The sequence below is a fragment of the Mesocricetus auratus genome, unplaced genomic scaffold (genome assembly GCF_017639785.1).
Source record: "Mesocricetus auratus isolate SY011 unplaced genomic scaffold, BCM_Maur_2.0 Super-Scaffold_100011, whole genome shotgun sequence".
NCBI lineage: Eukaryota > Metazoa > Chordata > Mammalia > Rodentia > Cricetidae > Mesocricetus > Mesocricetus auratus.
Window position 1 is genome coordinate 70,435,000 of NW_024429195.1, and position 65,055 is coordinate 70,500,054.

Below are 65,055 nucleotides of genomic sequence, written 5' to 3' on the forward strand. Positions count from 1 at the left end.
CCATATTCCACATTTATTTCTACGACAAACAAAACTAGATCAGTGTGTTAAATGAGGTGACATAGCTTCATTTTGTTCAAGCTGAGAGAATGGATTGCTGTCACCCATCTGTGTTTCAGTTTCCTCTTTGAACTTCCCAACAATATCACACAAACCTCTTGGTAGATTTCAAGTTTCTCCAACCATGAGCAATGATATGATTATAGATGGCATTGTTTGACTCCAATTCAGGGTCTCCCATCATAATAATCTAGGGTGGGGGAATCCCTACAATCTTTCAGAAACTCAGTAGAGTCTGGCACATACTAATATATAAGGCTGAATTTCATAGTCTTTGGGAACCCTTTGTGAAATTTCAGTAGAGAAGACAATGATTTACTTGTCAACCTTGTTTTCAATACTGGCCCCTCACTCCTGAAGACTTGATCTCTAGTCCTCAGCACCTGAAACTCCCGTACAAAAATCTGTGTAGGGTCATCTGAAATTAACACCTACTCCAGTTATCTGTGAGGTTTTATTGTAGATGAGGAATGCACCTATAGGAGGATAGACCTCTCATCAAGAAACACTTACAAACCCAGGGTCCTCCTTAGATACTATGATGTTTGGCTCAACCAAAAAAAATCATCTAACAATTTTTTCTGTGTTGTGTCTTTTCTTTCTGACTGGAATATTAAACAGTATATTTCCTCATCACAGAGGGGAAAAGTAACTGATGTGATAGCAGTATGCCATTTAGTTGCAGACTTTATTCTCAAGTGCATGGCGACAATAACGAAAATAAAAGTTTGCAATATCCACGAAATGCCTAGTCAAAAGGTACTCTAATCATGTAATGAAATAATTATATGATGACAAGCTTAAAAAAATCTCCCATGAATGGTAACTAGGAAGCATAAAACCATGGCATTACCTAGTTTTCTATAAAACTTTTTCATCAACTCTCTCTTCAAGACTACATTAAAAAAAAAACTTTACAGAAGGAATCTCCCCTTGGTTATCCTTCCAAAATACTTATACTGGAACTGAAGACAAATCTTAGATTGTGTACCAGTAACCAGGCATGGGATATGAAATTGCCCACTTTCACTTCCAGAGACAGCCTGACATAACTATGAACAGGTTGAGTTCATCTCAAATGTTTTCAAGCATGTGTATTTGAAACCAATTCATCCTTTAATAATGTCTTTGCTTTGAAAGACTTCAACTTGATCCACTCTCCATTGCATTTCCAAAGCTGTTTTCCAGAAAGAGCAATATTTTACTCACTGTGGATACCTCACTAAGTCCCAGTGATTACAAGTTCCCAGGGCACTGGTTTCCATTTCAAGTAACTAAAATCTTGACCATCTGTAGTAGCTCTCTACGTGTGATTCCCCATAGCATCAGGACCAGCACCTGGGAACTTGCTGAGAATAAGAGGTCTGAGGTCCTACTCAAGACCTAGTGACTCAGAAACTTTGGGGTAGAAGAACACTGTCATACACACACTGAAATTCACTCTCCCCTGGAGTATTTGGACAGCCATGATACTTAAGGAGGTTCAGGTATCAACTCCAGTAATCCCTTATATCCTATTCTATATATTATCCAAGAGATTATCCCTTACATATTTTCTCCAGCAAATTTATCCCTCAGAGTGTGGGGCATGGTGGCATGATCCTACAACCCTGGTACTCTAACACTGGAACAGGAAGTTGATCTTGTGTTAAAGGCCACCCTGAAAGACATATTGAGATACAAGTGATGTCTACCCACAGAGGGAGAAACACCAGAATCTTTCTACAGCAAAGAAAACAGAGTTGGTTCCTTTCTCCTGTATGTAAAAGCTGTGTGTAGATTATTAAGATTAAGTTTTCAACCCTGAACTTGAAGATTAGGGAATTTTGGTTTATTAAAGGTGAATCAACAAAATAATATGTTGATTTTAAGGCTCCATTATTTGCGTGTTGGTGGGGGAAACAACACAACTGGTATTCTTACAAGGGACAGAGACTGGACATCATGACTGACATTTTGGTCATAGGCAGATCCTCATGGCTACTTACTTTTAATTTTGTTGTGATCAAGGTGTAGGTGCTGCAGGTTAGCGTTAATTCGGGGAAAGTTTGTGAGCTGATTGTGAGACAGTTGAAGGTCTAGAATAGATGACACATCAAAACCTCTTGACGGGAGGCCTGCATCTGACAGCTTGTTGTGGTTCAGTCTCAAGAAGGCCACTTTAGGAATCACATTGAAGTAATTTTCAGGTATTGCCTCAATGGAATTGTTGTCCAGAAACAGTTGCATGGTGTTGGCTGGTAGTCTTGGCGGCATGTTCCTCAGGGCATTCTTGGCCATATTCAGCTGCATGAGGTTCTTAAGCCCCTTGAAGGTATCTCTTTGAAAGGCGTTATCTAAAAGTTTGTTATGCTGTAGGTCAAGTAGGGTCAGGTTTTCCAGGTTACTGAAGGTTCCCTGAGGGATGCTAGATACCTTATTTCTAGCTAACTGTAATTGTTCCAAACTTCTTGGCAATGGAGAAGGTACCTCTTCGAGCTCATTGTCTTCTAGAAACAGGAAAAGAAGCTTCTTTAGCTGGCTCAGGGCCCCCTTCTCTATCCCATAGTTGGTAATTTTGTTCTTGTTTAAATTGATCCATCTTAGTTGGGTGGCGTTCTGAAATGGTTTCTCGGGTATGGTTTCTATCTGGTTGTTTTCCAGGTAAAGGTACCAGATCCTTGATGGAATAGCAGGGATTTCTTTGAGACCTCTGTTCTCACAGTATAAGGCAGTAGGGAAACTGGGTGGACAGAAACATTCCCTGGGACAATAGAAGTCATCGTGCACATCCCAGTCCTCTGGGTCCAGTACCTCGTAGGCCTGTCTCACACTCTGTGTCCACACAGGATCTGCTATGAGCAACACCCAGAACATCAAACAGGTTGCAGTTGCCATTACAGCACCTGTAGAGTAAGTAACACAAACGTGAGATAGTTCATCGATCTTACTGACAAGAATCAACCCACAAAGTGTTGTTTCTTCAAGGTAGGGCTGTGAATATCAGCTTCTAATCCATACACAGCAACTAACACACATTTATTGAGTACCAATCACAGGCAAAGCCATTTGCAGACATTGAAATAAATTCAAAGTCCCTAAACTTTCTGAGTCACAGTGAAAGCTGAGGAATGGAAAGTAAAGTTTAGCAATTTTAAGTGCTTTTCCATCTCAAGCTATTAACTCAAGAAACGTTACTGAAACCAACAGTTGGATATAAGAGACCAAGATGTGATCTAATAAACGAAGTGAAAACTGCATGCTGTTCCTAAGAGGTGGGCATCCGCATGTGCTTTTATTTTACCCTTAAATGAGAGTAACATCTGGAGGAGATTTCCAAGACCAAAGAAATGTAGAGACCAAAGGACAGTATAGAAGTTTATGGTGAAGGATGGCTCTAGGTTTGGATGCAAAGTATGTGATTCATTTCTGGCTCTGCTGCTGAACTATCAGGTAAGCTTTACCTTTGGGAAAGAACTGTATAACTATAAGTACAGGAGAATCAAGGTGTTCAGTCAATAAGCAGAATAATGAATTTCTCATGTAACCATTTTCTCCTACATAATTGGTATAATCTGCCTCATATAGACGATCTCTAGTTAGTATATATATATATATGTATATATATACTAGTTAATATATATATATATATATATACTAATGCCTGGATATGACAATGATTATAAAGTGCTAACATATCAGTTATATAATTTTGGTATATGTATATTCACCTATGGCATAATTAATCAGGATAAGAAAAAACAAAAAGCATTCAGAATGTAAGTCAAAAATTCCCCTATATTTATATATTCAGTATAGATATAACACATACTAAGTAGGTTCGAATGCATGCTCTTTTAGAAGAAAGAAACTTTCCTTCATTTAATAACACCAAATATGACATTCACAAAGAAGTAGTCTGAGAAAAATATATGCATAATATATGTTTTAAACTTTAGCCTATAACATGTGTTACATACACATATAAAATTTACTGTTTCCTCAACGTGCATTTCGATAAACCAACTAATAATAAGCACAGATATATTTAACCAATTATTGTAGACATAAACATAAAATCGTTCATTGATGGAATGTTGGTCTTTCATTTCTCTCATTAAAGTTCAGAATTGCTTCTGCAAGCTGTCAGGCTGCCTCTGACGGCAGAATGCTTCTCTGGACTGCTTCCAACAGAGACAAATTCACTTTTCTTTTCAGAGCAGAGATTTGCACCAGTTATTGAAATTGAACACTACATCTTTTGAATAAGAACTCTGAATATCCAAACCAAAAGTTGTAAAAAGTACAAAATAGTTTACCTTGCTTTCCAGGAATAGACCGTTGAATTCCGTGGCTGGTCTTACACTAGGTAAAATAAGTTGATGGTGGAGGGGAAGTGATAAAAGAAAAATAACTTTTTGTTTTGACTTTATGCTGTTAAATCTCCAATAAGAAAAAATGAAATGTATGGTGACTGGTCACCATAAGACCTCTTGATGAATTGTTTCCACTCTGACAGACTTGAGAGTGGCTTACCTCAGCTTCCTTGGATTTTCTCCTTCTTTTTCTATTGGTCACTGCTCCTCACAGAAATGGATTGACCCAATCTTTGCTGTAGGATTTTTAGAGTCTTCTGTAAGATGTATCCACTGTTGGCTCCAATTTCAAACTCTCCAACAGTTGCAGCACCTTGTCACCTAGGTGTCTCAGCAAAGGAAATGTTCCTTTTAATTCCAAGCATTATTTTCAATAGTCAAGGCATTTTTCATTATTACTTCACAATTCTGGGGATGTTAAAATGTACTGATGTATAGGTCTGAAGCACTAGCAGGCAACTGGGGAGAATTTTAATTGTAATGAAAATAAAAAGATTTTGAAACCTTTATTTTTCTAGATGATCTTTTAAAACAATTAAATGCAAAAAGTAAAGGCCAATGTATTCTGTTCATGTGGACATATTTTATTCATTTCTGATATAAAACAGATGCTGGAATATTTTGATTAAGAGAAACACAGATTTAAGAAAACTTAAAATTCTCTTTGAGTAGCTGTAGTTGATTTACCTACTAAATACAATAATCATCTCTGTTTCACAGAATCAATTACTGTATCTCTATTCCCCCACTACTTAATAATAACTTTCAGTCATTGTAAAAATAAGATGACTTTTATTATTATATTTTAGCAGATGTTTTACATTCAGTGACTTATAAGGCATGTTCCTGCATTGATTTTTTCTTTAATATGTGTCTATAATAAGTTCTACTATTTGTCATATTCAAGGGAGGAGGGATTCAAACAAAAGTCTTTTATTTCAGGCTGTTTTCTGTTGACTGTAGTCATTTTTGTTTGAGGAATATATTTTGTTGGGAGATTAAAGGCTTCAATGACTATGACTCACTAACACTGTTCACATGAGTTGTGTAAAGGACAGAGGGTGCTGGTGAACCATGACTTTTCTGAACCATTTCTTCCTATCTCTGTGTCCTTACCCAGGTCAAATAGGATTGAGTTTTACCATCTACCCAACAATGGACCGCCTCATAAATTTAGACTTTTTAAAAGGTGAATATAGAAGTATTAGTCTTTCTTTGGAATTTGCATTATATATCCAATTAGAAAACACATGCATATTAATTCTCCAGTTTTTTTCTGCCCATCATTCTGCTTATGATCTACTCACCAAAATGTGGTTTCTTGTGTTGTCATTTCTCAATTGCTCTGACCAAATCAGCAGTGACCTCCTTACTAATTTACTGGTTCACCTACTTGACCTGGAATAGTACTAAATTCCCTAGTTAGTTAAATGTCATCCTTGAAGACATCACCCTCTCTTGGAACTTTTTTCCTTTTCAGTAATTCCCTTGTTCTGCATCTTGAGAGTCTGTTTCTTCTTTTCAACATTTTGTAAAATGCTAGAGGTATTTCTATGCCTTCAAAGACTCCCAGTTTCTGCCTGATGTCCTAGGGCTCTTCCTGATGTTGATCCAGTTCCTACATGCTTCTACTCTCCTGACCTTCCCCTTCTATTGAAATGTCTCTTGAACAAGTTCCTCCAAACTCATTTTGAAATAATACTAGCATTCCAAAATGTGTTTCTCTATCTGCTATACAGATATGATAACTGGATAATTATTTCTCTTTTCCTTAGTTTCATTATCTATAAATTAAGGCTAGTACAATTATCTGTTTATAATAGTAAAACCACCCATCTGATAGAATCAAAATGAAATTTAAACAAATCAACATTTTAACAGGATATTATAAATGTACAGATCAACAAAATCAGACCTACTAGGTTTACTGTTCTGATGTGTCCAGTGGATGGCTGTATCTTTCGACTTCAAAATAGTGTTATTGCTATTGCAAACTGAGGGTAACTTGGCTAATCACAGCTACAAAGATCTATTGGTGGGGTGCATGCCTTTAATTCCAGCACTTGGGAGGCAGAGACAGGCAGATCTCTGTGACTTTGAGGCCACTTTGTTCTACTGAGTGAGTTCTGGGCAGCCTCCAGAGCAACAGAGAAACCCTGTTTCGAAAATCAAAGCCAAAACAATGACAGAATCTATACGTGAAAAAGAAGTGTTACTGCTGCTTCATTGTTGGCAGTGAAAATTATTTCATGTTATAACCTACATGATTATGTTGTGTCTAAATTAAAGTGTCATTCAGTTGAATCTCATAAAATGGGCATTTATTTGCAATGGAATTTAAAATTATAGGTGTGGAGCATATTCATTATGAAGGTTATTTAAATTTTCACTAAGCATACTAAATGCTGATTAAGGCAAAAATAAAACACACACGGTTGAAATACTACTGTGCTATATATTTGCGGGCAACACAATCCTGCCACCTGGAGCTGTGGGAGTAGTGTAGGAATTCCTCCTGCTCTCCCCTTGTTCTGCACTTCATCTTCCAGGCTAGTTACTTGGTTACTTCCCCCATTGTTTAGTATCTTCCTGCTACCCTGCATGTTTTTTCTTTTTTTTTTAATTTAAATTAGAAACTAGCTTGCATCACATGTCAATCCCAGCTCCCTCTTCCTCCCCTCCTCCCACATGCCTCCCACCAGGCCTCCTGGCCCCCCACCCACTCCCCACTTCCTTCCCCAGGGAGGGTGAGGCTCTCCATGGGGGATCTCCAGAGTCTGTCATTTCCTTCAGGGCAGGGCCTAGGCCCTCCCCCAAGAGTCCAAGCTGAGAGCTCATCCCTCATTGTGGAATGAGCACCCAAAGTCCATTTGTATTCCATACCCTGCATATTTTTAAATCTTTATTTTCTCTGAAGGACTTACATAGTTAAAAATGTACTGGACAGTTGGGCGTTGGTGGTACACGCCTTTAATCCCAGCACTCGGGAGGCAGAGGCAGGCGGATCTCTGTGAGTTCGAGGCCAGGCTGGACTGACAGCCTCCAAAACAATACAGAGAAACCCTGTCATGTAAAACTAAAAAAAAATGTACTGGACTCACCTACTTCCTTGACATTTTGGATGTGTAGAATCCTAATTTGAAATAATATTTCTGTGACATTTTGAAGATTGTATTAAATAGGGTTTTCATTGCTGTGAATAGACACCATGAGCACTGCAACTCTTGTAAAGGAAACATTTTATTGGTGGGGGTCACTTACAGTTTCAGAGGTTCTGTGGATTGTGATCATGAATGTGAACGTGGCAGCATGCAGACAGACATGGTTCTGGAACTGAATGTCCTTACATCTTACCTCAGAGGCAACAGGAAGTCTCCTGACAACCTCACCAAAGAAAGCTTGGGAAGAAGAAACATCAAAGCCCACCCCCCCCCCAGTGGCACACTTCCTCCAATGAGACCATACCCACTCCAACAAAACTATACCTCCTAGTAGTGCCACTCCCTTTCAGGGCTTTTTTCTCAAACCACTACAAAGATTTTCCAAAATCCATTATCTTGAATTTTAATAACTTTCATAGAAATGTTGATAAAATTCTGTTTATTTTCTTTCTTCAAAAGTTTGTCCTTTTTCTAATTTTTATTTAAAATATTTTATACAATGTATTTAGATCATATTCCTTCCACCATACTGATCTTTCCTATTATTCCTTCTACCTCCTTACCTACCTGACTGAATTCTCAATCTCTCTCTCTCTCTCTCTCTCTCTCTCTCTCTCTCTCTCTCTCTCTCTCTCTCTCTCTCTCTCTCTCTTTCTCTCCACAAAAAGAAGAAAACAAAAGAATAAGCACACACAAAAACATGGAGGCCTCTTTTGTGTGTGTGTTAGTCAACTAATCCTGGGCATAGGACCTGCCCTACAATGTGGTTGACTACTCAGTGACATTCCATTAGAGAAAGGAGATATTTCTTTCTGAGCAGTTATCAACGGCAAATAGCATTGGTTAGGGTGAGATTTTGTATGCATTTTCCTTCTTAGTGTTGGGATTATGTCATTTTTGATCCTTTTCATGACTTGCACAGGTTTTAACAGCATCTGTGAGTTCATACAAGCATCAGTCCTATTATGTTTAGAAGATGTTTTTATTGTTTTTAGTGGATTTTCTTAATTTCTCTTTTCTATCCTACTGTGTTGTGCATAGTGTATTTATGGTGGGAAATTGTTCTTTAAGGATCCTCCCAAAAATAATTCTTTATTTTCATTCAGTTACTGTCTTCTCTCACTCTACTCAGGATGCTGGTTTGGACTGTTTTGATGATGATATGAGGTCTTATTAACTAAAATATTTTTCTTTCATTCTTCACTTACTTTGTACTTACCATTTATACATACAAACACCACACACACTCACACCACACACACACACACACGCACGCACACACACACACACACACACACATATATGTGTGTGTGTGTGTGTGTGTATATATATATATATATATATATATATATTTGTGGTATAAATTAGTAAAAAGGTTAACAAATGTCTTGTTAGTATAGCATATGTGGAGTTTCACTATAACTATGAATAAAAAGCATAGTTCAGCCTTCCTCTGTGAAGTGAGTTGAGGCTATGCTAATTTCCAAACTGATCCAAGCACTGTAGTGGGCCTGTCATTTCTAAGTTGCTAACATGACTTTTATTACTCTAGCAATGCCAGTTGCTCTGGAACTCAATGAAGGTTTTCATTACTGAATTTCAAAACACAAAAAAAGTAGCTTTGTGACCGGAATCATTTGCTCTGAGTTCTCACATCCTGTTCATTTTTACACAGTGAGACTCCACACTTTTCAAGACTATAGGCAGGTAGGCAGCTTAGAAACCAGTTAAACAAAATCTCTTCCATGTTACACTCCTAAAGAGATTTGTTAGAAGGCAATATTGTTCTATCACTATGTGAAGAAAATGCCATTCAGTTCCAGTATTTCCGTTGGTGCTGAGAAGAGGCCATCAAATCCTAGATACATTCTTGCTGTCCTCATCCTCTTACCCAACAGCTTGTTCTGATCATCCCAAATTCAAGCAGTATCCCCACAGCAAACTGCACTCAGTTTCGTATTTGTACTCTTCTCAATCTTCTGATTTAGGGAAAGCTCTCACATCATTGTAAGTGTCTAAAAAGAAGACAGCAGCAAAACACACCAGCAACTATTTCATCCCATGTCCATGTATAGTTGGGCAACTCTTATTTGCAGATCAGACATCAATTATCCAATTATCTTTGGAAATCAGAATTCTATATCTATTATTGATGCTAATCAATGACCACATATAATGCCATCATCCATGACATACTCCTTGAACATCATTTCATCCGCTGGATGATAAATAATTAGATAATTTTGACCTCAAAAATCTTCAGAGAGTTTTCTTGTCATGTGTCACCTCAAGGTGTACAGCTTTTCAGGAGTGCATTTATCTGCAGTGACATGTTGCCTTCAGAAATCAAGGAGACTATGCTTCTTGTGACAATGAGAATGCAGTTGTGCAATTTGTTTTCAGCTTGAGAGTTGCCTTACCTTTTTCTTAGGACCCCAAACATTTATAATAAACCAATGCTTTGGCAGACTTGCTGTATTCTACAGAAATTCATTGCCAAACAAAGTGGCTGCTGACATCAAACTTTCTAATTTATATCTCCGGCTAATACAGTTTACCCTGTAAGTTGCCTGGCATGATGTCATGTCAGATGGTATTGCTAAAGACTAAAGTATAGATCAAAGTCAAGGGCCCATAATAATTCATGATTAGTATGACAAAACCACATTGCTGAAGGAAGGAGGTTGCTGCTGTAATTTGATTATTGGGATAGATCATAAAGTCATTATCAGAGCATTCACTTTGTGCAAAGCACCACAGTATGTGATGAGTTGAACTACACATGGAATAAAAATTGAAACAGGAATTACCATCTAATTAAATTTTGAGAAAGCTTTTATATCTTATAAGATTGTTCATTGACTACACTACCAAACACCAAATTTAGTGTAGACTCTTAAAACTTAACTACCCTGTTCTTCTATTTTTTCACAGATGTTGAGTACTTTGGTGATGTATATGTATATGTATGTAACTTCTTTTTTCATATACATATATACCTCCACCTCCACCTTCCCCTGATCTACTGCTCCTTGCTTTCTTCTTCAGAAAATATCAGGCCTCTAAAAGATGATAGTAATACAGAAAAAAAACAAGATATAATAATACAAGCCAAAATCTCTCGTATGTAGGCTGGTTAAGGCAACCCAATAGGAGGGAAAAGAGTTCCATGAGCAGGCAAAAGAGTCAGAGATATACCTGCCCCCACTATTAGGAGTCCCACAAAAGCACCACACTAACATCCATAACACACACCGAGAACCTCACATTCTAGTCTCTTTGCCATGAGAAGCTGTTCTGCAGGCTATGGAAATAGAAATGTTCTATATTTTTGTATAGTAATATAGTGGATAACTTTGGCCTATGTTGATAATATTTTAAATTTTGGGTTTTTCCTGTTTGATTTTTGACAACTTCTTATATTTGTAGCCCACCTTGTGATCCTCTCCACCCCAGTCACCTTTGTTTCCTCCTGTCTAGTGTCCTCTGAACTGCATGTCTTCTCGTTGTTGTTTGTCATCTCTTGTATGTTTAAAAAAGATGTTGCATGCTCATGAATGCAATGACCATGGCATATTTAGAATACATAGCCCCTCCCCCATTCTCCAGTCTCAAAACATTTTTGCCCATTCTTCCATGATGTCCCCTGAGTCTTGGAGAGGGAGATGCCCATGTGCAATTTAGAGATCCATACTCAGCATCATTTATTCTCGAAACCTTGACTATAATGAGCTCTATATAAAGTATCACACACCAGAAGAAGCAGCTTGATGCAGTCTTTGTTTCATGAGTCATAGGCCTATATGAGAGAGCAGTCATAATTTTTCTAGGTGATTTATTCCAACTGTGTTTGCAAGAACTTGAGAAGTTCATATCAAAAAGACAGAAATTGAATCAAGGAAATTTTATGCTTGCTACCAAAAAATTCATTTCTATGGGTCTGTGAAGTGGCAAATATCTCAAAATTAGTTGTGTTTAAAATTTAAGCTTTCTTCTTCATGGCACAATTGCACTGGTAAATCCATACTTAGTTCTTTCAGGAAAAGAATGAACTAAGAAAACAATTAAAAACATGTGCTTGTGATTTCATGAAGAGTTATTTTTTTTACTCAAAGTGCCCTCTTCTTTATTCCAGAAATGGTTTTAATGATGTACTGGCAAAGGATAGAAATTCTGCCTCATCTACAATATTAGTACCATGAAATATTTTGAAGGGAACGGAGTGATAATTTGAACAACAGACTCCAGATTCTTGATATAAAATAATGAATCCCAGAGTATTTAAATATATTACTAAGACCAAATTCAGTTTACTCTAACAAATCCAGTTCATTATAGTTTCTTATCTCAGGCTATCCTAATATTTAGTAAGCGTAAATTAATTCTGTAGCCTATTTAGATTAATACTTTCACTCCAAGATTTCTCTTTTGATTGGTAGCAACCTTTCATTGTATACTGAGGAACATCAAAGGCTGAGGGGGGAAGTGTGAAAGAAAGAAGTAATTTCTTTTTAATCCCAGAGTTGAGAGAATGGAAACCCCTTCAACCAAGCGCGGATGACTTTAGCAGTGCAGCAGCATGAGGCTTCTGCAAGGGAGAAGATTCAGAGGGAGAGGGGTGGGGGTTTCAGGTGCTCCAACCATCTGGATTCAATTGTAGATTTCAATTCCAGTTCTAGAAGCCATTTCCATAGCAATGTTGAAAGTTTTGTTAAGATTCTCGGCAGTGGTGGCACATGCCTTTACTCCCAGTACCTGGGATACAGAGGCAAGTGGATCTGTGTGAGTTTGAGGACAGCCTCGTTTACAAAGTTACACAGAGAAACCCTGTTTTGCTAAGAGACAAGATGAAGACTATCTTCACTCCACACCAAGGCACTTTTGATTTTGTCTCTGCCATTCTGCAAAGGAAATACATAAGAGATTCACACTTAAAAATAATTTCATGAAGTTCAATCACTTTAATTCCTAAATTTGAGCTGAGAATTCAGAGACTTGAACTTCTCATTCTCCGCTTTTTTTCCTCAACAGTTTCATAGACCCTTAGACTGAGCTATCTGCCTTTAATCTTGTTTCAAATCCTTCAAAGCCTCATCTTCAAGCAAAGTAGCAACAGGTGATGCCTCTCTTCTGTGAAAGTCATCTTTCAGATTCTCATTTTTATTTATTTATCAGTTTCACTTTTAGATACATCAATTTTGCACGTAACCAACTGAGTTTAATACATGACCTACAATCTGATGTTTATAACATTAGTTTTTAATTTCATCATTAAGCATAGTTCTAGGATATAATAAACATCAGAATGGTAACTGTGTGTGTTCAAGGCAAAAGGCAATTTCTTTGAAGGAGATTGTAAGGAATAGCATAAAAGAAATGCAGCTCATTACTTGACTTGAAAATAGACAGAAAACAGGAAGCACCTGGGGAATTAAATTGATTTGGCTAGTGGGACTCTGTCACCACTGGTGAATATCGCTGGCAGAAAAGGGTCCTACTGATAGCTTGCACAGGAGGTACTGCTGATGAATCTAATGTAAGAACCAGAAACTGCTTGAAAATGTTTGCTCCATCCTGGTCAAAGGAGGGCAGGGAGAGTAGAAATATGTGTAGGCTACTGAGTCTCACTAAGACTGCAATCAAGAAAGTCCTCTACCTATACAACGAGATATTGGTCTTGGGAGACATGAAGTGACTCTTTGTCTCTCTGTCTGTCTGTCTGTCTGTCTGTCATCTCTCTCTCTCTCTGTGCGTGCGCGCGCGTGTGTGTGTGTGTGTGTGTGTGTGTGTGTGTGTGTATGTGTGTGTGTATGATACCTCTTGTATATGGAGGTCTGGTGACACATTTGGGTATCAGTCTTGCTTTATATCTTTTCCATGTAGGAATGTCTTTGTTGTCTACTGTTGTCTATGCAAGACTAACCATCCAGAGGATGTCTGTGATTCTCCTGCCCCAACCTCCCACCTCTCCATGACAACACAATGGAGATTACAAACATGTGCCATAGTGCCTGGATTTATGTGAGTTCTAGGGATTCACACAAGATCCTCACATTTATGCAAAGATCACTAACTGAGCCATCTCTCCAATATCTGCCTGTAGTCAACTAATACACAATGCCTTTCTTAGAAGAGTAATTTAGACTCTTATGTGCATGGGGAATTTCTCCATAGATTATTTTTGAAACACTACTCCAGAACTATGCATCTTATACACAGGTCACCTGCTGCACCTCCCCTATCTGACTCCAACTTTCTGAATTCCTGTCATGTCAGTAGCATTCAGACTTCACTTGCTGCACTTTGGCTTTATGTGTTCACACAACACGCACTTCTTTTTTTTAATTAATTTATTTTTATTTTAGGAACAATCTTATTTTGCATATCAATCCCCCCATTCTCTCACCCTCCCATGCCCCCACTGACACCCCCAACTCACCCCCAACCATTCCCCAAGGATAGTGAAGCCTTCCACTGGTGGCCATCAAAGTCTGTCACATCATTTAGGGGAGGCCTCTCTCGTGTATCTGGGCTGCAATAGTATCCCTCCAGAGGGAATGGCTCCGAAAGTCCATTTGTGCACTAGGGATAAACACTGGCTCCACTGTTAGAGGTCCCACAGACTGCCCAGGCCTCCTAGCTGGCATGCACATTCAGAGGGTTTGGTTCTCCTGTTTAAGACTAGGGTCTCCGTGCTCTCAGTAGGTCAGGTCAACTGTTTCTGAGGGTTTCTCCAGAATAGTCTTGGCTCCTTTGCCCATCCCTCCTCCTCCTCCACAACTGGATTCCAGAAGTATGTCTCCGTATTTAGCTGTGGGTGCCTGCTTCTGCTTGAATCAGCTACTGGATGAAGGCACCCAAGGCAGTTGGGCTGCAGACATGGCTCAACCATTAAAGGCTAGGCTCAAAACCAAACCACGCACTTCTTAAGCCGTGAAGCTTTATCGTATCATACTCATTTTCCTACACTCCCTTCAAAACAACTGGACAAATACACATCCAATTCCTATTGATTCCTTCCATATATGTTTCCTAAGCTGAAATCTCTTTGATGTATGACATTTTTCCTTCTCCTCTCTCTCTCTCTCTCTCTCTCTCTCTCTCTCTCTCTCTCTCTCTCTCTCTCTCTCTCTCTTCTTGCTTCCTCCCTCTTTCCCTCCCTTCTTCCTTCCTTCCTTTCTTCCTTCCTGTTTCCCCTCCCTCCTTCCTTCCTTCTTTCCTTTCAGTGATTGGAACTGTATCAAGACATCATTGATGCTTTTGAGAGGAACAAGACATTACATTTAGTCAATAGCTTCACCCCTTTGTCCTCCAAGTCAAATGAATGAGCATTCTCTCTCCTCCTGACTTTAATGTTTTTATTTATGTTCTTGTTCTAGAGATAGAATTCAGATTTTCTTTATGCTGGGAAAACATTCTACTGCTGAGCTATATCTCCAGCCTTTTTTTTCAATTTTAAGCTCTGATTTTCTAACTCCTTTGCATTGTAAGACTGAGTTATGAGCTGGGCGGTGGTGGCGCACGCCTTTAATCCCAGCACTCGGGAGGCAGAGGCAGGTGGATCTCTGTGAGTTCAAGACCATCCTGGTGCATAAGAGCCAGTTCCAGTTCAGCCTCCAAAGTCACAGAGAAACTCTGTCTCAAAAACACCAAAAAAAAAGAGTGATTTATGATTATTTAATATTAATGATTTCTGTACTTGTACTTATTGCAATAGAAATTTTCTATTCTATAGCATATAACTACCACCTGAAACTAAACAATGCAATGCACTTCTCTATAATTACTTTATTCCATTTATTTCTTTATTTTACATTTTGCTATGTACTCTTAATTATTAAAGTTCATGATAAAATTATCATTGAAAAGCAGCTAGAATATTTTACAACATGTTTCTGTTTATTTTCTTGATGAAATAGTTGTTCATGTCTCTGACTAGAGATAGTTTCTATATTTTCGATGTTAATTCTTTTTTTACTAAGAGAAGAAATAAGTAAACTAAAAGTCCTTGAGGAAGCCCAATGCTTGGTGTTCTCCATGACCCCAAGGTACACATACTAAATGTAATATAAATTTGAACTAAAATTCTACTTTCTTGTATGTAACTCTTGAGTATCTTGAACTAAATAAATTAAATGATGTTTCTCCCCTGTGCTTGGTTTCAGGAGAGTGATGAGGATTCCAGAAACACTGTGAATTTCATTTATTGAATTTTAGGAAATAAATTGAACTGACATTAATATATTGCATGCTGTTCTACCCTCAAACTTAGGGAAACGAAAAAAAGTGACTGTGATTGTGCTGTGAAGGTCTCAAATGAGGACTTTGTTCTATATCCAATTTTCAAAGCTATTTGTAAGTAAAATGAGAAAAAGTGCCAACTCAGATAAAAAATAATCCCATTGAAGATTTTCACCTCTCTCAGGGTGAATAGATATCTGCAAATTTGTATATAATTGAATATAACTATTCTTAGTAAAATACATGTAATGCAATCATGGTACGTGAATAAATAACAGAAAAACACGAATTTAAAAAACCATATAATTCAGGCTTTCTTGAAGATAATTACAAATGAGAAAATTGCAGAGATGAGAAAATCCTTCAGTAAATTCAAGGAAGATAATTCATTTCAAATGCTCATTTCTCATTTCTCTTGTGTTTTGATACTAGTCACTGATGACTTAATAGAATTTTCATTTGATGAGAGTAAACAATGTGAAATGTGCAATTTGGATAAAAATGTGTAGAAAGAGTTGACAATGTGAACATTATTTTAAAAAACGAACTGATAATTCAGCTCTAAATTAAATCTATTCGAATTGATATTCCTTTGGAAATAGCTGTTAATATGTTCAACCATATTTAGCAAAAGATTGGAGACATCAAAAATCATGCTCACAAGAATCAGATTGTGGCTCAAGCCACTTCTACACTCATCCCATCATTAACTTGCTCTCTCAAAATACCTGCATTAAAAAGTCCTCTCAAAGCATTGCTATAGTTACTTTTAAGGCAATTAAGAAATAATTGTATGCCTAAGTGCAGAAACATATGTTATCATATAGCCTCTCTGATGTAATTTTTATTTTAAAAACCTCATTTTATTATTTGTGTGTGTGTGTGTGTGTGTGTGTGTGTGTGTTTACGTGAACTTGAGTGCAGCACCTGCACAGGCCACAAATGGATGATATATTCCCTGAAGTTGGAGTAAAAGGTCATTGTCAGTCACCCAATGTTGGTGCTGGGAGACAAATTCAGGTCCTTTGCAAGAGCAGTTCGATTTCCTAACTGCTGAGCCATCTTTCTATCCATAGGGCTTAACTTTTTAAACTTTGTAATATTTCACTATTAAAACTTTCCTTGAGATTCATCACAAATCAGTGGTTTTGTCATTTGTGATGTTCATACTGTGGAAGTTCCATAGACTGTTACCTATCTTAGCATTTTAATTGGACCTATTGATTCTGACCATCTTATTCTTAGTGCTCTTACTATTTTAGATTTTATGGGTAAGAGTAAACCACTTTATCTTTCTGAACTACCAAGGTAGGACCAATACCAAATCAAATTTAATATAAGTTTACACACTCCAATTCTTTCTGGAGAGAAACCCAATGAACCGTGCCATGTGAGATAGCACAGGAGCAAACAGCTGCCTGAGTCTTTGAAGTGGCCGCTGCATGAGGAAACTCAACACTTCAGCCTGGTTTTCCAAAGATATTTTTCTGCTCCTACAAACTCAGAGCAGTTTCTTCACATCTCGCTGAAACTTTGTAATGAGCTCAGTCATTTAGTTTGAAGACAGGTCTTTCAGAAATGGCAGGATTGTTTTGTTCATTTTTCCATTATAATCACTGTTTCTTAATATCTGCTTGCAATTTCACTGAAGAGAATTAAGATAGTGAAGCTGGGGCGGGGGGAGGCAGAGGGGATAAATTGTGGAATGACCAGAGTGAAATTGACCAAACATACACATTATATAGAAAAGAACTCTTGTAAAGTAGAACAACTCTGGGCAACTTGAAATGAATTGGCAGGAGTTTGTGCCACCAAATATTTATTTTCCCCTTGTATAGAGAATATTGGTTTTATTTGAAGTGTCGGAGATTTAGAAATAACCAGCCACGTGACCTGCTATGTGTTTCACTGACTCCTGTCATCCAGTAACTTCATTTGAAATGTTTCCAGCCTAAAGACTGCAAATATTTTACTGTTAAGTTCATCTTCATCTTCCGAGAAAGCCTTTAGCTTTGGCTTTGTAGTTGCAAACTGCCTCCCTCCTCGTGTCTAGGATTTCAGCTCAGCACCATAAACTTTATGCAAGAATATGTGAATTGTTTTTACTTTTCAAGTTTCACATTACTTTTAACACATGTATTATATGAATTTTGGGGAGAGCAACCCAAAATAGCTCTAAACATATGCCTTGAGCTCTCTCCCTAAGTTTTTAAAAGAAAGGGAGAGTTCTTTAAACTTGGATTGCAAGGAGTATTTTTTATAGGCAACCCAAACACTCCAATAGATGATTTTTACTGATTTTAAAGAGTGATTTTAGTATATGAATATTCCTTCTAGGTTTTTCTGTGTCCTTTCAATATCCTTACCTCAGAGATTCTTAAAATCTGGACTCATCTAGGGAGTTCATCAAGTTTCACGTTATTAATCCCTGATTTTAGAAGTCTCATTTAGTAAAGGCAGGAGGAAACTCATCTGTCTGACCTTCCATCAAGGCTTCCATCAAGGCTTCCATCAAGGCTTCCATCAAGGCTTCCATCAAGCCCACCAGTGTGGGCTACTTCAGAGTAGCCAAACATCTGTGCACAGACTTTCTTAATTTTTTATTAAATTGTAATTCTCACTCTTCCCCATTTTATTTTCCTCCATGGTTCTTTGGAGAGTAGATCCTGAGGCAAAAATTTTCAAAGTCCTTCTGTGATATTGTAATTGCCTAGAAAAGAGTTCCTGGAGCTTTGAATAGAGAGGTTATGCACGTTCCTCTGCCCTTTATCTCTGAAATGCAGCCCTATTGTCCTTTAACACTTATTACTTTCTCTGGCCTATAAGAAAGAAAAGGAGGAGTGTAGAAATCTTGAGTTAGCAGTGCTGCCAGTTGGCTGCAATTATAATATGGGGTTGAAACAAAAAAACTGGTTTTTTTTTCTTGCCATTTTACCAGATGGAATCTATCATAACAGTCCACTTCTAAAAGGCTCTTGGGCTGGGCAGAGTGGAGTATATATACAAAGCATCAGCCATAGTGACGACAGAAACCCTTTCTATGGGCATTGCATCTATGTCTGGAGACATGGACAAATGAAACTACATAAAGGACTAATTAGCTGTTACCATCAATCCATGTTTCTCAAAATTTTGTTTGCATGAGCTTATTCCCCGGACACAGAGAAAGGAAAACTTCACTCCTTTTCCAACTGGCTCAGCACAGTAAATGTGCTGGCATGTTTAGCAGATTATGGTTTCAGGTAGGAAGGTACTTTATGTTCCCCCAAACCTAGCACAGATAATTTTTATGTATTATTTTTTATGATAACTTGACTAAGGGAAGAAGAACACTTCTTCCAGGGAATTAGTGTCCTAAACTAGCTGCTAAGAGGTGCGAAGCAAAAACAAATGAAACAAAGTAAGCCCAAACCCAGCTCCTGTTGAGTTCTTTAGGTGTTTGTTTTAGTTTACCAGAAAAGACCTCCTATTTCCTCTACCTCATCATTTAGGACACCTAATTATTGGGTTTTCTTTGAAATCTGGTCTTTAAAAATTTTGAAATTATGTGTGTTTGTGTGCCCATGTGTGATATATAATGTGTGTGTGTGTGTGTGTGTGTGTGTGTGTGTGTGTGTGTGTGTATGTGTGTGCGGTGTATGGCTCAGAAGAGTCTCAGGCTATTGTGGTCACTTTCCACCTTGCCTGTAGCAGATGTTGTTGAATGCTGTGCACATCTGACTAGTTATCCTCTGAGCTCTGAAGATTCCTGTCTCTGATCCCCATCTCACAGTAAGAGCAACAAGATGACATATGCAGGCTACTACATCTGATTTTAAGTTGTTTCTGATATCTGCTCCCCAAGTTGGCCCAGGAAGTCTTTATCCACTGAGCCATTTCCCAAGCCCCTGTTATCTGGTTTTAAGCTAGGCTTTCAAAGAGGTGTGGTAGGCATGGCAATTGCCTGACTTTAGTTGTAGTTGATCTTTTGTGGAAAAGGCACACATCTTAGTAGCATCACCTTAAATTTCTAATTTTATTAGTTGTATTGTGATACCTGTGAGAAACAAGAAAAAGAAACATTCAAATTATCTGCCAAAACAACAAAGTGATTTATTATTTTATAGAATGCAAAAACTTTTCATATATTTTGATGGTACCTGGCATATACCTTCCAATAATTAAAGACAAACATAAGGAATTGTGCATGAGATAAAGAATCTGGCTTGACCAGTTGGTTTTTATTTGCTGTGCTTCCTTGGTATTTAATTTCCACTTAACTCTCTAATTACCTGGACCCAAAGATTCGATATTGACTGGCCAACTTAAGAGAATGGCTATGTCCTTATCATGTCTTCATGCTATTCTTCACTCTTCTTCACCTCAGTAACAAAAAATCATAATAATCAGTAATGAAATGTACACCAGCTCAGTTTAAGTCACCATAAAATCAACCATATTGAAGTGAGGCAGATGAACTGCATTGCAGGAGTGGGAGATCTTGCAGGGGTGAGTCACTGGGAAGAGTGGGGTGAGGACTAACATTGTAGTAAACAAGGAAATTACTTCTATGTTTTCTGAGTTTCCTGTTTTCATTAAAAAATAAGAGCACCTAAGATGATAGTACCATGCCTAGAACATCCTTCTTGGTAGATGAAGACTCTGAACAGTCTTGCAGTAGGACCTGTTCCTGGTAGTTGACTGGACAGGCTAAAAGTAAGACTGCAGGATGGTAGAGAAAGAAGAGCTAGTCCAGGGTGAGGCATAGGTAAACTCTGCTTGTGCAAGACAATACATGTCTAAACCCTTCTCAATGATTCCTGGGGTATGTCTGTCTATATTTCCCACTTATGGATAGAGAGCCCTGAATACAAATGTGAAGGAGATATACAGTGAAGAGAGTCCCAAAGATGTACAGGTTTTCTATGGTGGCACTGCAAATATTAAACACAGAATCTTGGAGCCCAAGGACTGTGGTACCACCTAGTCCAGTGTTCTTTAAGTTTTCAAGATAATTATTTAGTTACACAGGAATGGCAAAATCATGACAGTTATCCAGGTCTCTTTGATCCCTACTGGTATCCTCTATCTATTATGTGAGATGAACTCTTCAGACAGCAAACTACTTCATTTTCTTATTCTCCAAATGTGAAAAAGTCCTTTGGACAAAACTCATTAGGGCTTAAATATAAGCTGCAGAATTTACTTTTCTCATGATTTCTGGTTTGATGATTTAACTATTTTAAGCCATAGACTTTTCAGTTGTTAAGTGGTGATGGAGAAAGCCTCATTTGACCTGTGTGATTATTGAAATGATGACTAGGTTTGTGTTTATTTTTAAGTCTAAATGTTAATGATTAAAATAAACTAAGTGTCTTTCTTGAATTGAACTGTTTTTTTGGTGTTCTTTGTGTTTATTCCCAGTTTATGTTGTGTAGCCCTGAGTTAGAAAAAGATAGAAGAACAAATGAAAAGAAAGTAAGAAAGAGGAGGAGTAGAGGGAGGTGGTGGAATAGGAGGAGAAGTAAGGGAAGGAGGACTTAAAAGAAGACAGTATAAAAGAAGCCACCAGAGACAGAGGTTCCATGCAGAATGAATAACTAAACTGTTAAGCTGTTGTCTTCATGCCAAACAAGAGAAGGAATAGGTACCAATGGATTCTATTTTAGCTAGGTGTTTCTGCCTTCTCATGAAGAAGACTGGCCCATGCTGTTCGAGGTGAGTATCAGCTTAGCAAACGCTGAATGGATTTACTTGGGAAACAAAGAAAGCATTGAACTTCTACAGTAGAAGAATTATCTGGAACCAGGCAGACTGCTGCTGTCTAAAATTTCATCTCTGAGTAGAAAATTGGATGCAGTTTTAAAAAATGCACAAAAATGAAAGATTTCTCTGGTGCTGGGTGTGAGACATCTATCATGGTAACAAATAGGTCTACTATGTCTCTTGAAATCTAAATGAAACCACACTGCACTTAGCTTTTGTGCCTGGAGAGACATAAAGAGTCTAGAGATAAGAGCAAACTTAGAAACTCTGTTTGAAACTGAGAATATTCCAAGTGTATCTGTTGCACAAAGATAGGTTACAATTACTTAGAAATTGCTTTCTGGCACTCATGATATTTATTTTCCTGTAATTTATTCCAGTTGATAATCTCTGTAGCTTAATAACTCAAATAGTAAAATAGAAAAATAAAGGTAAAAATAGGGCTTCTTTTTGTGTGTTTCTGTCTGTATTGGCTTTTGAAGGAAAGTAAAACCTAAAACAGCAAAACTATAGCAATCATAAAGGCAAATTTAGCCTGTGAGAGCTAAGACCTTCATGAAAAATGGTTCTCAAACAGGACTCAGAAACTGTCTTAAATCCAATATCCAAGAAATCCATATCAAGAAAATCTAGAAATACATGAACCAGCCTCTGACAGTGTGGTGATCTTTTTATGCCTATCACATTTTTTTTCTTGATGATATATTGAATATGCATTTACAGGTCAATCTCTCTCTCTCTCTCTCTCTCTCTCTCTCTCTCTCTCTCTCACACACACACACTGATGTGTGGTGATCAAAGGTCCCCACTGGATGTCTTTCCTCTGTCATACTCTACCTTTTATTGTGAGATAGACCCTCATTGAGTCAGTTACCCTGGCAGCCTCATGATGGCTGAAGTTCTGCCTGCCTCCACTGACCCAGTGCTGGGCATACTAATGCACCACTGCATAGTTTTCAAATGGGTACAGAAGTCGCAAACTTAGTTTCTTCTACTTGTGGCTCAGGGATTTTTATTCACTAAGCCATTTCCCAAGCAAAATCTGGCATTTTCTAAACCGTAATTTTTTTTTAAGCCATGACCAGAAAGTTTAGCAAATACCATTTGTTTTGCTGTTGTTTTCATTTTTAAAAAGCCTTCTTTAAACAATTCTTGGCAAAGCAATATGCAACACATTGACATTTTCAGGGCTAAGTCACATGAACATCTCCATATGTCCTGATAGCCATGAAATCATAGACCTTGCAGTTGATGTCTTGAGAAAAAAAAAGTTCACTGTTTTCTCATAACAGTAAAAGCTGAAAAATAAACCTAAAATTAAGATGATTTTACTCAGGACTCAAGGTCATTACACAAAAGAGAGGGAAAGTTCGAATGAGACATTTATCCCAGATGGTTTCTGGGGAAGTGCCAACCAACAGAAATAGGAGACAGATGGAAGTTTTTGGCAAGTAAGCTGACAATCTTGGGTAAGGACTATAAAATCTGGGACAATTCCAGTTTAACTAACTCCACAGGGAAGACCGTGCTCCTGGGAACAAAATGCACAAACCTTGTAGGAAAAGGCTGGTGTGTCTGTCTCTGTCTGGGAGACAGATAGGTCCACAGTCTTCCACATTATCTACCTATAGTAACTTTAAAACCAAGCTGAAGTAGATCAGGAATCTATAGGATATCAACAGGAAAACTGAATACAACACAGTTTCTGAGTCCAAAGCTTTGTTCATTGATGAAAGAATTTACAAAGGAAGGTTCTTTAGAAATTGCCAGGTAATTTCTATCAGTCATGATCATTCCTAATTCATTAAAGAAACTAATTTACCAAAGGTCATACTCCAGACTAATTTTAAACTGAAGAATAACATTTGTTTTGGACTTTTTTTTCCTTTTTTAAAAATTTAAATTAGAAACAAGCTTGTTTTACATGTCAATCCCAGTTCCCTCTTCCTCCCCTCCTCCCCTGCCCCCCACCAATCCAATATCCCATCCCCTTTCTGCTCCCCAGGGAGGGTGAGGTCTTCCATGGTGGATCTTCAAAGACTGTCATATCATTTGGAGCAGAGCCTAGGCCCTCCCACATGTGTCTAGGCTGAAAGATTATCCTTCTATGTGGAGTGGGCTCCCAAGCGTCTTTGTATACCAGGGATAAATACTGACCCACTGCTAGAGGCCCCGTAGATTGGCCAGGCCTCCTAACTGACACTCATGGTGAGGGGGTCTGAGTCAGCCCTCTGCTGGTTTCCCAGCTATCAGTTTGGGATCCATGAGCTCCCTCATGTTTTGGGCTTTTTTATTGTTATTTTTGTTGTTTGTTTTCTTTGGGAATAATTAAGTATTCAGACTGAAAGCTTCTGACTTAGGAAGGATTGGACTTACAAATGGGGATATTTGAAAGGTATGTTCCACTCAGAATGGGATTTAGGAAGACAGAGGACAGACAAGCTAGAAAACCAGTTAACTGAACTTATTCTCGTGGGCTAGCAAGAGAGTCAAGAGTTTGTATACATTTTGGCCAGTAGTCATTAAGGTGTTATTAATTGGATTGGAGATGTGGCCCAGAGACAAAGAAGCAGAACATTATCAATAAACTTCACCCGAGTATTTTTTCAACCCTATGCTATCCATCTCTAGGCCACCCCATTATCAAAGGCATTGTCTAAATTTTGGTTTATTTTGTTTTGTTTTTATAATTGTATTAAAATAAGGAGAAATATACTTTTCCTTCTTAGGGTCAACACTTAAAAAATAAAATAATGAACTATGAATAAATATTTACCTATTTGGATTTTGGTACTATTGGTGCTTTTTTGTGTTCTCTATTTGGTGTGAGTAAACATGTGTTGTACATATCTAGGGAATAATTATGTTACATGCCGTCATTACAGGGAATTATACTGATATGTTTTACTAACATTAACTGTTAGCGGCAAGATCACTAATGCTAGAAAATCAAAGTTGGCCAACAACAGCAATCCCTGAAGGCTATGTATGCATGAATTTTTATCATGATTTGCAAATGATATTATCCCCTTAACTCCTGTTTGAAGTTGCCATGATCCATATCGTCTTAAAAATATTAATGATAACAAGTGAAGACCAGAAGGAAAGAGAACCCCTGTATACTGTCAGTGTGAGTAAATATTAACAAATTCATTGTGGGGTATAGAAAAAATCAGTACCACAAAATTAAGAACAGATCTAATGCATAATTCACCCATCCCACTTCTGGGAATGTGCCTAGCTATCTAAAGGAATTACAGAGTGTTTCACAGGATATTGGCATTCCAATGTTCACTGCATCATTATTCATAATAGCATCCAGATGTTCTCTCATGGACACATGATTTTTAAAGTGGTCAAGGATACATACTGAAATGTTAGCCAAACTTATAAAAAGCAGAGAAGTCCAGCAGTTTGTAATATAATGGATGAACCTGGAGAACACTCTATTAAGCAAAGTGTCTTGTATTTAAGAATAAAGAGATTAGAATAGTGAATTCCAAAGTTAACCTTTCCAGATACACATAATAAATAAGCATGGGGTTCTATAGCAAAACAAAGCAACTGTAGCTAATGATATAGAATATACTTGAGCGTTGTTATTATGATAGATCTAAAATGTCCTCAAAACAGAAACATCTAAGACTGTGAAGTGATAGGAGTGTTAATTAGCTTGATTAAACCATGACTCATTTTATTTGCAAGCATGAATGTACATTTTATCCATTGTCAATACATATAATTTTGCTGTTTATACCCAAAAGTATATTTAACATAAATTAATGGTCCCAGGAGTGCTTTCAAATATTTGTATAAAGTTAATGAGAGTGAATGAAGGACGTTGTTGGACTTTTGGAAGGAGACCCTTGTAGGAGTGAATCCCACAAAGTTATCTACCCAGGAGGGCGGGGACAAGTAAATTATCAGAGGTAGAGATAAAAGGAAGCAAAAGGGAAAAGGACATCCTCTTTTGGAAGCCGGCCACGCTTCCGATTCCTAGCTTGTGTGATTCTCTCTCAGGTAAATAAATATATTGTATTCCCTATTGCATTGACTATTATCATTAGACTCTGTTCAATACAGACTTTCATAGTTGGTTCTTCATCACTGTTCAGTCAAAAAATGATGGGGAAGTCCTGTGTATATGTCAATACAGCACTGTTGGCCAATAGGGAAGCAAAATAGGTGGGACTAGGAGTCTAGGAGGACTCTAGGTAGGAGAAACACAGGGAGTCACGATGTAGCCTGCCAGAGAAGTAATATGTCCGGACCTCTTTTTCTGATAAGAGAAATACTTAGATTAACAATGATAGAGTTAATACTTAAGTCAGAGCTAGCCAGTAAGAAACAAGCAAGCCAACAGCTTCACAATTAATACAGTATCTTGCGTGTTATTTGGGGACTGCAACACAGCAGAGCCCAGGCGACTGGTGGAAAAAACCAAAGTGGCTGGCAAGGAAAAGTTTTCACTCTACAAATGGTGTCAGGAGTGAGATCATGAATTTCCATGTAGAATGACAAAAGCTTTGAAGGAATTTTAGAAACAAAAGAGCGGAGAAAAGCATGGGTTCTTGGTAGCAGCATTTTTCTCAGGTGGGCTCTGTTTTGCTAGCAACAAGCAGAGACTCACGTGTCTCACTTAAGGGAGTTTTCCTGACTCAGTATAAGTAAAAAAAAAAGAAAAATAAAACAAAAAAAATCAGCAAGGATTTTTAAGAGGCTCTGCTAACAATTTAAAGGTGTGTGCACACAGCTGGAAATGGCAGTGACCACATCTCCAAGCAAAGAGCTTTTGCTGGATATCAGCATAGACTGAGACAGTAAGCTGGAGTTATAGTTATGCCCGCCATCTTGGAAAAACTACAGCTTAAACACCCGCGGTTTTAACAGATAAGACATGTGGCCAGAAAAGCATAAAGATTTACAGTAAAGTCAGACTTGGATGAGGATAAACCTCTAAAGGTTTAGAGTGTGTTTAAAAATATATGTAAGATTGAGAGAGAAAAAGAAACAGCATAGTGGAGAATAAGTAGAGAAGCCGGCTTTGGACGCCAGTAGGATTTGCTCCAGAGGCAGAGGCAGGTAGATTTCCAGAGAAACCCTGTCTCAGAGAAATAAATAGATAAACAAAAGTAAAAGAAAGAGTAATAATAGATAAATATATAAGCTATGTAAAGATGGAAAATACACAGAAAGTCTGGATACTGTATGCTATTGTGTTTTTCAGTTTTTTGATTGCTAAGTAAGGAACAACCAGTAAGGTACACTTGACTATAAATGCTGCTAAATTAATTCAACTTATATCTTTTGAAAATGCCTTGTTTTCAAATTTTAAGTATAAGCATATGTTACTTGGGAAAAGAGTTTTTGTTTATGTTTCCACAGAAATTGAAAAGCTGAGGATTACTTCCAGGCTTCTGTGGTTTGATGGACCAAGATCATCAATGGAAGCAATGGCCCAAGTGATTCAACATCTAAAATAGCTAAGATGATACAGCTTTACAGACCACGAAAATAAGGACTTATACAGGTTTCTGAGTTTTGTCATGATCCCTATGGTATGAACAACGCCCCCTTCCAGCACGAAGCAGTTTGGAATGAGTGACGTCCAAATCCCCATAGTGTTTATAAATCTTTGTTTTCATTTGAATGGGTTTGTTTATAATTGGTTAATGATCACAACCAATCTGTTTTTAAAGCTAAAAGGGGATTATGGTGTGGAAATGAGTACTTTGTATTGGTATGGTTTTTCATTTATTGATACAAATTCAAGGTCAATTTTGTGATGTGTATATTTCTCCTCTTGATTACGTATAGTGTTTATACTAATCTTTTAAAACATAATGCATAATTAAATACAGATTATTGATAGTTACTTATAATAGTTAGAACTTATAGTGAGGTAAGTTAGGTTTTCTAGATATACAGAAATATATTTGAGATAGATAGACAGTCTTCAAACCTTTCAAAGACCTTCAGAAAATGGCATTTAAAATGGTTTAGGGTTTTTCTTGATAATGAGAAGTGTCTGTTCCTGGCATCACCAATTACGTCTGAGAGGAAGATGAGCATAGAAGAGACTCTTTATGGAGTTTGCTTTCAACATGGCAAGATTAGCCATTTGGCCAAGAAACTGCTCTTGCCTAGACTGCTTGACTGTTGCTGTATAAACTGAATATGCAAGACCCACAGGAAAGTGACTGCTGAACTCAAACAGTCCTTCAGGGTTCCTGATTCATGGAAGAGTCTACGAGACTTTCTGCAGGACACAGAAAAATGACTCACAGACTGCCAGTGCAGATGGACAGTTTGAAATTTCCTGCTTTACTGAGAAGTCTTTGGGACACGCTGTGGCCTATGGGCTGAAGATAGATGCCCCAACATTACAGAGAAACTTCAGGTGACTAACCAGGCAGCAAGAAGTCTCTGTCAATCCTAGTGTTTATATATTATCCTTCTGTGGTCTTTGATAGAGTTGAAGGCAGATAGTTATAATTATAGTTTTCCTTAGTTATGATAAAAGATAAGCTACAAATAGAAGTTTGAACTCACAAGGATGGGATGGATGATATTTTAAATCTTGTTAAATGTTGATAGACAAAATGTTGTAATTGTGTTCTTGCTTGATAGCTGTTCTGTTATATATAATTTGACTATGCTAAAGTTAAGACCTTTCTTTTTATTTAGACAGAAAAGGGGAGATGATGGAATAGTCCTGTGTATATGTCAATAAAGCACTGTTGGCCAATAGGGAAGCAAGATAGGTGGGACTAGGAGTCTAGGAGGACTCTGGGTGGGAGAAACACAGGGAGTCACAATGTAGCCCACCAGAGAAGTAAGATGTCCGGGCCCCTTTCTCCAGTAAGAGAAGCACTTAGATTAACAATGATGGAGTTAATACTTAAGTCAGAGCTATCCAGTAAGAAACAAGTAAGGCCAACAGCTTCATAATTAATACAGTGTCTTGTGTGTTATTTGGGGACTGCAACACAGCAGAGCCCAGGCGACTGGTGGGGAAAAACCAAAGCGGCTGGCAAGGAAAAGGCTTCACTCTACAAAAAAACACATCTTAAGAATCACTGGCAAGCTCTTTGCTTTGTCAGCGACCAAAGGGGGGATTTATAAACAAACTTATAAGCTCATTGGAGACCCCTTAATATCAAGAGAACTTGCTGAATAAAATCTTCAGGCTGAAAATAGAGATGAATTCACCATGGGAGTTAACACTCAAAATGTGTCTAACCTTATTTATTCTTATTTCCTCCTTGACAGTAGAAATGTGTCTTATAAATACTGAGTAAAAATAATATGTAAAGACTATTCCTTTTATCTTTAATTATCATTACAAATTTCTCCCTCTACACCTTCCTGTAAAGCTCTCTTCACTCTCCTTCAAATGTGCGGCTTCTGTTTCACTAATTGTTATGAGCAAATAAATAACAGTCCTTGATTCATTCCAAATGTTATAACATGTGACATTGTTATAAATAATGCACTTTCTCAGTCATCCAGTAAAATAATCACCTGCACTTCTTCCCTCTCAGAGCTTAGAAGATGTTTCTTTAAAACACTTGTCACTACCTGATGTCTTAATACAGAGTGTTTAGTCCCCTATGAATATCAATTTGGGAAGATAAGAATTTATTAATCATGTTCAGAAAAGTTACCCTAGCAAGAAAATTATTCCTAGAGTTGGAAAGAGGTCTATAAAATGTTTGTTAAATAAATTATTAAATGTACCTAAAGAAGTACACACTGATGACTTTTATTAGAATGAACAACTCTCACAATGAACTTTAATTTTATAATAAAGGATTTTCCACTTATGATAAAAGATATTAATAGTCTCTTATATGGTACACAACTGGCCTCACAAAATCTAGTAAAAGACTTCCAAGGAGGTCAACTGGAACCAGATCACAAAGGATTTTGATATTCCTGTGTCCATCTCTGAGAACCCTGGTCATATTATCAAAGTAATGACATATTTCCAGCTAGTTTTAGAAAATAAATAATGAAGAAGCAGGTTTGAATGGATAACAAAGTGAGTTGCAGCAGGAACTGTTTCATTCCACTAGATGAAATCTAAGTTTTGAAAGAAAGCTGTGAAAATACATGGTGGGTTATTCAAATGCCGTCCACAAATTTAGGACTCACAGAAGTCTCCAAATTATGGAGTATTTATTATTTTGACTTTATACATAATACCAGGTATATTTTAAAGACAATAGGCACAAATATATTTATTCAATATTTAGGCAAACAAAATCTGAGAGACTTGCTGCCACACAGGGGTTAAATGTTGAGATTAAACAGAGAGATTAATAAACATAAGAACTCATCTGCTCAACGTTACCTAAACTTTGACTTTTCTCACACATTGTATCTCCACTACATAGATCTTACTGAGAAAATCTGGAATACATAAGTTAATTTACTTCACATGCAATCTTTAAAATGCATTCCTATTTACTTAACATATTCTCAGCATATCTAAGTAAGTGTCATTCTTATTTTTAATTCCAAGTTCTGATATTAAAGTTGACACTGGGTCCCTTTAAATATCAAGGCCATTTTTTTCTTACAGTGAATAAATGTTAAGCGTGTATGATGGGTATGTCCAACCAAAGAAAAATCTAAAGGCCATAATTATACCAAAATCATAGCTGTGGAAATACTGAACCCCAAACTTAAAAAGATCATGAGCAAAGAAATTCAGTTCATTGTAAACTCAATCTTTTAAACCCTCCAGTATTTCTGAAAACCTAGCTATTACCAGCAAAAGAACTTTTAACTAAGAAATCAGCATTCTTCTGGTTCGTTTAGTGGTCTGTTACTCATGTATCTTCTTATACTTAATAGAGCATTGGGGATATTCTCAAACCTCAAAACCAGAGAATATTATAGTCTTATAGTCCCCTGTGCTACAAGAGCCTAATTTTCAAGTGGACATCTTGAGAACAAAGGGGTTTTATCGGGTTTTTTTTGTTTGATTTTTTTTTTTTGCTTTCCATCTAATTAAGGGACCATAGTTCAGAGTTTAAGTAAATCCAGCTTAGGAGAAGAAAAATCTTTATGGGTCAGAGATTTGGTCAGTTCATGGGGAAACTTATTCCAAAAGAGATGAAATGGAAACCACTGTTTGAGTCAGCTGAGGGACTCTCCTACCATAAATTGATCCATTTCCCTTGTTGTCCTGTTTGAAAATCCACTTAAAATGAAGTGGAAATCATCTTTCTAACAAGATTCCAAACTGGGCCAATCTGAAGGAGAAGAGTTACCTAAAAGTGGCTGAGCATCTTACATCAGTGGTAGTTCCTTAAAAACTGAAAGTTTACTGTGTGGATTTGCAAAAGGTTTTTAATTCCATTTGAGAGTGTTGTGGACAGTAGGCTTCTTTCTGTCATGTTTCTCTAGGATAAGAGCAATGTTCATCTTTTACTGTTTGAGATGTCACTAGCTTCACCATGGTGTCACACTAAGTCATGATGAGAAATGATAATCACAGAGATGCTGCTTTGAAATGCTGAACACTATGCTGTGAACCTTGTTGGGTCTCTGTATCTGGAGCCATTGTGCCAGTACACATTAGACATTTTGCAAAACAGTATCCTACCTGGGGCCATAAGAAAAGAATGTATTTGTTAGTGATTGGCTTTTCCATCCTGTCTACCTGCCTAAAACTGGGCTATGAAAAACAGAAGAGTAATAGAGTCTCTGTCCAGCTCTGCACACAGAAGATGACATGCAGGACATGATCAGTTAACTCTGACAAATCCTTCTACAAGGAAATGCTTTCCCGTTCTTGAATTTTGTCTTTGTCAATTCATTCAAACTCCAAAGAAGATTGCTATTTTAAGTTACTATCATATTTTAGACTTAATATCACACTCTGGATAGAGGTAGATCTAAGGCTTTGAAATATGTAGGCATACTTCCAGCCAAAACAGTGCTCCTAAGCTCTATGAAGACAAACCTCATCTAGGGCCACATATAAATACTTTACAACACATTTTCTTCTGTCTACCTGAGAACAGGTTTCAAAGAGCTAGTAGTGAATATCATGGGAAAAGCAAGAAATTTTGTTTCTTCTACAAAATAGAGTTGTTGAGGAAAAGTGCTTTTTAAAGTTTATATCAAGAACGGAGATGAACAGTCACAATTCAAGGAACTTGACTCTACCAAGGAAAGACATGAGACTAACAGGTGCACAATTAACTGGTACAATATTATTCCAATCTCAGTCTTCATTAGATAGGTTTTTGGTGACAGGACACTAAAACATAGAACAAGTGTATTAAATGTATTCTATGAAAACACCATGCTTTGTCTACAGCTATACCACCCTGAATGTGCCCAATCTTGTGTCATCTCAGTAGCTGTGCAGAGTTGGGCCTGGTTAGTACTTGGATGGGAAAACACCATGCTTTGTAGACATAATTCCTTTTTGGGTGGGGGGGCATATACAATGCTTACTGCATGAGTTTAGTTTTGACAACATAGTAATTGTTAAGAAACAAGCTTTCTGCTGAGAGGGAGAAGTAGGCATAGGTCTGCATCCCTAACAAAGCAGTTATCTCTGACTGCCGCCATTCACAAAGGAAAAAATTAGGTTTCTCCAATGCCATCCCATTAGATCTACAAACCATAGTTAAGGGCTGGCCCAATACCCAGTCATAGATGACCAAAAAAAAAAAAAACTCAATGCTAATTTTTAAGATTTATTTTGTTCTCATAATGCTTTGTCTGGGTTTTTTTTCTTACTTTACTGTCATTTTGCTTATATGCTATTGTTTCTGATTATGTGTATGTGTTTCTTGTGTCTTTACTTCAGTTTTGTTTTTAATTTTTATACTTTGATTGTTTTGTTCTTTTTTTTTAATGTACCCATTTGTTTTCTAAAAAGACATAGAGAAATAAGGTATGGAATTTGATGTGTGGGGAGATTGACATAACTGGGAGGAGATAAGGGAGGGGAAACTGTGATCATAATACACTGAATGAAAGACATCTATTTTCAATGAAAAAAGAGAAAAAAACTCAAATCCACAAATTTCATGAAATATGTATAGTTCCTGGGAGGACATGGGGGCCTGGGAGTGAATATGATTGAGAAACATTGTACAGAATTCTCTAAGAATAAAACTATCTATTTATGTTAAAGTAACAAAAAGCTTCTAAATGTAAAGACAACAACAAAATATTTAATGTTTACTAGACAGAAGAGGTTATTTTCCTTAATAATATTTCCTGCTCTTCTTGTTGTGCACAGCTGTGGAATGCCATAATATAGAATACTGAAATATGTTATTATTGATATAAAAATAAATACCTGTATTTCAGATGCAATGTATTAAGTTCATAATAACTTCTATTTTAAAATATTTTTGGGATATTTTAAGTTTACTGGTCATTTGTGTATCATCATTTTCACTTAAGAATTCAGCTGTGACTCCTAAAATTTTACATACTTCCTTCAATATGGTCACAATGTACATTCTTGTGGAAAAAAACAAGAATGGAAATATCAACAAATTCCAATAAGGTGTGAGATCTAACTGGATTTTATGAAATTGTTCAGTATTTCATTGTATGTGGCTTTTAGAATCAGCCAAAGTGTGCAAAATCCTATGATCACACAAGTAAAATATTATAGACTGTCTTAGAATATGCCTGGGTTCCTCTTTGTGCTTTTTAAGAGATATGATTTTCACAAGAATTAACAGCATGATACCATTTGCAATATTTTATTTTGCTGCTAGCTTGTTGATCATAACATGCAAATAATCAAAAAGAAACATACACATGACAGAGAAAAATGATTAAAGAAAAGTTTCATTAAGTAACTATGCAAATGTTCAGTACTAAATACATTTCTCTAAGTGAATGTATTTTCATAAATTTTCTTTGGTATAATTCAAAATTATTGGTCTTAAGATGAAGAATCTATATTTCAGCAAAACAAATTTGAATATATCAAGATAATTTGGATTAGGATAGCAAACATCCATGCATATTTATTTCCTCTTATGGGGGTTGTTAAATTAAAATGTAGGGGCCATAAAAACTTGGCTGATTTCCAAGCAATCAGTAAAAAGATTTCATTTCATTTGAACACAGAGATTTAGAAAACAGTAAATTTACAAGTAAAGAACTAAATTTAATGTCAGTTCTCAGGATGAAATAGGCCTGCTTTTCATCTTTTATTAAAAAGTGGTAAATGTTCACAAAACATTACCTTTATCAGTTAAAATCCATGAAGTAATAGCAACAAAACAACAAAAGAATATTGTGAAGACTTTACACACATCCCCAAAATACGCAGCCATGAAGTGTTGCTCCAGATCATATTCCCATTTACTATAATGAGGAAATATTAATTAATATTGATTTCACTTGCTACACGTAGACATTCATACATGTCAGGGGGCAGACTGCTTTGGGTTAGGGGATTGCCATCTAAGCGCAAATGCTTGATCTTGGAGTAAGATACTGGTCCCAGGATTTTACAGAAACTCTTGACATCAAACTCTGTGAATGAAAAAATACAAAAGATCAATAATCTTTCACTGTATTCTCTTGAAATTATCATTTAAAGAAAATACCCCATGCCTGATTTGTTATTAGATTGGATGTCCCACATAGAAAGCCAGGTTTATTATGTATTTATGAAGTAGAGAACACTGAGCTTACATTTCAGGCTACTGAAGTGTCACAGTGATATTTAATGAACACTAATTAGGATAAGTCAGGAGGCTCAATGGAATTTCTCAAAAATAGAATTTATTTAATGTTGATAATAAGGTTTAGAAATGCATTTAATGAATATGAATTAGTAAGAAGAGTCTTGAACTGTTTAGTCTGACCTGAAGAAATATGGATTGTATGAAAACCTCATCAATGAAAAACTCATATCCTTGGTATTTCCAGCTGAAAAGGATAGACTTGACTACATGATGACTGAAGAATTTTCCATCAACCACACATATGGCTGAGAATCAAAACTCCAAGACATAAACCAAATCATGGAATGTGTAGCCAGTGTTCCTCGGTGGTTGAGAAGCTGCCAGAAACCAAAACCCATCTAGTATGTTAGTAGAAACCAAGAACCTTACTAGAGATACCTATGTCTACCCTGGTCAATTTGAACCTTACTTTGTCTGGTTCTTAGATCGATATTTTCTTTCATTCTCAAACTCTAGTTAACAATAACAAATAAAACTCAAAATACACTACGTAGGAGAACTCCATTATTTTATTATGCTTATTTGGATTGCATTTAAGTGTATCTCCATGATCTTTCTATAATACCCATCTCTGAGAAAGTATGATGCAAAGAAAAATGGCTTTAGGCCTGTGTTTGGATGCAATCTCTGCTACAGAGCTTGGGAACTTTGAACTCTCAGTTGCCCCCACTGTCTGATATAATGAATTACTTTCAGTGAGTTGATTTATAATTATTAAATTGTTCAGAGAATCTCACAGCATATCAACACACATAAAGCCCTCAATAAATACTGGTAACTTCTTTTTAACCTTTTTCTCATTCTCAAATCATTTCACCTGAAGAAAACAAGATTAATTTAATCTCTTAGTCACATGACTGGAATAGGGATAATTGTGTTATGTATTGGAGCATTGCATTTTTGGGGGGGATGTTTCTTATTTTCAGATGTGATAAGTCACAGGCCAAAATAGTCTTAAATTTGCATATATAAGTAATACAAAAAGTTTTAATTGCTTTTGTCCATGAAAATATAGCACGTGACTACATAGATAGCATCTTCATTTTGTGAGCATCATGATTAATCTATGTAGTATTAAATATACAAGGAAGGATATGCATAAAGTTATTTGAAACTATTATACCATTTATAGAATGCACTTTGGAGTTTGGTGCAAGAGAGTTTGAGAACCAGTTCTCTATATGAACTGAAGGATGTGTGTGTCCTTAAAGTTTGTCACTTAATGTAGTGTTCACTGTGAATAACCTGATTTAGTCTCAGAAAATTGCAATAATACTTGTGACTATTATTTGGAAAAAGAAAGAACATGAATTGTCATACAGTGAACTTTAAACTATAAGCAAGTGTACTAATAGAATTGTGATAGTGTGAATTGTGTATCAGTCAAAGAGTTCCAATTCTTGCATTGGTGACTTTCAAAATGAAATAAATATGTTTATGTTAACAATCACAGTCTCCTTCATGAGAATATGCAACCCAGGAGCTACATAAAATTGTGGAAAGATCGAAATTCCCAATTTAATTTTTCTCATAGCAATGTGTTTACCATGGCAAGGGAAGTGACCTTTTCGTTAGATAAAAAAAGTTCAATTTAAATGGAGAAAGAAGTTTAATTTGTACATGATTATAAGTAAAGTAGTGGTTTGCGCCTGAATTTTTCACATATTGGTGAACTGATACACTCCTGTGCCAAACTCTATTACATGGTAATGTCGGGATAGAACATCTTAATTTCACATTGTCTAAATTGGGGTAAGCCTAGGAGGGCTGAAGCCTGCATAAAGCAGATCGAGCCCAGCTCCATCACAGAGACAAATAAAAAAATATGGCAGCATAAGAAGAGAAGGTATGACTGTAGGGAAAGTGAAGGGCTGTACAAAGATGATGGAGGTATATAATGATATTTTTATAGAAATAGAAATTGAAATCTGTATCTTTTTACTCTTAATCTTCCTTAGAATCCTCTTGAAAATACTGTGAAGACCACATGCACCATGCCAGATAAAGGAGGTGGCATTGGCCATGTTAATAGGGTGATACACTGACTCTCAAAAGGTTAGGGAACAATGGGACTTCACATGTGTGGTCTGAATCATTTAAGTGGGAGGGAGCTTGAGAGTCTGTGCTACTACATTGCTTCTGAACTTTTGTCTTCCCTTCCTCAATTGAATCTTGACAAGTAATAAAGGAAGGGCACAAATCTACATCACGAATAAGCTAAACAATAACAGATAAATATTAAGAGATAAAACAGTGGTGTCAATTACCCTCAAATATTAAATAAATCCTGATAAATTGAATGTAAAATCCTGTGACTTTAACTACTCTTGGTCCTGACACTCTGAGGAAAGTCTAGGAAGAATTCAGTGTGTGACTGAGTTAGAGTTCCATGTTTGAATTTTGTTGTTCTTTTAATTCATTCTTTTAAAAAATATTTTCATTTTACATTCCACCCTGCATCTCACCACCCACCCCATCCACTCCTCCCAATGGGTAAGTGCTCCATTGGGAGTCATCAAAGCCTGGCAAGGTAAGTTGAGGAGGGAGTAAGCCCCTGCCCCTGCATTAGGGCTGAGCATGACATCACACCATAGGGAATGTTAATTCATTCTTACTCTGTTGTGAAGCTTACAGATTTTAACACTTGATATACCAATCACACACAGGAGCAACTTTATACTTACTTTCGAGTTCATTGACCTCCAGGTAGTAGTTTTCAAGGTTTTCGTTAACAGTTGGTATGCTTTTAAGCTTATTATAGGAGAGATCCAGTTCAAGCAAGGATGATATATTAAATGAGTTTCCAGGTACTCCACTATCAGCCAGTTGATTGTGGGATAAACGCAGATACTGCAGCCCAGTAAAACGCTTGAAATACTCGTCTGGGATGTTGCTGATCTTATTATTGTCTAGATAGAGAGTTAGAAGTGAGGCCGGAAGGCCAGAAGGAAGCTTGGCAATCTGATTGAAGCTCAAGTCAAGGTACTCTAGTGATTTCAGGCCTTTCAGAGAAGCAGACACAGCATCCTCTTTGAGCTGGTTGTATTGAAGGTGAATGAAGGTCAGGTTTGCTAGCCCTTCGAAGGACCCGAGCTTGCTTATTTTATTATTAGTGAGCTGCAAGTCTTGCAGGGACTTTGGAAGGGGACCCACTGACTCTGTCAGGTTGTTGTAGTTTATATGCAGTTTCTTCAGTTGTTTCAGCTTAGAGAAAACTTTTCCTTTTATCTTTGAGTTTTCTAGAAGGTTGTGATCTAGAATGAGCCACTGCAGATCAGTTACATTCTCAAAAGCCTTTTCATCAATGTGATCGATCTGGTTATTCCTCAGGTAAAGGTACTTAATGCCAGAAGGCACCATGGGGACACTCTTCAGCTTCAGATCATCACAGTACATGGCAGTTGGGTAGCTCTGGGGACAGTTACATTCTGGTGCACAGTTGGGTGATAATTGCCCATACATGAAGAGAGGGGCGTCATAATCATAGTATTGACCACTGACACCACAGACTAATGCCAGGATAAGAGCAAATGCACATAGATTCATTTTCAGCAAGTGCTTTGAATCCTAAATAAAGTGGAGACAAATTATTATAAAACAATGTAATTCCAAGAAAAAGTTTGATTTATGGTAAATTCACTAACAAAGCTCATTCAATGTCATTTCAAATAGTGTCTTCACTGTCTTTAAACTTATATATTTAAGCATAAGGATAAGCTTGCGTTGGGTTTACTCCTTAGGAGGAAACAGATTTCGGGTATGTACACAAGTGCCCCCTTCTGGGTATGGCTAACATAACCGATTAGTCCTTGCTTCTGATCCTCCCTTTAATTACCAGTCTCCCTTGAAGCCTGGTGGTTTCCATCTCCAACCATGTTAGAACCCTATTTAAGAACATTTCTCTAAACCAGAAAAAATGAAAATTAGAAGACCACTGGTAAATTCCTCAACACACTCTGCCATCAACATCATTAAAATGCCTCATTAGAGAGATCCTAACGGGGAACAGGGGGCCATCTGTGGTTTTTGCTGAGGAAAGCTGTTCTTGCTGCATGTGAAGTAGAAGAGGTAGCAAACACATTCCTTTCAAAGGGCCTTGTTTTCCTGATGGATCCAGAGGAGTGGGGGTAGGGAATTCTCAGATGGATATTTACATTATTAGCAGCTTAACATGTCATACTTTAAAATCCACTGCAAGACTGTACTCTGAAGCTAGTATTTAATAAATTAATTTTAGAAGAACAAATGTTTACCCAACAGGGATATGTTGAACAGTCTTAGATTTTGAACCCAAACCAAAAAGGACCCCAGCTAGTTAAAAATAGCGTATTTCCAACTTTTTAAAATTAAGTTCTCCTTTTTCAATGCATTCTAAGTTCATCTTCTTTGTGCCAAAGTCTAAGGTAACATGATTTGCTAATCCAAATCTTAGTTTTCACACAAAGTAGAAGTATAAGAGAGAATGAAGGAGACAAAAACAACAACAATAATAGCAGTAGCGATGATGACATCGTGAACTGTGCACAGTTACTAAACTGAGAGTGTAAATTTGAAACAAATCTTGGTAGTTATTTTGACATAACATGTTTCAAAGTGGATCAATTGTGTTTCAACTTTCATAAAAAAGCTAGCTGTGAATCTGGGATTCATAGAATGCATTACAGAAAAGTTGGTATTCCTATGAGAGAAATGATGTGACAAGAAGTCACACTCAAATCGAGTGCAGTGTGTGATATTTCATGTGAACAATATGAGACGAGCTTTTGCATCAGGTAGCTTTTGAGTGAGTAGAGGTTGGGAGACCATTTGTTTTAAATATGCATGCTTGCTTAAGCTTAGAATTCTAAAGACTTCATCAAATGCAATAGCGAAGAAGATTTTACCATACACTAAAAGTGCTAACATCAGATATAGTTGCAGTGCTAATGATTCTGATGGGAGGATTTGCCCATAGGTAAGCACTAGGAACACAAGGCATAGCAACAGAATTCCTCATACGTTTCAACACATTAGTGATGAATAATATTTTATTGATTGACTTTTTAAATGAACAGGCATAGTAACAAAAATTCCTTTCAGTTTTGGCAGAGTAAAAGCGAACACTCTGATTTCAAAGCAAGCTTGTAAACATACAGTGAAAGAAAAGTCACACTGTACTTTCACCCATGTTTTCAAATAACTGTGGCCATAAAAGAAATGCTCTTTGCAAAACACACAAGTGCTTCCCAGAATTTCTTTAAAACATGCTCCTTACGGTGGACATCCCAAACCACAAGTCTTTAAAACTAGCCAAACATGAAAAAGCAATTCTTGCAAGTGTTTGAGTCTTCAGTTAATGTTTTATAACACAGAATGTTTATTGTAACCTGTAACAACATATTTTATTACAAAAATCTGTTCAATGCTAGTAGCAGTGTCCTTTTTCTGCCCCAATACTAGGTTTCAGCAATATAAGCATATGTATCTAATTAGCATAGATGTTTAGTCTTTTAATATCTGCACGTTTTGAATGTCTAGTTTAACTATTTTCTCACTATAAACTTGGAACATTTTAAATTTCCCTTGTCAATTAATCCGGCACACACTGTGAAATTATCCAAAAATGTTGGAAAGCCCCATTGAGTACAATGTGAAAATAAATGTTCAAAAATATCGTTGAATAGTAAATTGGCAAAATTCCTCTAGGTTTTTTTCCTGTTCCTGTTAAAATTAAACACTGTCCCAAAGAGTCAGCATCCCCTGGGCTATAGTTAAAAAGGTACTTACCTTCCTCTTGACACTGCTTCCGTTAATTCCTTAAACAGACGCACTGAGAACAAGGATCCACTAATATACGCTGTGAACTCTGTCAGGGAGGGACTGGCTGCCAGACTCTCAGTGATACAAGAGCTGAGGAGGGGGTGGGGGGACCAGCCCAGTCACGCCAGTCTCTGGAGTTATGTCACTGTGGGTTCCTGTGGTGTGGCATGTGAACATACTGTTCTCTAATGAAGTGCAGGTGGCCAGAACAGACCCTACCCCATGGAACAGAAGAGAGAGAGAGACAGAGACAGAGACAGAGAGACAGAGGGAGACAGAGACAGAGACAGAGAGACAGAGAGAGACACACAGAGACAGAGACAGACAGACAGAGACAGACACAGACAGACAGAGACAGACACAGAGAGACAGAAAGACAGACAGAGAGACACAGAGACAGAGACACAGAGACAGAGAGATACAGAGAGAGACAGAGAGAGAGAGACACAGAGAGAGAGAGAGACAGGGAGACAGAGACAGACAGAGAGACAGAGACAGAGACAGAGAGACAGAAACAGAGACAGAGACACAGAGACAGAGACACAGAGACAGAGACAGAGACACAAGAGATATGTACTCAACTGGATTGAATCCCCTGAGAATTGAGCCTACTGCACATGAGGCAGTTTGGTGTGAGAATGTTTCTACTACAAACTTTTGGACTTCTGCGTGTGTGGCTGCAGTTTAGTGTGATCTGTTCAGCCAACTATTGTGCTCATGTAAAGAACTCATAAATCACAGAGCAAAGGATCTCAGGAAAATGCAAATGAGCAAATTTAAAGGAACTGAATCTTTCTCACCCATCTCTTGTGGATTATGTATTTGATACTCTTGGGTCAGCTTGCTTCTTGTCCTAAGGATAAATTCGTTTCTGTATTGTGAAGAGTGTTTCACATACACTTTATACAAGTGATAGCCTGCACATTTCATTTCCCCCATGCAGAGGAAAGTCTTTTATGTTCCTCAGATCTGGAACCACTCAGCAATGTCCGACCTTTTTCTCATTTGTGGATTTCCCTCAGGAAATCACTTAAAGCTCTACTTGAAGATAATATTCTATAGCTTAAAGCCAAAAATAAAAAAAGAAGAAAACATAAATATATCTTAAAAACATCACAATTCACCAATCTTTCATTCTGTCACCACATATTCCTGGCTTTGTTCCAAGGTGGAAGTCACCCAAAGTTGTGGTTGCTCCAAAGGCCTCTTTTGATCGATCTTTCCAAGTCACTTTCTGGTTTGTACTTTTTCAAATGTGCAATGTCTTCAAGCCCTTACCTCCTTAATTGCTTAATTATATAAGTTGTATCTGTGGGGGGGTTTTATTCAAATATATTCAATACTCATACTTATGAAAACTCTTAGAGCAAGATGTTTCAGTATGGGTTGCTACAATAAAGTTTCCTTTAGAAATACCTTGAGACATACCTTAGTATGTCTATCTGCAGTCTTCTGCATACCAGTACCCAGTTATGCCAGCACCATTTGTTGAAGATGCTTTCTTTTTTCCACTGTACAGTTTTAGCTTCTTTGTCAAAAATCAGGTGTTCATAGGTGTGTGGGTTAAAATTAGGGCTTTCGATTCGGTTCCATTGGTCTACCTGCCTATTTTTGTGCCAATACCAAGCTGTTTTCAGGACTATAGCTCTATAATAGAGCTTGAAGTCAGGTATGGTGATGCCTCATGAAGTTCCTTTATTGTATAGGGATGTTTTGGCTATCCTGGGCCTTTTGTTTTTCCATATAAAGTTGATTAATGTTCTTTCCAGGTCCTTGAAGAATTGTGATGGAATTTTGATAGGGATTGCATTGAATCTATAGACTGCTTTTGGCAAGATTGCGATTTTTATTATGTTGATCCTACCAATCCAAGAGCATGGGAGATCTTTCCATTTTCTGGTATCTTCTTTGATTTCTTTCTTCAAAGACACAAAGTTCTTGATATACAGGTCTTTCACTTCCTTGGTTAACATTATCCCCAGATATTTGATGCTGTTTTTGGCTATTGTAAAAGGTGATGTTTCTCTGATTTGTTTCTCAGTCACTTCATCATCTGTATATAATAGTGCCACTGATTTTTTTTTTTAGTTTACCTTGTATCCTGCCACATTGCTGAAGGTGTTTATCAGCTCTAGGAGTAACCTTGCGGAGTTTTTTTGGGTCACTTATGTAAACTATCATATCATCTGCAAATAGTGAAAGTTTGACTTCTTCTTTTCCTATTTGTATCCCCTTTATCTCCTTTTGTTGTCTTATTGCTGTAGCTAGAACTTCAAGTACAATATTGAAGAGATATTATTATATTAAGTCATAAAAGAGAATGACATCTTTCAATTTTCATCAAAATGTATAGAACTGGACAATCCAGTTGCAATAATAGAGGCAGAAAAGCTAGACATTACATACCCACTCTCACAAGTAGAACTTAATTTGTCTCTATGATTTTTTTCCATTTTAGGGTAAGATAAAGGATCTGACCGGGAATGAAGTCCCTGATGTCGCCTTCTTTCCTATTTCTCCTAGCCCTTATCCATTCTGATTCCATTCTTCCAAATCCCACTCCTACTTCAACACACTCACTAATTTTTCTCTGTCTGAACCATTCTTTTCAAAAACCAGAAGTCCTGTCTACAGGGCATAGTACATTCTTCAAAAGTCATTGACAGCTTGAGGACTACAGAGATTTATGAACAGTAAATTTGTCAAATACTGACACACAAAATGAAATTATAAATCAAAATGAAAAGTTAAATCTTACCTACCCGGATTTCTAAAATTCTGATTTTGATCCCCTGTGGAAGGCCTCACTCTCCATCGGGAGTGGATAGGGAGTGCAATGGGGTATGGGTGGGGCCCATGGGAGGATATGAGGGAGAAGGAACTGGGATTGATATATAAAATAAGATTGTTTTTAAATTAAATAAATAAATTTTACAAAAGTAAATTTAAAAATTGTCAAAACTGTCATTTTTCTTTGTTTTGAAAGATACACTTGGTTTTTAAGAATGCATTTGCAAAGTACATTAATCTAACCCATCTTGTGTGTGAGTGTGTGTGTGTGTGTGTGTGTATGTGTGTGTATGTCTGTGTAAAACACTTTCAATTAAAGATGAAGTGACAACCAACTCCTGACACAGGGATGGCTAACTCAGCTACTAGGGAAGCTATAGAAGAAGATTATAAGTTCAAGGTCAACTTGGACTGTAGAGTAAGTCCAAAGTCAGTCTAGAAGAATTAATTAAACACTAACTGAAAATATAAAGCAAAATACAGCTTTAGCATACATCTTAAAAGTAAAGGACTTGGTAACTGATGACAAAGCTTAGTTGTGATTTACGAATAGAGATGCCTGTGGACTTCTTGGAGTAAGGGTTACAAAAAGTAGATGCAGTTGCTACCCAGGGCTTCACTTCAGGATGCTTGAAAGACACAGAAGACAGCACACAGCAGCAGATTCCCCAAAGTGAATCATCATTGTCTCTTTTGCCCCTTAATTTGAAGGATTTTCTGTCTGTCTCTCTCGTTCGCTATGTATATGTCTCTCTCCTTTTTCTCTTTCAGTCTCCCTTCTTCCCTTCCTTTCTCACCCCCTTTCTGTGATATGGTCATAATCTCCACCTTGAGGATGTTTTTTGTAGGATCAGATAAATTAGTATGCTAAAGTATCTAGAGCACTGTAGTCATATTATGGTATGTTTTAAGCTAAACCACAGGACAGTTCAACCAAATTTACAGACGTATGCTTAATGAATAATTAAAATGTATATATTAAAAATAAATACCGAGTGAAATTATTGTAAATGATACTCAATAAAGTAATGAAACAACCAAAGAAAACACAGAATTTTCTATCATAGTAGGACTTACTATTGTTTTAGTTTATGGTAAAGTATAGTGAAGCATAGTTCTCAGTGAGCCATGCAATCAAGAGAATAAGTATTCAGTTCTCTAAAATAAGAAGTTGCTAAGATATGAGGCTCAGTAAGTGTCTTTGGTTTCTATTACTGTAATAAAAAAAACTGATACTATCTACTGTATGATAAAAATGTATTTACTTAATGTCCCAGAGGCTGAAAGTTCAAATTTTGATGCTTTTACTACTCAGTCTCCAGGAAGCACTCCCTTGGCTAGGTCACAACAAAGCTGATATGAAGATGACAATGTGCCCAAGAGGCCAAGTACATGAGGCAAACATAGTCTGTAGCAACTCCCTCTCTTGAGAAGTAGCCAGTGCCCTGTAATAAGCACATGAAATCTCTTATGTAGATTGAACCCTAATGAAGTTTGCCAAACACAATGGAATTATCTCGAAAGATGCAATTCAAATAATGATCAGCACAATCTCGTGGGTCTTACGTTTTCATTCTGAAATATTCACCCAGGCTCATGTTTTGAACACAAATCCCCTTGATTATGGTACTATTTTGAGGTTGGTAGTCTTTAGAAAGTGGGGCCTGACTGTTAGATGTCGAAAACTAGGGGTAGACCTTTGAAGGTTATACCCACTTCTGGTTATTGCTTTACTCTCTGAGTCCACTGCCTCCCTGCCACTGCCATGGACAGGATTGCTCTTCCTGGCCTTCCCTGCCATGATGGATTGAAAGTCTGGGTAAGGACGAACCAACATAAACTTTTCTAATCTGCTTACAAATGAAAGTTTCCTGGGAGCCTAATAAGTACATGTTTGTACAAGTATCAAGTTTAAAGAGATGGCTAATTATCACATGTGTTTTCATCACCAAAACCACAGATCATGTTTGAAAAATGACATAATGTTGACTGGTCATCAAATAGTTTCTGTTAGAAGTGGATGGGTTTGCCCCAGCATTGGGTAGTTCTTTTGATTTTAGTGTAAATAGTTTGGGTCCTGAACTTACTATGCAACTATCAATGCAAATACCCTGATCTCTGTATTGGCAAGGACATGCCTGTGTTATAAGATGTATTTGTTAATATATGTTAGATAATATGTTTTTCCAGAACTTTGTGGTTGCTCCTACACTTCTCAGGGGAGTTTCAGAAAATAGCTCAGGGGTTTAAAATACACGTTATAGTTGGCTTATGCATAAGCCACAAAGATGTTTTTACAATAATTATTTCAATATTGAAAACCCTAATGTTTCTAACCCTCCCTTGTGCCTTATATGGAACATGGTTTTGCATACGTACTCAAACTCCTCATGTTCCAACCTAACCCTAATGTTTTCCTTTGTACAACAGTGGAATTTACTTGATGTCCATAAAATTCCTTCAAAATTTTCCAACCAGAAAATTCTGTGTCTATATTATGCTAATCCTGGCAACGGTTTACTTACTTAAATATCTTTTTTTCTAATAAAAAGCAATGTTTTTCATTCTTTTAGCTACAATTGGCAATATCTCAGATTTTGAGCAAAGACAATGTGCTTTTATACATATGGATATTCAGAAATTCCCTTTAACAAATGTTCTAAGTGATTAAAATAATTGGGAGGTGCATGCAAAATAATTCTTTTCTCAGTTGGTTGGTTGATTTTTATCTCTGTGTGTAGCATGAAATACCATTGTGCCAAGTTTGAAAGTCTTAGATTGAATATAACAAACTTCCCTACTTTACATTATTAAAATTATAACTTCCTAAGAACATCTGATTCTAAGTCTCAAGTCTCTTGTGCTCTTTGACAAAATTGATAAGAGCTTTACAGTGTTATTCCATTATTCATCTACAGAGAGTGTCTCTGTCTTATCTATTTATTGATGAAAAATAAATAAGTACAATGAAGAAGATTCAGACTGTCCTCATATGGGTTGGGAACTTACTTATTCTCTCCACAAATAACACACATTTATGTAAAGGTGTATAAAGTATCATGATCTTTTCAAATACTTCTTTATTCAGGCATGTGCTCAGGAACATGAAAACTAGTTAGTCCAAAAGTAGTTTCTTGTTTGCATTGTCTAAAAATGAATGTTCACCCATAGATTTTGAATAGACTTTATTTTCAGTTTTAATATATTCTTTCTTCCTTGAACTGTAGGTGATAGGAATTTAGGGCAATTGATATTATCTTTGCCTATATTTAAGCTCACTTTCAAAATATAAATAGTTTTGGGCTCTCAGAAAGCTGAGGAAATTTTCTGATGTACAGAAATTGAATAAAGCCTAGATGTGGGAAATTGTTTAATCATTCTGATGACCCTCTGAGTTTTTTATTGACTAGTTTCTATGGCTGTCTATAACAGCCCATGAGTCTACAGCCTTGTGCCTTATGTCAACCAAGTGTGGCAAGGAAGTCCTCCTTCCATCACTTTCCTTGAAAATGAGTCCTCCACCTCTTTCTTCCTTATTATGGACCCTTTGTTAGCATTGGATTTACACAGATAATCCTGTATCAACTCAAATTTTAGGATCAATTGTGGCATCCTTAATCCCACCACTGATCTTAATTCCTACTTGGTGTAGGATATAATGTGGTGATATATTATTTATGATTTATGAAAGCTTGCCTTAGGATTCAGAAAGCAAAGTCAACCACACGTTATAAAGGTCAGGCAATGATGATACACACCTTTAACCCCAGCAGCCATACAGTTTGGAAGTGGTGGGATACACCTTTAATCCCAGGACTCAGGATAAGAAGTCGACAAATCTCTTTTAGTTCAAGACCGCACTGACTACGTGAAATTGATCCAATTCTAAAAGAAACAGCTCTCACAAAGATGATCTCAGCACTTGGGATTACATGCCTTTAATCCCATCATTAGGGAGGTATATAGGACAGGAGCTTGGTCTCAGAGTTGATATTCAGTCTGAAAGGTAGTCTCTAGCCATGTTGAGGAGATCATAGCAGTCTGAGTGAATCTGAGGAGCAGTGAATTTGGAACAGTAAGAGGTATGAGCTGAGGCAGAGGTAAGAGTTAGTACCTGTCTGCCTTGTTTCTCTGATCTTCAGCTTGAAGCTTGAACCCCAGTGTCAGTCTCTGAGTCTCTTATTTTTCATTTTACAATGTAACATGGTTACAGCACTTGAGAATTAAAATGTGGGCATCTTTGCAAAGCTTACTCTGACTAGAGTCTTTCAAAACACACCTTGGGGAAGAGAATCTTCTCAGTGTGTGTGTGTGTGTGTGTGAGAGAGAGAGAGAGAGAGAGAGAGAGAGAGAGAGATATTTAGAGGAAACTTTGCTTTTTTAGATTAATGCCTTTTTTATGTACTTATTAAAGCTTTTTTAGCTTTTTAAAAATACTAATTATAGACATGCACATGAAATTTCCTAATCCATATAATCATTTGAGAATTTGACATTCTGTTTCTTATGTTTTAATATCCAGTAAGGAAGGTGAGTAGAGATGTGACCTTCAGTAGACTCATGCAGCTATTTTTGTCACAATTGTTAAAACATATTCCTTTGAAAGCCAAGCAAAGTAACATTATGATGTATTTAATGTGGATCTGGTTACTGTCCTTTCTGGGCATAGACTTTGGAATAACCTTAAAAGTACCCTGGGAATGTGCTTGTGGGTATGTGGATTGTTCTTCCCAGAAGTGTTGGTGCAGTGTAGATGGGCAGAAATGAGTGAGGGCCTGAGGGCTCTCCAGCCCTTTTCTGTTTGTGACTGCCATGACCATGACTCAAGTGGAACCTTGAAATGAATCATGATTTCACTTTTCCAATTTTGGAAAAGTAGAGTGAAGAAACGACTCTAAGAAGGAAAACATATCACACTTGTTCTGGATCATCAACAACACCAGGAAAAACTCTTCCCCAAGTCCCTAATGTTATGTTGGCCCTGAAAGTTTTTGGGTTCTCTGTGACTCTCACCACCCTCAGACCACACTCCCTGTATTTCAGTCATTTCTTCCATCCCCATCCTTCAATCTCCTGCTCCACTTTGTACCATCTTCTTAATGTGTGTCTGCTGGACAAACACCCTCTCTATCCAAATTGCAACTGAGCAGGACAAGAAAGCACAGAGGCAGGGGGATGCCCCTTACTTCTAGATAAACTCACTACTTTGATAGTAAACATTTATATAGTATTCTTATTTATATCCACTCTGACAAGAGGAATACCTCTGATGTCCTCATTTCTTAGAGTCCTTAACAAGTGTATGCGCCATGGAGGCAAAGTAAATAATCCTCAAATATGGTTAATACATCATAATTTGAACTCCTTACATCCCTTCCTTGGTTCTAGGTACAATTTTCTTCCTGTGAATGAATACTACAGTGTGGGAAAAAAAATTACACTGACCAATGAGACTCCAGGGTCTTGTGATCCCATCAATACACAATTCTTCTGGAAGCAGCTGGCTAGGTGTCTGGAGGCTGTGACTACAATGCTCTGGATTCAGTGTAGTTAGTGTTAACAGGCTTCCATTTCTTAGCAGTGCTTCACATACCTCTCACTTTAATACTCACTTCCTTAAATGACTCTTGTGGCAGTGATGTCTTCACCTGCCTGCTATTCTTGATGGGTAAAAGAAAGATCATTTACATTTACTTGATAATTTATAATATAAAAAATTCTTTCCTTGGCCTGCCAGGTAGCTCAACCTGGAGACCTGAGTTCAATCCCTGGAACTTTTGTAAGGGTGGAAGGAAAAAATCAATTCCACAAAGTTGACCCTCGGAATGAATTGGCTTTTTGAAGCCGATTCCATATGGTGGGATGCCTGGCTCAGAATTGATAGGGGTGGGGTAGGTTGGTCCTGCCTCAACGAATGTGCCAGGCTTTTCTGACTCTACAGGAGGACTTACCCTTTCTGAGGAGTGGATTGGGGTGAGTTGGAGAGGTGAGGAGGGGGAGGAAGGGAAGTAGGGGGGAAATTTGGTTGGTATGTGAAATGAATAAAAAAAAGTTGTCCCTCTGACCTCAATACAATCACTATAGCACTCACAGCAGTAGCCACACACATCGTGTACTTTTGCTTGTATTCATGAGTACACACACACACACACACACACACACACACACACAAACCCACTATAATAATTATTTAAAAGAAAATCATTTCATTTGATACTTCCTAAATTCTAGTAAAAATTAAAACTAAACTGCATGAGGCAATGCCTCAGGATCCTGAGTTTTGTTTCATGTTGTTCTTTTTTCTTTTTGTTGGTTAGCAGTTCTTTCTCACCCCCAACTCATATCACACTCTTTTCCCATGCAGAGGACATTTAAGCTTCACTCTCAGCAAGCCAGTCACTCAGCCCAGCTCTCGCTGTGTTTATGACAGTTTTTACCATGGTTCATTTTTGAATTTTCTGCCTGCTTTTTCCAGATATGAACATGTATGAATGACTCACTCTTAGTTTCTTTGTTTAGATATTTATCCAGAACCATTGCTTTTTCTTCAAGGTAATTTATTGTTTGTTTGTTAAAAATGTGTTTATACATATATATATATATATACATGTGTGTATATGTAAGTATACATGTATATAAACATACATACACATACAATGTGTATAATGGTCATATTCACCCCCCCCCATTACTCCCCTTCCACTCCTGCCAACCTCTCTTCTTTTCAATAAATCTTGTGTACATGAAGGTTACCACATCTGTTATGTTTCTGATTGCAGCACTCCTGTCATATCCAAAAGGAAACTTCCAGAATGCTCATATCTATGCTCTGATTCTTACATTCTTTCTGCTACCTCCTCCTTGTTGTTCCATGGACCTTAGATATCTTGTTCAGGTCTCAGCACTCACGAGTCACTTAATTTCGGTACTTGAGTCAATTATAAGTCCCCTTATTAACCTCTATCCACTTTTAACAGAAGCTTTTCTGGGGCTTCACTTACTCTTTGATGCTGATGCAATTGCTTTGAGGGTGGGGCCTCCAGCATCTAATTTAGTGCTCAACACAGGGCTGAAGCTTGAGTATATATGGATACATATGATCATAGTTTAATGTTGTCTTGGATAAATGCATTACATACACCAAATGATGTGGATTTTATTAGAAATTCTCTTTTAAAAACTCCTTTAAGAATTACACCATTCTTTTACCACTCTAATTGGGATCTGGGAGAACAGAGTTAATAAACTCTCATGCAGTAGCCAACTGTATTCAGAGCATCAGCCAATTTATACTCGGAGGTTTATGAAGAGTCACATGAGTAATGTAATGAGTATAATCATAAGTATAAGCCTCACTCAGCAAAACCAGGTTTTGCCATAGAGATGGATAAACAAATAACAACAGTCAGTTGTAATGAATAATCCGAAGTAAACTCACTCCTATGTGCTATACCCGGCAGGGACATGAAAACACATTCCAAGAACAATTCTGTGTTTTTGAAGAAACTGAAGTCACAAGACTCTTCTCTTGGCTAGAGAACCTGGCTTCTGTGAGTGCTAAATGCCAGGGCTGAAGGGGGTCTGACTGCTGCTGGTTTTCATTGTTTGTTTGACTTTTAAGGAATACTAGCCACCTGACTTCTTTGATCTTTACCATTTGTACCATTTTAATCATGTTAGTAAGATGTAAATAAGAAGCATGTCTGGGGAGATTCTGACCCTGAGAAACAGACATGCTGGCATGTGTCTGTAATCCAGGATTCCAGAAGCAGAGACCTGGATCATGGAACTTGCTGGCCAGCTAGTCTCAATCCAGTCCATGAGCTCAAACTTCAGTGAGAGATAATGTCATAACAATGAAAAGTGAGATGGAGAGCAAATGAAAAATTTACCAGAAGTCTTTAACGTACATACACACACAAACACACACACACATTACTGTGCCGCACACATATATACACACACACGTAATTAAGCAAATATCACTGATAAAAAAGCTAGAATAGAATATATCTGTTAAAATAATGTATGATTTTGTACATGAGAAATAACACATTTAAGTAAACATGCTTTATATTACAGTGATAATTTCAGAACAGCTTAAATTAACATTGTGAACCAAAATATTCATAACCTGTAATCTAATGATCACAATATATTGATTTAAAAATATTAGGTAATTTTATTAGTCAGTGTTCTCTACAGAAATTGAGCTAATAGATTGAATCTCTCTCAGTGTATTTCTCTTTCTATATATAAATATACATATATGTATATATGTATGTGTGTATATGTATTCTAATAAATTCCATATATATTATATAATATATAATAAATTCCATTTATAGAGAATATATGTAATTATATATACTTAATTTAAAATATATATACTTAATGTACTTATATATATTCTCTATATGTGGAATTTATTTCAATGACTGAAAGACTATGGTTCAGTTAATCCAACAATGGCTGGCCATGAATGGAAAGTTCAAGAATCCAGAAGATGACAAGTCCATGAGGCTACATGTCTCAACTGGTCTTCAGTCGATGCTAGAATCCTAAAGAAGTAGGTTATAATGACAGTAAAGGAAGAGATTTGCTAGAAAGTCAAGATCAAGCAGACAAAGAGCAAAATCTTCCATCTTTCCTTTTCTCATACAGGCTTGGAGCAGAAGGTGTTGCACAGACTGAAAGGTATTTCTTCCTGCCTTAAGATCTAGATCAAAGGCATGTGTCCCACCTCACAATCTGGATCTAAGATGTGTGTCTGCCTACCACAAAGGTCCAGACTTGAAGGAGGTTCACCTACTTCAAACCAAGCAAAAAGTCTTACAGGTGTGCTCTATGTTTCTACATTGTAATTAATTCCAGGTGTAGTCAAGTTGACAACTAAGAATAGACATCATAGTAATTTATGATCTGAACAATATTTTAATATTATATAATAATTGAACTTTAAAAAGGTAAGAGAAATAAAGGCACTCATAAATTACTACATGGATCGTTAACCTTATGAAACATGATTTCAATTATGATTTTATTAGGTGATAAACTGTAAACAATTCCAGTCAAGGAATATGGTTCAGCACACATGCCATTCAAAAAGTAATAATTCATGACTTAATATAAGTACTTAGTCAGTTCCAACATACTAACCATATCCTGACCTTTTCATTCAGAGTTGATTTCAGTTTGGGATTTCTTTAGTGATTTTATTTCTTTGTTAAATTCTACTTTTACTCTTTCAATTGTTTTCATCATTCCATTCAACTTTTGCTTGTATTTTCAATCTCTGTTAAGACACTATTCATATCCTCTTTAAGGTCGTTGAATTGCTATTTTAAAGTCTCTGTCTTGTGCTTCAGCGAAATTACTTTTCTCAGATCCTATTGCAATAGGATTTCTAGCTTCCCCGAGAAGTGTATGGTCTTAGTATCTTCATGCCTGTGTTTCTGCCTTGTAATATACATACACAGAGTTAAGGTTTCGGGGGTGTTTCTTGGTGTGATATCTGGTCTTATACTTGTTGAGTAGGAGAATTTTTTGAACAATATCTGTTGTCCACCATGTGTCTTAGCCAAATGTAGTACCCATGGGGTCCCTGGTAAAAGGGTGGTAGTGCCAGTCAGCCTAAGTTACACATCAATGGAGATGGGCTAGAAGGAAAGGCTGAAGTGATGATAGGACAGAAATAGGAAGAACCTGGGTCCACACAAAGAGACAGAGTCCCTAGTAGAGTGGTTCTCAACTTTCCTAATGCTGTGACCCTTTAATACAGCTCCTCATGGCATGATGACCCCTAACCATAAAATTATTCTTGTTACTACTTCATAACTGTAATTTTGCTAGTGTTATGAATTGTAATATAAATATTTCCATTTCCTGATGGTCTGAGGCAACCCATATGAAAGGGTGGTTAATCCCCAAAGGGGTTGCAGCCACAGGTTGAGACCCACTGCAATAGTGAATGGATATGGGCTTGGAAGAGGGGGTCCTGACAGCAGGTTGCAATAGGACTAAGTCTGGAGATACTGTAATGGAGGTCATGAAATACCACCTAGCAAGTACAAGGTCACACTACCTGAATCCCAGCCTAGTGTGGCTTCTGTGGGTGCTTGGTAGAGAGTGGTTCGAAGATTCAGCAGGAGATACCAAGAAATGGAGACAGGCTAATAGGAAAGGTTAAAGGATGCATAGAAGTGCTGAGGGGCATGGGTCAGCACCGCCTTGAGGTTAAGTACCTAAGGAATACATACTTAATGAAACAAAATAAAATAAAATGAAAACTGAGACATGATGGTTTCCTTGAGCTTAAGATTCTCTCAGCATCATGATTTTACACAGCCTGAAACAAAATGAAACATATAAAGATGATTAATAGATACTTCTAAATACAGGTTCAGGATTCATCTTACAAGTTCTTTGTAATTATGGTTTGACTAACTCATTCCATCCCGATAATTCCTATTCAAACTAGAAGTAGAGTATATGTTTTATCTGGAAATTTATCTGTGTATTTTGTACAAATCTTTGAAAACTTAAACATCTGTAGTTACTATAGTAGTTTGATAAAATGCAATTATACTTTCTCATTCAAACATGAAAACAGCTCAGTGGAAAGTCATACATGTGCATTCTAAAATACCCATGCCATTTTCATATAGGGCATGAAGTACTGTGTTGTGCCATGGTCAGCATTTCGCAAGTGCCTGTGTTTATTTTAAAATACATATCTGGTTTGTTCAAGATTGCTTATCTTGCCTTCAAAATTGACCGTTTTAAGTAGATATGCAGTTCAATGATCAAAGAAAGATTTCCAAATATTTCATTGATGATAAACTCAAGCAAAATTTGCAGCAAGAGAATTTTGCTGTGGCTCTTGTTAAACTTACTTTTTGCATCACCACAGATTCCATTGGTTTTTTTCCAAAGACAGAATAACCCACCAGCATGCACACACACACACACACACACACACACACACACACACACACACACACAGTCTCCATCCTGCTGTTGCTGAGAAGAATGTGTTCCACCACAACTGCAGGGCTCTGAGTCCAGGACCAAGCCAGAGAATCACATGGCATCTAACTGTTCTCTATCTTACTAGATACTACCAAGAGGCACCTACCAGAGATGTCACTGTCCATAGTGAGGTAGGCCCTCCCTTATCAATAATTATTCAACAAAATGCCACTCAGACATGCTCATGACCAAGTCTGATAGAGGCAACTTCACCATTGAGATTTCTTCTTCCCAGATACAGCTACATTTGGGTCAAGTTGGCAAAGAGCTAACCAGCATAGCTTGTTCACACACTGTTATGTGTCATGACATTTGATCAGTAATCTTTTCTCCTTTGTTTCTTACTGTTCAAGCAACTTTGGAAATAACACTGAAATTTGTTGTGTTCAGTTACTTCTGGGCTGGCACAAAAGTATTTTTCCTCAGTCAAACTTAGCCTACTAACCAGTCTGCTGTGCTTCTCCATCTTGTTATCTCATATACTACTGTGTATTTAGTTGGCTAGAGTGTAAGTCTTCATATCTTAAGAAAATTATTTTTAAAGTACTGTTTTCTTTACAGTCTTGGTGTTTCTTTTGTGTGACAAGATCTTTGTAGAAAGGTTGTGGCTATTTTGGAAGCATTCCTTCATCACTGAGTGATTTCTATACTGAGTGACATTTTGATTGTAAGTAGAATTTATAGATCTTGGTATTTGTTTGTCTTTCAGCTTTTTAAATACCATCCCCACTAGATAGCAAAAATAAGACAATGTAGACCTTGACACATTGTAACTCTAGAATGTTTTCTTGGATGGTAATATGACAAGATGAAACCTCTGATCCCATCACCTAGTTATTGTCCTTACAAGCCACGTGCAAGTGAAATCTGGCAACTTAACAACTCAAAAAGAATAAATTGTATGTCTTCCATGTAGCATAAAATCAAATTCCTTATAAATTACATCTCTGTAACTGATTCTGACTTGACATGATTAGGCAAGAAATATCATTTTCTTAATTGTTATGCATCCTTTCCATTTTTCTTTTACTTTTGACATAATAGTGTAATTACATCAATTTTCCTTCCCTTTCTGTTGCAGTATATTTGAACACACTGCAGAACGTTAGGAATCTCATTGCTTATTACATGAATGACATCCTGGGAGAGGATTTTAACATGCCCCAAATATATTTATGTCTAATGCTAATGATTAGCTTCAGAATCCATATAACATCCTGGCAGAGAGGGCTTGACAGTAGGGAGGAAAGCAGGGAAGCTGTGCAAACTCATGAGGAATTAGAGACAAAAATTCAAAATCTCAATATTTTTCTTCCATTTCTTGCATTTTTTGGTTTGTTTTTTCTTCCACTTCTTTGAGGGATTTTCCTATATCCTCTTTTAGGGCCTCTATAATTTTCATGAAGTTGTTTTTAAGGTCATTCTCTTCTACTTCATTTGCATTGGAATGTTGGAGTCTTGCTGGTGTGGAGTCTCTAAAATCTGGCGGTGTCATATTTGTTTTTCTGTTGCTGAGTGTGTTTTTGTATTGTTTCTTTCCCATCCCTTCTTCTAGTAGGTACAGAAAGAGCCCCTTATTGGTCTGGTGGTTAGGGGACCAGAGTTCCCTTTTGGTGGGTACAAGCAAGTCCAATACTCAGGTAGTTCTCCTGTTCCTGGTCCTAGTCCTGGTCCCATGGTTGGAGAAGAAGACCAGGAATCTGCAGTGCATAGGCTCCCACTGGCAGTCTGCAGACACTAGTCATGGTCTGCTGGTCCTGTTGGCAGAAGAGAAGACCAGGATATCTGGGGTGCATGACTCCCACTGGGAGGGGAGGCTCTGTGGCAGTCCGCAGGCAGTCCCCAGGCAGTGGAAGGCAGGCCCGGATACAGGGTCCGGTTTATTTGGTCCAGTTGATGGAAAAGAAAGCCAGGAAGCTGGAGTTCATGATTCCTGCATGGAGGGGAGGCTCTGTGGCAATTCCCAGGCAGTCCGCAGGCACTGGAAGGCAGGCCTGGATACAGGGACTGGTTTACCTGGTCCCCTGTTCCCATTGCTTGTGCCATTGGTAGAAAAGAAAATCCAGGGATGGTGCATGCCTCACGCCATGAGGGTAGGCTCTGTGGCAGAATCCAAGAAACTGATAGACTCTATGATGTCCTTAGAAAAATTTTTGACGCAGAAAGTACAAGCACTCAGAGAAACAATGGCCACTAGGCTGCAGGTCTTAGACGACTTACAATCTAATGCATCAGATTCAGATGTACTAGCAACAGGTCATCACAGATGTTTACCTATGCATCTCAGGCACCGGGAAAATCTTCCTAAGGTTTTTATGCCATCTCCTATGGCCTTGCCAGTATCTATGACTGAATAACCAGCAATGAAGAGGCATCCTAATGGTTCCTTTGCTTATCAGTGGGAACCAATAAAGATGAAGGACCGGAAGGGGATCCAACAAGCCATTGCGTCTTATGGTATTCACTCCCCTTATGTCAGGGAACTTTTGAACTCTTGGGCAAGCATGAATAAAGTGACCTCAAAGGATTGGAGTCAATTGATTTCAGCAGTGCTAGAAAATCTGTCTCAAATGCAAATGGAGAGCCTTATGGAGGGAAGAAGATAAGGCTCTTGAGCGTCAAGGCCTAAACAAAGGTTATGAGACTCCCCAAGATAAAATTCCTGGTGAGGATGCTTATGGTGCCACACAGGTTCAGGCTGAATACGACAGACACATCTTGTCTTTGTGCTGTACAGCTATTCTGAATGCTTTGAATATGATTCATGAACCAGGAGAGAAAATAGAACCTTATACCAAGGTGGTATAAGAACCAAGAGAAAGGTTCACTGAATTCTTAAAAAGATTGTCCAAAGCAGTAGAATTACAGATAACAGATTCAGATTCTAGGAGAATACTTATAGAATCTCTAGCTTATGAGGATGCAAATCTACAATACAAAAGGATACTTTGGTAATTGATAATCAGATCAGTGCCATTGGACAAATGGGTCTTGTATACAGCCAATATTGTGTATAAAGATCAAGATACAAAATCTTGGGTAGGAGAGACAATTTCTAAAGCTTTGAAGAGGCACCAAGATACCAAATGCCTTAACCGGGAGGACAAAGAAATTTGGGTAGGAGAAACAATCACCAGAGGTTTAAAAAGACATTGAAATAACAGATGCTTTAACTGTGATAGAATAGAACATCTAAGTAGAAACCTAGGCATAGCATTCCTAGAAATAATGGTCCTCCTAGGAATAATTCATACAGAAGGCCCCAGCCTTCTGGATTATGTAGAAGAGGTGGCAAAGGCCGACACTGCACCAGTGAATATAGGTTGACCACAGACAAACAATTGGAAACTTTACAATTGGGAAACTTCTCAAGGGGCCTCTTGAAAGCCCCCATGTCAAAAGTGGTCCAGTCATTCTCAGTAACTGTGAACAATCTCTCCCAGGACAATTATCAAATCCACTGTTTTTGTAAAGAATAATAGCACTCTGGATGATAGATTAGCTACTGAGGATAAACCAATCGTAACTGGGATAAACAAAAAACATATATTTTGGCAAACTTCTATACAGGATCACAGACCCAAATTACCAGTTAAAGTGAATAACAAGGGTGCAGGGGAGAAGGGGGAGGAAGAGGGAGATGGGTTTGACATGTGAAGCAAGTATGAAATAAAAAAATAAGAAGTGAATAATAAGGTATTTATTTGAAATGTAGACACTGATAATGATGTCACCATCATAACTCAAAAAGCCTGGCCTTCCAGATGGCTCCTACAAGAAGTAAATGTTCAATTCTTAGGAATTGGCACCCTATCTCAAGTAAAACAAAGAATGAGATTGATTGACTGTATAGGGTTAGAAGGACAAAGAGGAAGACTGAGGCCATATATCACAGATATCACTATAAATCTCTGGGATTGTGATCTATTGCAACAAGGGAATACCCTGATTAATGTTCCTCCTTTATCATATATTAATCACAAATAAGCTCCTAGTGGTAGAACAAATATTGTAAGGCACTACAGAAAAAAATGCCAAACATACAAGCTGTACAGAAACAGGACGCTAGTGCCAAACCTACAAAGGAACCAAAAGACACTACCCTTAAAATGGTTAACAGATGAACCTGTCTGGGTAGGGCAATGGCCTATCATCTGTTAGAAGCCAGAGGCTTTAGAAAAGCTGGTTCAGGAACAGCTAAATACTGTACTTATTGAAAAATCTACCGGTCAATGGAATTCTCCTATACTTGTTATCAAAAAAAGTCTGGCAAATGGAGGAGCTTACTTATCTGAGAGTCATCAACAAAGTAATTCAACCTATGGACTCTCTACAGCCTGGGATGTCATTGCCTTCTCTGATATCTCAAGGATGGCTAACTATAGTAATTGATCTAAAAGGTTGCTTCTTCACTATACCTTTACAAGAAAAAGACAGGGAAAATTTGCCTTCACAGTGCCTACCTATAACAATTCTCCATCAGTTAGAAGATTTCAATGGAGGGTTTTGTCACAGGGAATGTTAAATAGCCCTACTTTATGCCAGTATTTTGTGCAACAACCTTTGGGAATAATTCACAATTTTGGCAATCCATGATTTACCAATATATGATGACATACTGCTGGCTGATTTGAAAGAAGGAATGTTGACAAAGATGTTTGAGGCAGTAAAGGAAATTTTACCCTGCTGGGGATTACAGATTGCCCCTCAAATAATACAAAGAGGAGATTCTATTAATTATTTGGGTTATAAAATAGATCTGCAGAAAATTAGGCCACAAAAAATAAATATCAGGAGAGATCATTACCAGACTCTTAATGATCTTCAAAAACTACTAGGAGAAATTTCTAAATTACAGACAATTATTGGAGTAGAATGGCATGATTTTAAATACCTAAAAATGGCCCTAAAAGGAGACAAGAACTTAAATTGTCCACGAATATTATCAGCTGAGGCTGAACAAGAAATAAAATGGGTGGAAAAGAGAATACTAGAAGCACATGTGGATCATGTGGATGGATCCAAAACTAGACTGCATTCTGGTTATTTTACAATCTAGGGAATACCCCTTGGGACTTTTGATGCAGAGGGAAGATATCACATTATAATGGATATTTCTGCCACATACACAGATTAAAAAACTGAAGACATATATAGAAAAGATCTCTAATTTGATTTTGAAAGGTAAGTTAAGGCTTTATCACCTACTGGAATGGACCCAACTGAAATTACAGTGTCTTTAACTAATAAAGAAATTTCTTCCTTATGGAAGGATAATGAATATTGGCAAATCTTGCAGTAACTTTTTTGGGAATGTTCAGTAACAATTATCTTAAAACAAAGAGAATCAAATTCATAAAGAAAACAATTTGGATCCTTCCATGCATTGTAAGAAAAATGCCTATCTTTCGGGTTCCTACATTCTACACTGATGACAACAATTTAGGGAAGGCAGGTTATAAATCAGAAAATATAAATAAAGCAGTTCAAAGCCCACACAACTCGATACAAAAGGCAGAGTTCTATGCCATTCTCATGGTACTTGTAGATCTTATAGAGCCTCTCAATGTACTTACTGACTCTCGATGTGCAGAGAGAGTCATCTTATAAAATGAGACCACTGAATTTATTCCTGATGAAACAGAATTAACTTCATTGTTAATACAACTACAGGAAACTATCAGGAATAGAATTCATCCTATATATAAAACACACATAGATTCCAAACGGATGGGGCTGCCAGGTTCTCTACCATAAGGTGATGATGAGATTATTGATCTTTTATTAATAGGAAATGTGTTTAGAGGCTTCAGAATTTCATTAAAAAACACCATCCTAATAGCAAAGGCTTAAAGAAGAATTTTTCTATCACTTGGCAAGAAGCCAAGGAAATAAGAAACTGTCCCAGCTGTTCATTCTATAATCAAACTCCATTACCAGCAGGCAGTAAAAATAAAAGTTATTTGCAGAAATGAAATTTGGCAAGTGGATGTGTTTCACTTTCCAGAATTTGTACTTTAAAATATGTACACCCTACCATAGACACATTTTCAGGGTTCTAATGGGCTACTGTGCTTAGCTCTGATAGGACTGATTCTGTTGTCATATACCTATTAGAAGTGATGTTCATTATGGGTATACCTGCATAAATAAAAACTGACAATGCTCCAGCATATGTCTCCAGCAAGTTGGAACATTTTTTCAAATATTATAACACAAAACACATAACTGGTATACCATACAATCCCACAGGACAAGCAGTGGTTGAGAGTTCTAACCACACTTCAAAAGAAATGCTCCATAAACAGCCAGGGGGAACAAAGACAGAGAGCAAGGAATTTCCTAATAGCAATCTTCAAACACTTAGAAAGAAAATGGGGCCCCACTTCATCGACTCCACCTGATCTGACTTGATGCATCTGAACTGACAAGTACCACCCTGAAACCAGTTTGGGACTACATCGCTCTACACAACTACAGACTAATTAACTGATATGGTGCACCTTCTACACTCTGACTAGGGCCTCAGACAAGAACTTCAATCAACATAAGAACTTTAATCAAGAACTTCCATCAAGCATCTCCTGCCAAACAGAGACTGGGTAAAAATGTTGTATCTAGTCTACTTAAGACTTTTACTACACTAACATTTTCTTCCTACAGGATTCCATGAGACTATCATTGTCCCAATTCTTCAGGAAGTAATCTTGAGTAGACTATGCCCCCTTTCTCTACTGTTGACATTATACCTGTTAGAGTTAGTTTTCAATAATTTAGGGTTGGGAGTGGAAGGAGGTGTTCAGACTTAGGCATCTCTTTAAGATAAATTTAGGGTTTAGATGGGATAATATGCTTAGGATAGGATATACGTAGATTATAATTTGTTTATTATCTTCTATGTATATATATATTTTATATATGTTTGAGACATTTTGTATATTGACACAATTTAGTTTTGTTCTAAGTCTAAATCTTTTCTTTAGACTAAAAGGGGAATTGTAGGGACAGATCTACGTACCCATAAGACTGTCCATGCCCGTTTGAGTGTGGTCACAGGTACATAGAATGTGCAGGGATGGGGTGGGAGGGGGGAGACCGAGGAGGACGAGATGCTTGCTTTTGGTTTCCAGTTGCGACCTGTAGAGCAGTGTTTGTCCTTTGGTTCTCTCAGCTTTCTTGGCTTCTCATGTAAGTGATTTCTTCCTCAATAAAATATTGTAGGACATCCCTGTTTTGTGTAGCTTAATATTTTACATTAATGAATACAGTTGCAAACCTAACAGAACCATCCAGAATGAAGAGTGTAGCACTTGATTAGTGTTGTAAGATAACTGATAGCCATGACCCAATAGAAATTTGCTGTTTTCAAGAGTCAAAGTTCTGGTCCTCTATTCACATTCATATTATTTTAAATAAGAATTTTATCTACTTCTCCTCCTCCACCACCTCCTCCTCCTCCTCCTTCGTCCTCTTCTCCTTCTTCTTTTTTGCTACTCTTTCTACTTAGGACTGATAACTCATACCTGTAATACCAACGTTTGTGAGACTGAAACATGACAGTTGTCATGAGTTCCAACCCAGCCTGAATTCCACTGCAAGATTGTAAAACAAACAAAAACTAAATATTCTATAGTATATATGTAAAGGTATAGACTTGGAATATTGTTATCCTAAGTGATGTAAACCAGGTGCAGAGGGATAAGAGTTTCAAGGTTTCACAAACTAAATCTAAAAAGCTGATCTCATAGAAGATGAGAGCACAAAGGACGCTTCCAGAACTGGAGAAAGAAGTTGAACAGTATGTACTAACATAAGAATCAAAGCTTCTGCTATGTTATTACACAAATGATAACTGCAAACACCAATCATGAACTGTATGTGAAAACAAAACAGGGAGGATTGGAATGTCCTTGCCTTTTAGAGATGATGAATATTTGAAGAGTTAGATATGCTTAAGCTGATTTTGGGTGGTGGTTTATTCATTTGTTTGGTTTGTTTTCCTGAGATTGTTTCTCACTACGTAGATCAAGTTGACCAGATGTCACGTTATATACCAGGCTGACCTTGCAATGACTGCTATTCCTTTGCTCCTTCCTCCTAATGGCTAGAATAGCATGTGTCCATTATCACACTCAAGAAACTCAACTTACAAACTGCACATGGTGAATGTGAAACAAAATATCACATGTCATCCCCTTAATATATACTGTTGTAATTTTAAAAAGCAGCTCCAGAAAGAAAGAAAGAAAGAAAAGAAAAGAAAGACACTATGCCCAGAGTTCACGTGGAGGGGGTTTTATTAGGGGAAAAGGATCAATAAAAAGGGGAAAGGAGAGGGGGAAGAATGGCATCCAGGCAGGCACAGGAGCAGTGGGAGAGAGAAGAGAGAGAGAGAGAGAGAGAGAGAGAGAGAGAGAGAGAGAGAGAGAGAGAGAGAGAGAAGAGGAGGAGGGAGAAGGACAGGGAGGGAGGTAAGGAGAGAGAGAGGGAATAAGGAACAGATAGACAGAGAGATGGAGAGAAAGAGAGATGGGGCATGGAAAGTGGGCATGGCCCTTTTAAAAGGCAAAGGCAAAATCATGACTAGCACAGGTAGTGCTCTTAGTGGCAGCAGCTGAGGACATATCTTATCAGAACCCTAAAGGCAGGCCAGTACAGATGCCTGAATACTACCATGTACTCTCTTACATTTGATACATCCATCAAAACCTAAATGTACAAAATAGACTGAAAGCTAAAAGGCACTAGCAACCCACAAAATACTATTCTTTGCATTTTTACTGCTTTAGTCCAACCAACATTGCAAAAACTTTCTGGGAATGGAATTTAGAACTAGACACCAACATCTGGAGAAAACATCTGCTCTATGAAATTGACAGCAGCCTACAAGCTTGAGCTGAATTACAGCTCCTCACAGGAAAGATCTCCATTAACTTCCACTTCAGAAAACCGCTGCTTTAAGAGCACCCATCTTTGCAAAACTAAAACTCTCACCAGGGAGAGCTGTGGAAATCAAGAAGGAATAACTTTCAAAGTCACCTATCAATCCATATTGTGGGAAAAGAATTTCAGTTTTAAGAAGCAGCATCCAGAAGCATCAAGAGCCGTGGCTTTGTTGGTCATTTCCTGGATCCAGGTGAAGGCTCTTCTCTGACTTATAGGGTGCCTGGTATTTGTTACTGTGCTCCAGATGACTTTGCTGAAGTGAGATAAACCACAGGAAATTTATAAGGCATTAATTTTTAATCACCATTGGCTATGCAGTATTTTTTGACTTTCATTTCCTCTGAGGACCTTTTTAAATATTGTCACTTCATTCAAAATTTTGTTGCAGCCAGATGTGTCACTCAAGTACTAAGGAAGCTGATGTAGGGGGTTCAAAAGTTCAAGATCAGTTTTGGCTACATAGTGGAATGCCTGTGTGAAGACAGAAAGAAAAGAAAAAAAGGAAAGAAGGAAGGGAAGGAAGGAGGGTGGAAAAGTGTTCAAGTAATATCTCACATTTCAAATTTGTTTGTTAATCCCAAGGAAGCAGACATATCTTGTGTTTTATTTTCTTGAAATCTAGGATAATCTCTGTAACATTTTAGAACCTCAATAAACATGTGAATTAATAAATAAATGACTAAGTTGTCAGACTAAGACTTCATTTCCATTTTATGTCAAAAAAGCATGTTCAGATTAGAAGAGCACACAACTTGCTTACCCACAGTTATTCCTTCTTTTATGAAAAGAGAAAGAAAAGTAAATTATTTTGAGATTTCTTTTTATAAATCTTTTTACTTCTGTTGCTGGGTCACATCATCATATGCGTTGTTTATAAACCAGGAATTAATGTGTTATAAAAGAATTGTCTAAATGGCCCTCTTAGTTTACCATTAGAAATTGCTTAAGTTATGAAACTCACACATTTTTACAGTTGTATAGTTACACGTGCTTGTATAGTTAGTGCCTGAGAAACATTGAGACCACCTACAGTTTCAGAAATATGTTATTTTATCTTTTAATACTGTTTATTTGTGACTGTGAAACCACTAGCAAGTTATCAAGCAGCATTCAAGGCAGACCCAGCAATGCTTTTGTTAAAGAGATCTCATAAGGGAACAGAAACTAGAGTACCTTTACACTATTTTAAATTCACAAGAGAAAACAACTTGATGTTAAAGCAAATAATAAAAATCCTTAATCAGGAAGTTCTCATTCTTGGTGTGGTCCAGCAAGGCCAGTTTGGGAAATGCTGTCAAGTTGACAGCAAAGGCATCCAGAGGGACACAAGTACTGTTTATTTATCTTAGCAACCACAGGAACATTGCAGACAGCCAGAAATGGCCCTGTAAAATGTGTTACTAACATGTAGGGAATGATTGCTTACTTTGGATAAAGTTAAGTTGTTTCTGTGCTGATAAAGAATGACCATGGTTTCTATTTTGTCTTAGCCAGGACTTACGTCTATAGCAAATGTCTAACATCTAAGTTTCCCTTGATAAATCCACATGCAAGTTGAATATGTGCCTCTGTAAGTACAGATTACAAACGAAATGTCTGATTTTTGTCCTTCCAGCTTATCCTCCTCAATCTTTTTCTGCCTGCCCATGGTTACTCCATCCTTCCAGTGACTGAGGCCAGAACATGGAGTCATCTTTTTTCTCACGCCCCTTCTCATAGGTCAGCCAAAACTGTCATCTTCATTTTCCAAACAGATCTGTGTGCTGACCTCTTTCAGCATTATTTCTGTGCGTATCCAAATGAAAGCCACCATCATCTCTTGCTTGGCAATTGTAACAACAATCTGCATATTCTTGCTGTGCCCATCCCTGTGACCCTAGAGTCTGGACAGATAAAATATTCTATCAAATACAGTTTAATCAAGTCATCTCCCCTGGAGACCACTTTAATAGCTTTCCATCTTGCCCAAAGTAAATGTGAAATATGGGGCTGGAGAGATAGTTTAGCTGTTAAAGATGCTTGCTGCACTTGCAGTGGGGCAATAGTTTGGCTCCCAGTACTCACATTAGGTGGCTCACATTTGTCTGAAAACTACATCTGCAGAAAATATTATGCATATGCACACACAGCTACCAGCTACATTTCTTTTAAGACTAGGTTCTATGTAGCATGGATTAGAGA

At 37.3% G+C, this 65,055-nt stretch overlaps 2 protein-coding genes across 2 annotated transcripts in view; both read right to left on the minus strand.

Moving 5' to 3' along the window:
• Positions 1–4,578, minus strand: part of Kera (keratocan) — an 11,407-nt gene extending 6,829 nt beyond the window's left edge. Inside the window, exons 1-2 of the mRNA XM_013111877.2 lie at positions 4,359–4,578; positions 2,049–2,945 (exon numbers count right to left, since the gene is read on the minus strand). Of these exons, the coding sequence (XP_012967331.1) occupies positions 2,049–2,937 (889 nt within the window). The 5' untranslated portion in view covers positions 2,938–2,945; positions 4,359–4,578. The remainder of the gene's footprint in view (positions 1–2,048; positions 2,946–4,358) is intronic.
• A 28,715-nt stretch (positions 4,579–33,293) lies between these two features.
• Lum (lumican) lies at positions 33,294–40,228 on the minus strand. The gene is made up of 3 exons (XM_005068021.4): positions 40,075–40,228; positions 36,993–37,875; positions 33,294–34,093 (listed from the first exon to the last, which is right to left on the minus strand). The coding sequence occupies exons 2-3, from the start codon at positions 37,852–37,854 to the stop codon at positions 33,939–33,941; spliced, it is 1,017 nt and encodes a 338-aa protein (XP_005068078.1). The 5' UTR covers positions 37,855–37,875; positions 40,075–40,228; the 3' UTR covers positions 33,294–33,938.
• Between the last annotated feature and the right edge of the window lie 24,827 nt (positions 40,229–65,055).

Coding starts and splice junctions, on each gene's coding strand:
- Lum (XM_005068021.4), bottom strand. CDS start 37,854: ATGAATCTATGTGCATTTGCTCTTATCCTGGCATTAGTCTGTGGTGTC. Junction 34,094..36,992: donor GGAGGTCAATGAACTCGAAA/GTAAGTATAAAG, acceptor TTTCATTCACAG/AGTTTGATGTCAAGAGTTTC.